We start from the raw sequence: 72089 nt of genomic DNA, 5'->3' as shown, positions 1-72089 counted from the left end.
GTTTCCTTTATCCCTTTAATCCCATGACAAAATCAATTCAACCGATTATTTGTTTTGCGGTTAAATGGTAACATGTACCCCTCGAGGAAGACGATCGATTATTGTAGGCTGTTTTCAGTATTATTTTATGGAAACAAGTATAATTTTCTTTTATATTTCGAAAAAAGTGTATAACTTCAGGTTCATAATAAAAATTACCTAACTTAAAAAACATAAAAACGGAAAATAATTGTACTAGCCCGGCTATCATCACGTGGTTGGTTATAACGTCAGGGATTGGATATCGAGCTTTGCTCGGAACCAGTCAAAGCTGTGCGCGGAGGTTGGCTCTAAATACTTAATACGCAACACATAACTTTTGTTCTTACACCATGCTATGGCAGAGGTTATAGTGTACGTATAATAGATTTACTAAGAGTTTCATATATATACATTTATCACGTTGGAATAAACACAAATGTTAATTATGCTTCTATAAGTATTTTTTAATAGTTGATTATCTAGGGAGAGGCGCAAGTACTACTACTCGATTGTTAAGTTTTTGTTTCCCCATGTCAAAGTGTAGTTAGTGTTGATATACGAGACGTTTCTGTAAATAACTAAATTAGTGGTTAACCGATAAAGGTTATAAAAGAGTTAATGAAAGGCTTTTACCAAAGTATCCGAACCGAAGAACAACTGGTTCAGAATAAACAAAGATACTAAAGATTAAACATTGGACTGGGGACCCCAAAGCTTTAAAAAGCTTTTTGGAAATGTCAACATGATGGGTCAAATATGTGACAACAGTAGAAAAGACCCTTAGCTACCGTTAATGATTGATTATAAAATGGGATTCAAGTTATGTCTCTGATAGACAGTGGCGTCGTAGTCACATCAGTCAATCAGCGTATGATAAATGCCAAAGTGCAGTTTGGGGGGGGGGGCGTTCAAGTATCCTTCAAGTAGACTTCATTTGCGGAACAAAATCCCCAACCTTATCGTATATGCCAGCGTTTCATGGGTTCACAATTGTTGTAAATTTTACAAAATTTTATTATGAAATTGTTATTGAAATGATAAAAATGAATTTTAAAACATAACAATTGATTTTCCGTTTGTCGCGTTATATAATAAAAGCAAACCACACAAGTTCAAAGTGAATTTACTCAGCTACACCCTAAATTGTAAAGCAATGTGTGGCGTAAACCACGTCTTTATTGGAAACGTATGCATCACTAGTATACTAGTATATAACAATAGTACATATGCGATAAGACGAATTCCTCCTTCGAAATGCATTGATTTTGATTGTGAGTTTTGAAAAAAAAATGGATTGTTCATTGATGATGCTGATGATGTTAACCCTAAATAACTTTCCGAGATATATTGCAATGATTGAGCTTTCGTTCACAATTTGAGCCAAGAGCACACATATTGAAAATTTGGCTAAAACAATTCTATATGCTAATATCAAAGTTTGTAATAGACGTCAACCATTTAAATAAATCCGGACTGGTTTGTATTGTTTTCTGATTGTTTCATTACAAGCGTTAGCAATTTAGTGTAAGCGAAAACTATTCAAACTATTTTACCACTTTTGTACAAAGAAACGCTTATTGCATATAGGATAGTCAATGTCAGTTTTATTTATTTCTTCGAATACATTGTTCGTCTTTTGCTTTTTTCGGTTTCGAGCAAAGCAGGAATCTAAGTGGATCACATATATTTGCATATTTGTTTTAAATATTGACGATAGTACAATTATTGTTCTTTTCATGTAAAGCGCCTTTAAACGCACAATACTGTATGAAAAGGGAGCTACATAAATGTGGTATTATTATTATTATTATTATTATTATTATTATTATTATTATTATTATTATTATTATTATTATTATTATTATTAAATAAAACCAGTCTAAAACAGAATATGCGAACTTACGTTTAGTTCATTGTTATTTAAGTTCACTTGTTAGCTTGGCCAATCAATATTAAGCTCATTTACATATGTCGTTAAACGAAACGCTTTAATAGGTGAAGCTATCGGGTAATAAGGCGCGTAGACACATTTTGTATCAAGAATGACATCGGGCGATTCATGTGCGATTACTGTATAACTTTGTCTTCTGTCTACGAAATATCGGCCTTTGAAAATAGTTCTATCAAATAAATGCAAACAAGCGTCACAATAATTAATTATTTATCAACTTATTATTTAACAATTTGCTGTCGATTATCGGTTATTATTAAAGAGTGATAATAAATGAATTAGTTTTTTAAAGTACAAACCCCAACCAACTGAGAACGACGGTATTCAATCAAGTGAATATGTGAACAACAGGTGCTGTTTAGCTATAATTACGTTTCGCATTAATTGCAAATAGTAAGAGTAATTTATCTAGCTTACTATACGAATGGCACTAACCTACATGTCCATATAGTAGCTAAATTGGTTTCTGTAAGCTAAAAGAGTCCTCATGACAAAAAAAGAGATTAACGCGTTAAACCCACGCGTGTTTTTGTTCTATGTAGATAGCAAGATTTGTTTGTAAAAATTGTGGACAATGAAATGTGCTTATATTTAACTATGTTGTTAATCGTATGCCCCATGTGGATAATTATAGTGAAAATGGTGCTTCCATGTAATAAATTAAGGATAGTTTGTACGTTGACATGTACTATTGCCACGATTTACGATATTGGCATCTATATGTAAGATTATGGATAGTGAAAGTATCTGCTTTGTTATCATTAACTATGAAAAATCAATATATATTACCATTTTTGCAAGTTGCCGAACGAAAACAGATTTACTTTGCAGTCATTTTGGTACAGTGTGAGTCCTGTATACTGGTGTTACAAGTTAAAACAAGGAAGTCATTAATTAGCGCCAGCCATCAAACTTAATCCTCAGTTTTCAATTGGTGATTTTGATTACTTGACATTCAATTGAAAACGGTTCTTCGAATAAAATGACTTGCTCATATACTAAATAGAATACTACATCATTTAATAACAGAGTGGCCTGCGTTTATTAAACCATAATTTGAAGTAAAATCAGTCGGATTAGGTTGTCATTCAATGATAGAGTAGATAATATTTGTTTTTACCATGGTTTAAATAAATAAGAGCCAGATTAGGATGTCATTTAATGATAGAGTAGACTATATTTAAACCACGGGTTGCAGTCATGGCATCCGATTTGTTTGTTGTTTTTTTTTACAACGGACGCTATTGTAAAATGCCATTCATTGTTGATTCCAATAAGTGCACCTGTTTATTGCATGATATTCTGTAACGAAAACAATAATATTTTATATACAAATGACACGATATTTTATTCGTTTGTTTCACACTTCAATCTGCGAACATTTGAATGTGTGCAATTCTTATTTTTGTTATTTTTCGTCGAACTATAACGTTATTTTGTGTACTTCTTTTTAGATTCGTTTTTATTTAATAATTTTGTTCCGTTACAAAGCTCGAACATGAAAAGACATATAAATGCTTATGAAAAACATTTAAAGCTTTATATATTAATTAGGCGTGTAGTTTGCTATTCAAAACGACCGCCGATTTGGAACATAAATGTCAGTCAATATGATCAAATATGTTTACCTTTTATTGGGATGTATTGATACAGATTGACAAGATTACGTGGAAAACAAAGTTAAAAAATAAATCTGAAGTACACATAACCATGATTACCCAATCCAATACACGTTAAGGGAAATATTAACTAAACACTTTTAAGCGGTATGATTTATTAATAAGAATTTGACTTGCTATGAACAGGAGTGGTTTGAAAGTTGAAACTATTTTTTTACTATAATAAACCATATAGACGATAATCATATCATACTTCGGTCACATACGCATATAGTTCACAATCCCGATTACAAGAGTAAGCTTGGTAACTATTAATGTGAAGTATGAGTTATACATAAATTATGTTACCTACGGTTTCCACTGAATATAGTGCACTGACTACAGTAATTGCCGTCTCTACCTAAGTCAAAATAAAAAATAGTAATGTTATTAAAAAATAAATCGAGCAAATGAACCAATATCTCGTGTAAAAACTGTGTTCAACAAATCAAATATAACTAAACTACCCGTTGTCATTTCTGATTACCATTAAACAATAGCCAGTGCATTGATACAGCAAAGTATGGTATATATGATATTTAGTGAGGTATGTATATCAAAGACTCAACAATTCTACAATATGGTATAAATTAAATATGCTTTCTTAACCGATATGACGCCGTCGCTTTAAACAAACGCAAACAAAGCTCACGGACATACAAAAAAGAAGCAGACTTAGTCATATAGTTCATATGATCCGTCAATAAGCGCTGTGCAAAGGAGATATATGGAAATAATATTATAAGTCAACGGATGAATTTTATCTCAATATTTGATATTATAATTCGCATAGTGAAACCTGAACGAACATATCTAACAAAACATGCTGACATTGTGCATGTTCTCGTGATTTCATGAATATAAAATTACACTCAAAGTATGATTACACGTATATTTCTAAGGGACATTTTTACATCGCCAATATGGTTTTATACTCGCTACAAGTGTATTGAAACTCACGCCTACCCATATACTGTTATTTAACATTATTGTTACCAAAATTGCCCTTGCGATTCACAGTCCTTCGTGTACGTTCTAGTGAAAGGAATTCTACAATTTGTATTACGGCGCCCGAGCAAATATCTCGACGACAACGATCGATTTTGTATAGCATTCAAACAAGCGATGTTCATGTTAAATTGCTTAATAAAAAACATTAATATATTCTTCACGATATACCTAACGATATACTGTAGTTTATTTGTACCATTGCAATACCGTATTTCACGTGAAAACGACAATTTAAACTCATTTATCTTTTCACAGTAGCATTATATTATTAAATCGTAGTGTTCAGATTATAAACGTCGATTATTCGTTTTCTTCGTATGCTGATAAGAGAGACTCGACTCTTCATGAAAGGGTTATATGAATATACGATGAATCCGTGACAAATGAACATGACATTAATAATAATTTGTAAAATACGAAACAAAACTGATTTCTCTGTTACGGTGAAACGATTTATTTCAAATTTTAACATTATTTAGTATATCCACATATAGGGCACATTAAGCGTTTTGCTTTTGTGTAAATTCTTTAAAATGTAAACGAAAGAACCTACATTTGTTGATTTTCAAATTAAAGTGTCATTTAAAAACTTATATTTTTTATGTTTAAATGTCTTAATTTTCACTCATAAGGACTCTTCACATAAAATCAACAGTATAAAATCTCAGTTAAAGTGAAACAATTGTTTAGTATGGACAGATTTTTGTTCATAAACCCATTGTTTACATCTACGTAACCCAGACATTCATTTTGACCAAAGTAAGCTTGTTTTACTTACAAGTACGTGTTAAGAAGTTACGTGAGTTAAGGTATCTAATAAACCGTATATACTATTGTATTGGGATATGTTTTAAGCATCAATATCTTAGATAACCGACCAATTTGTAGAGCTCTGACATTTTGACTATAATATCCCTCTCTTTGTTTTTCAAACTTTGCGGTAACCGTTATGAAGTTCCATTAAACATTGTATGCCAAAGATGCGTATGCCATGGTATTTATTGTGTTTAAGTTTATTCAGAATCAAGGAGTAACATAACTTACCAAGTTCCATTATTCTGACATTCAATTTCATTTAAGTATAAACCTTTAGGAATTTATTTTAAATAACTTTCGTTAAATATAATATCTCATAAAGTGAAGATGACGTAAACTTGAAACTTTATTATATCACAATACATATATTACGCATCAATAAATGAGCCCACCGACCATGTTCCATAACTCGGAAATGCGATTTGACTCAATTATATCCTTTTTGCGCTTTAGCTTTTCGGTAAAAACCCCAATTCTTTGCTTTGACCATTCAATGGCTGTGATCCCGGTTTTTATCATTAAATGTTTATAGTTGTTATTATGTTATTATAGCAGTGAATATGATTAAACATTTTTTGTCTGGTATAGTTTCTACAGTTTCATGCTTTGCTTTATTTCTGTAACTGCTATTGTTTTATTTACTTAAGAAAAAATGTTTTTTTTGTCATTAACTTCCTTTTTCACACATCGTCAAAAACCAATTGCATCCTCTGATGCCATTGTTTTGGAACGACAAAATGAAAATAAACTATGCAAATTGAGTAATTATTAAGTTAATAAAACATGTGAGTCCGAGCATGCCCATCTTTTTAGCATGTCTGCCTGAATATTTGTCGGATCATCGGTGGGTCTATAGACTTTTTCATTTCCGCATGATATCCGAATCGCCTTTAAAGCATATTTTTCCGTTCCTTTTGGGTTAACCTGGCGTTTCTTTGGCCATATGTCAATCGCGAACATACAAAAGCCAACATAATCAGTATGTGCAGATTTCAACGGACAAGATATATATGTGCAGTTTTCCACTGGAGGCTTTCCACTCTCACATCGTTTTAAATCTATGGTTGTGCGGTTTTTGAAGTGAGAAGACATTCTGATTGTAAAACGATTGTTTCATATTAAACACATTTAATATAAGACAAATTAAAAAGTAAAGGGTGTTTTTATGACACTGAACAGTTTTTAAGATTCTGCAAACGAGGCGGCATTCTTTCTATCAAAATAGTAATTCCCCGATTTTTCGTTGTTCATAGTGGCTTCCTAGTGTACTTTGTCGCCTCTGATACCCAATTTGTTTTTGAATGCGTTTATTTAAATGATTTACTTTCGTCTTATGAAGGTTAATTCTACCACTAGAATGTGTATATCCGTTGGAAGTAAACGTAATTGTGCAGCAAACAAATTCCATAACTTTATCCGCGTTCAAAGGCGAGCAACATTCACATGACTGTGATTGTTCTAAGTAGTTTTCCATTTGTTTTTTAACACATGATTTACAAAACCATATCGACAATTTGGTTTTCACCTAAATTGCATCAGGTATAAATACACATGACATAATAAATGTATTTCACACAATAAATCGTGTTAAGCCTGCAAGCACAGCATTCGTCTACATTGAACTTGTTTACGAGTTTTACGGTGTAGTAACCCAATGATCCACACTTTCGCGTTTAAAGTGAAACAACTTCTCATTCCTAATTTCGTTACCTAAATTGTGTTTAATAATAAATCGCTATGGCTTCCAAGACACATTTCAAACGCAGGGACGTGTTTATTTAGAGTACATATGTACATACTTCAGAACAATTCTGCCATTTAATCATTTATATACACGTTTAAAGTACACATATTCACTTGTATGATACTATACCAATCGAAAGTGCATTGTCGTAGCCATGACGATCAATGACAAGGCAGCTGTCTCGGATAAAATTAGTAGACCAAAACTCTAGAATCATTTGTCAGAACTTGCGCTTCTGAATACTGAAAATAAATGTAGAAAATGTTGAGCTAAAATGATTGCAGACCCGCATCGCCGCTGGTATTTATCTCTTAGAAGCAATTTAGCAAAGTGATGTTTAATGACATGCTTTCTAATATTTAAGCGAATGGCCTTAATACCTGCATAAGGACATAATTAGACATACTTTAGATAAACCGTTTAGCTACAAAGAACGTTAGTTAAAATGTTAAAATTGTTTACGCTAGTGTACAATGCGAAGATCAAGCGGTTGGGTGACTCGAAAACTGGAAAAAAATATGGTCGTATAGACTGTTCTCATCAGACATATCGAACTGGATGGCGATGTACCGGTATATATTTATTTCAAAGGCTAGTATGTGATCTATAATGTTATATATACATGCAAAGTAATCAACTGATCTATCATAAAATAATTCCTACATTCAAATGCAGCGTCTCAAATATGTTTTATTTACAAAATGCAGGACCTGTTAAGAACTATTAAGCAAATTTTTGGTGATTCGTTTTTAATTTACGTCAGGTCAGAAATTTTAATTATTGCATTATTTATTTAACAACCTAATTCCTTAATCGTAAGTTGGGTAGTGGTGTTTGAACCCTCCGCCTACATAGACTCGTAAAACACTCAATACAGTGACAATGGCGCCCAAAGTTTGTAAAAGGTGTGAGAGCGTGTTATACATCTGCAGATAGGTATACGTCTTCTGAATGAGCTGGGTCAGTTTAACTGCGAATCAGGATATATACATTACAACACGTTTTGAACACGACCTTTGAGCCGTTTTTATAAAATTCTCAGTTCACATATTCGACTTTCGTCTACTCGCGGTTCTGTTCAAGATATGGTGAACGGGTTTTACAGCTGGTCGTACCAGGATATTAATATTAAACATGTCATTGACAATAGCTACCGACACGTTTTATAAACATCTCAGTACGCATCTTCGATTCTCGTCTACGGGAGGTTCTGATCGTGATATGGTATCTAGGCGTATCAAGGGAAGAGGATTTCTAGCTGGAAGCACACGGAATGAGTACGCAATGACACTTTGTGTTACTATTGTGACAACTGTTTTCAAGTGCGCATACCTATTCGAACGTAACATAAATTTGTAATCTTCCATTTGCATGGAAGATCCTCTGCTGGATAGAAATCATTGAACTCTTAAAGTGACATTTCGGATGTGATTTTTAGGCTCGCGCTTTTGTATTTCAAGATAAACGTAACATTTAGCTCCTTTTGTTATGGTGTAATATATATAATTGAAATCAGTGATAATACACATACAAATCGAGTGGCACATTTAAAATATTATTGATTATCACGATGTAATACTATGTTGATGATTTCTAAAAGGAGACCCACGGTGCATGTTCATGTACTTAGTACAAGTAAACTGTAGCTAATTAGAAAAAAACACTTTAGACAAGGGTCCTTTCAGTAAGACGCATTGCTGTCAAACCTTGTACACTAAGTTATTAGATCAGTATCTTCTAGTACGAACACGTGACCACATATCATACATATTGTGTATAGCTGAATCGTATATGAATTTAAGAGGTTTCAATTATGTCATCAACAGGGATCATACCAATAAGTGAAATAATCCAGGGATCGCCACAAGTGTGACACTGGCTTCATGGAATTTGGTCACTAGTTCAGAATCATTTTATTTAGTTTATAAAGTGCAAACAACTTTATTTAATATAATACATATGATAAATTGCTCTTGAAGAGAAAATAACAATATGTATTGCACTTTTAAAAAGTTGTTATTTAATTGAAAGTTTTCTGGTGTGCACACATTTACGATTTACTGCATATAATGAAAATGAGGCGGGGGATGTGTCATTAAATGTTTTTCTAATGTGTTTTTTTAATAATTTTGTGTTTAAATATTTAAATGTTTTTAATTGCCTTAAGGTAACATAGATAATTGATGGTAATTATGAACTTGTGATGTGTGTGTCTGATCGGTATTCAAATCGTAATGAGCGAGTATTGCCACAACTCAGTAAAACTAAAAGGGTCAAGAACATGTTTAATATCAAATCATTAGTTTCAGAAATTAAATGTGTTTTCATTATAATTCATTTCGATACTGTCGTATCGATAATCTTTTCATATTACACACTTTGATAGCAGGAAAAAATGTCAAGATATATTAACAAAATTATAACATAAATATAAAAATGGTTTGATGAAGTTTTTTTGTAGTCGAAAATCATTTAGGAATTCACTTGCGCTGATAAGACGCAATAACTGATGAAATTTTCCGGGAGTCTCTTTTTTTTAAAAACAGGCAATGTGAAAATTTAATAAATCTGATACTAATTGTGTACCAGTTCGAATATGTGATAACACACACCTACAATATGTTTTGGTAAACGGGACTGTTTAATAGACGATAACATCAATTTTGTATGTTATGTTTATAGCCAACACCAACCCGACCAATTCAGACAAAAATTCAATTGTCATCGCTTTTCATGATGCTTTGCCATAATCAAAAATGTGTTTTCAGTATGAGTGTTCGTCCTCAGTGTTATTCGTTCCCGGTTGGACATTGTGACACTCTGAGAAAAGTCTCTTAAAGTTAGCTGGTAGCAGAGTGGTTTAAGACTGCAGTTATACATCGATTGTGATTACAGCGCGTTATGTAGGGTACACGTTTTGTCCGCTATCTTAGAAATTGATTGTCTGTGCTCGCTTGAAATTAATTGATTGTCAATATTTAACTAAAGTAAGTAAATTATAAGTAATGATTTACGGTTATTCTGTTTAATAGCAGACATAGATAGGCAATTGAATATGAATAAGAATTGGGACATAACAAGTTTAATGGTCGAGTAAACATACTGTTATCGAATGTGCTTTATCAAAGAATTAATCCAATGACTTGACGATGGAATTATAACACGCACTACTGAACGCATATATGGAAACTCATTATCTGAAATATTTTGTCTTCATGGCAAAGTGTGATAATTCAGATTGCAGTAACAACATTTAAAAAGGAAATAATGAGCGTTCATCCTTTAGTATGAAATAGATGCTTTTTATTGAATATCAAATTTGTTTGAGGTACATTTACAATTTGATATGGGTTTATCATTACGAACCAACGGGTTTATGATGCTGAATAGAGTGTCACTGAACGCGAGATATATTATATAGAGTTGGTCAAGTTTTATTATATGTCTTTGATACTGTGTATTATTGTTACGTGTAGGGTATTATACGTGTCCATCTGAGTTTTACATAACTGTTAACATAGTAATGTTAATGTACTATATAGATATATCATTTCTGAAGGTGGAACACTCACTACGCTTCGAAATTCAACACAAATGTCAACCGCTTATAAACAAGATGGGCTACAAGGTAGGATCCAGCACCTAGATCAATATTAAAGAGCGTGGCTTGATAAATGTTCACATCTCAGCGTTTTCCACGCAAACAGATGTTGATAAATACACTATTCCAGATTGGAAAGCAAACACATTAAAGAATGTGCTTTTACAGCTGAAAGCAATAAGCTGCCAGAAAAACTGGTCCACCTGCAAGATGAGCATACTAACATAACAAATAGAGACTATAGCACTTTCTCCTTAAATGCAGTTGCCAAAAGTGTAGTAGCACGTATTCCAAATAGTGCATATAAAAGACATGCATGACCATATGCCTGCAATGAAGCGATTATAATTGCATTTGCATAGTAAATGCGGAAGAAATTCAGAGATTAAACAATATATTTCTTAGCAGCTGAAAAGCAATCACTATGTAATTACTCGAGTTTTGGGAGAACAGTTAATGAAACCATGCAGACTTTAGAAGAAAACTGTCAACATGCAGACAGTAATGACTACATTTAAACAAGATATATACAAGCAAACAGAAAACACAGGAGTCAGAAGTAGAATACGATTTGAGATTATTATATATTTTTATCCAGCTAGGACTGAAAACAACATACGACAAAAGCTGGGAGAAATAAGAAACTCAAGGCTGGTTTAAGGAAGGGACTGACGAATGCCCAGTAGTAAAAATCTGGTCTCGCAAGAGAATTTGCGCTCTCGCATGAAATTAATTTTATTAAAATGTATATGCTAGCTGGGCCGATCAATATTTAACTCGCTTACATCTTAGATGACATTTTGGAATGAAACGTTAGGTTGGGTGAAGCTATGTATCATGGATTACATCGGGTCATTCATGCGCATTTGCTATATACACAGTTTATATTGTGGTCTGCTTTCACATTTTCGACCGGTTTCACAATATAAAGAGGTGAAACTCTAGCTGCTGGAGCGGTATTGCATACTAATTATATACAATTTGTTGGTCCTTTATTTAAGGCCAGTGACCAATGGCCCAAACAGTACGAGACAACAAAATACGAAACAACATACACACATAGACTATAAAGCTGGGGTCACCGCTTTGGAACGGTCAATGCAAAGCAATAGGGGTTTAAACAGGTTTTTGAGCGCTCAGCATCACACTTAGCCCAGCAATATGCATGATACATATAAGTGTAAATAAAATTTAACCTCATAGCATTGCAACTCAAAATAAACAATAATAAAATGGAATTAAAACGCATTTAATTTAATTACGATTGAATTACTCAATAGTAGGAAGGATACCAGAGCAACAGAGTTATAACTTGTTGAGGAACGATGAAATATCAAGCGCTGAAGGCACTGAAGTTGTTCGCTATTGCATAATTTAAGACACAACTTTTTTTCAAAATTAATCGAAAATTTATTTGAAATGAACACAAGCCATTCAAATTTATAAAGAGTGTGTCTTAACGCACGGGTCGAGTTGTGTGTTCACTTTTTATCATCCTATTTATTTTATAGAGATAATTTAGACAAAATAACAACAACATAGCCCTTTTTGACGTTCTGAAAGAAAATACCGTATGATTAAAATGGTAATGAGAACTGAATAATTTAAAGACAATTTGCAATCACCATCATATTAAATGAGTATTGTTGGACTATCAAATACCTATCTCACTATGATTATAATTTCATAATGGAAATTCCCTGTACAAAACTTGTGATTTTTGACACCATATACAAATTCAAAATATACAATAAGATAATTGATGAAAATAAATAAAAAATAAATATGCGAGCAATACTCTTTACTCACGAAATAGGTAGTCATACAGATATCCCTGTTGACCCGTACTTTGTTGTTAATGCATTACCTGTTACCCTAGCAGTTCACACGGTATCAACAACTCTGATCTAAACATGGGTATAGAGCACTAATGCGCTTTTTCGGTGTTGCTGTTTTACCCAGCTTTTCACCTTAAATGACTTTTACATAACGCCAGCAGACACGCATGACTATATTCGAATTTTCCATAGGCTGATTCGAGATACAACCTCTCAACTTTGGCTACATCACTGGGTCTGTGCTCAGCGCAAAGGATGTAGCACTGTTCAGTGTAAGGAATTCCGGACTACTCTCTGTATGTTCAAACGACACAAATTGTTGTCCAGTTACAATTACGCGTTAAAATCCATCTCGCAGAATTTCAGGGCCAGTAATCGTTCACTTAATCGTCCGGGAAATATATAATTGACTATCGATAAACAAAGTTTTGCTTTCAATATGAGAAAGCAAACGTCACCGAAATAGTAAAGTGTCACGATAAGAGGCAAATCGTTTTATTATGCAACCACAAATGTTTGCCGTACTCGGTCAGCACGTCTATAAATCGTTCCTGAACGCCTTGATAGGCTGCCCTTATTTACAAGTTTGCTATTTTGAATACAATTTTGTATCAAAAAGCATTGTGCTAACATGTGCCATTTTCAATACGAAATGAGATTTGTATTGAAAATTGTCATGCGAAAATGTGTCTTATTCCATATGCGCCCATCACATATATAGCCCACACAGCCTGCGCATCTCTCATTCGGTCAGGAGATGCATAATGAGACCATAACACATTGAGTGATTTTATAGCGAACAGCATCGCATCTGACCAGACTGCGCAAATGCACAGGTTGGGCTTAAGATACGCTGGCCGAACGCATAAAAACGGCGTGTAAATCAATTATTAAGATACATTATTTTGATGGCGAAGAAAAACACTCATAATAAGGCATGTGAGGACACATATGATGTGCACTTCCGTAGTATAATTTTTTATCTACTTACACTCATGTGTGGTTTGAAAATAAAAACACACATTTCATGCGGTGGATATGCGACTAACAAGTGAAAAACACAATAGTTAAACTTTAGTTTTTAATTTAATTATTTAGAAACTTTATTTCAAAGTCAGCATTTACGCCAACTACCTTTTTAAAAGATATTTCTTGTTATGTTTAGTTGTTTTTTATAATCGGTTTTAGCGATTAAAAAGCATTTGTGTTGCTGTCTATTGTATACCTGTAGTAATTGGTGAACTCATGTTCAACGTTTTATAAATTGAGAACTGTGAATATAAACAAACTTAACCTTCTACTATTGCGTTGTTAGATTCCGTGAATATAAAAGATCGCCGCTATATGTTGAAAACAAAAGAACGTTTCATAGACATAACCCCGCTGTATGAGCATGCACTATGAACGAGGTTACAAAACATCCCACTATACTTGTTTATCAGCATAAGTGTTATTTTCCCGCATCTATGAATAGCCTGATATTATGAATGAACTGTCCTGAGCAAAAATACAACGTCATTAAGTCGCAGCAGATAGTGGACTATTTAAATCATTCATAAACATTCTCTTCCAACATTGTTTATTGATTTTTTTTCTATATACGCTCCGTTCAAAAATATTCCTTTTAACACGATATTCACATTATGTTTCCATTTGTGAATGAATATAGTTGAAGAACTCAAATATCTTGCATAAAATATACAACTCTTTCTCACGCGGAGGCGGCAGATGCGGCAGTAATCAGGTTTATTGTAGTTAAGAGCGAATTTACTTGAAATGTATTGTACTAACATTAGTTGTTCGCAAGCGAACAACTAAAAACAGGACTTAGCATGTGCTGTCCGCATAGGCTAATCAGGGACGACAATTTCCGCCTAGAAAGGATTTTTGCTTAGAAGAGACTTCCTTTAAACGAATAATTCCATAAAAGCGGAAATTCTCGTCCTTGATTAGCTTCTGCGAACGGCGCAAGTTTATCTGGAACGACGCTGTACGCACATGCATGAAGCCCCGTTTTCCCAGGGCGAGGCTCCTATTGTTTCAGACGGCAGCTGATTTTAACTCCAGCAAATTGTGCAACTTGGTAAGATGATAAGCGATAAACACCCGATCATTTATGATGTTTCTTTTCGAAATAAACTAAAAACAGCAAAGCCTTAAGCCCCGCTTGAATTTCAATTTCAGACGATGACCCCTTTCGTAAATTGGAATCTAGTTTGCGCAATTGGACCGTTAGTGACGCCAGGAATCAAATAGTTAATAATTGGAACTTTTGAGTTGCAGACGCAAAAACTTCAGAACTTCCGGTAAGGGCAAAATAATGCACCGGATAAGGTACGCATCAAAACTTGTTATAAAGTATTACTTACTTAGTACTTAGTTCGAAAAACTTTGAATGAAAAACTTACTGTAGTAGTGGAGTTTAAAAGTTAACCGTAATATTAATCATAAACAAATTCACGCTGTCTTACAAATGCATACTGTTATGATGTTTCGTAAAATAATTGATGCTTCATAAACTATTCGCACGCCTTGTGTTCGTGTTCTAAATATAAAAGCCTCACACTAAAAATATAATTAAAGCAAGGCAGGGCTAATTTATGCTTGACATTGGAGACGAGAAAACTGGCAAGGACCATTCTTAATTTCTAGGTAAGTCACGTCGTGTAGTTTTTCAGTCTCCTTCACCAATGTAAACAAAAAATCTCGTCAAAATAAGAACCAGTGATTTAAATAGTAACGCATATCACTGTTTTGAGTGTATAAGAGTTTTTACAAGACAAGTTAATTAGACAAATGAAGTACCAGCTTAGACTCAATGAAACACTCTTTCAATCAAATCACATCGTAATATGAATTTACTTAAACTTAAAACACTAACATAATTAAGTAAAATGTGGAACTAGAATATGCTACTGTTGCGTCGACACAGATATTGGTCAACACATTTCGCCCTGCCGAATAAATGTATGAATCGATAATAGCGTAATTGGCGTCGCAATGAAGTGCGGCGACTAGCATATAATACGTTTTTTTTCGCTTATGGGAGGAGAAGTTATTTTACGGATCAATGTATATATTTTTGTTGTCAGAATATCTTGCATAGTGGTGATTTTGTGTGTAAATTAGTGTAAATAAGCTAATTGTTTTAATTAATAACTGATCACAGGGACTGGGCAATAATAAAAGATCACAGGGACTGGGCAAATACGCGAACCGGTGACACTTTCTGGTTTTGTATAAAAACAAAGCTTCTTTGTTCCACTATCCTAGCAACCACCTAGTTACTAATAAAGGCGCTATAGAGCGCGAAGCGCGGCACTTATTATTAATGGTAATAATGAGTCTTGATAAGCAGCCGCTTATCAATGAGGAGCACCATCACAGCATCCCAGTCTCATTACTATTAAGTCCTTCTACAGGTTGTTTTATTTTAAGAACCACATATAGAAGGCCGCAGGCCTGACCCGTATCTTGCCAGTGGTATGGACCCTCTGGTATGGACCTTTAACCCCGCTCACTATCCAGCGTTTAAACTTCCGGGTTTACATTTAACCGACTATTAAAAGCTTATTAATATCTTAGTTAGAAGGTGATTTTTCAAGTGGTTCCGTAGTGTAGTGGTTACACGCTCTCTTCACATGTGAGAAGCCCAAGGTTCGAGCCCCAGTAGAATCAAATTATTTTATTTTTGTTCTATGTTAACTTTTTGTTTTGATGTAGACATTTTAGTTTAAATAAATATGCTGTTTTATTGTAACCATTTTTTGTTTTTATTATGCCCATGAAATATATGCGTGAGAGGGTGGGGGGGGGGTTCGTAAACACATTAAAACTTTTACAGTGTTTTCATATCAATGAGTGCTCAAACCCTATCGTAAATGAGCAACGTAAGAATAAGTTCAGAATCATCTCCCCTTGAAGTTGAGAAAAATATGAAATTACGCTTACAAGATGAAGCAGATTTTTTAAAACCTACACAGTTCTGTTCCATTAATGAAAACTGCACACGGATGCCAGTAAAAAAAGGAAACCAATGTAAATAAAATGAACTATGAAATATTTGGGGGATTACAACACAAAATCATAGATAATGGTTATTTGGGGGTTATAACACAACATCATAGATAATGGTTATTTGGGAGTTATAACACAAAATCATAGATACCAGTATCTTTTTCTATTTTGTTTAAAATAATCGGCCAATATATTAATATTTACAGTAGAAAAAAATCGTTCCATGTTACTTCATTAAGTGCCTTTTACACTGAAATTCCCGACGCCCTTTGATGCATTGCATCAATACTTATCTTGTACATGTACTGAATTACTAAAAAAAAGACTTGAACGATTGAACTTTCGGCTGGCTAAGTGTGTTTTCCCTTCCATATGACTCAGTGATCAGCGTTCAAAGGCGTAGTTAGGCAATATATGACATCGTTGTGTTCTATGTACAGTGCGTTTGTAAGCTATGATAGGTTTAACATCATCAACAAATTACACGCTTTTAACTAAGTTTAGAGAGCAAAATCATTTACAGATAAGAACCATAAGAACATTAGTTAAATTATCGGGTACATCATAACTTATGACACGAACAGTTTCCTTACATTTCCACCCTGTAAATGTGTGGCAACGGCCATATTATTATACTCACCTTTTATGATTTCAACTTTATTTGACAACGAAATGACATATACAAAAAACAATAATTTGTTACGCTGAAATTCAGTTTTTTACGCCGAATTATTTTGTATCATCTCAACCCCTTATCGCATAGACTGGTCCACGTACATCGTATTTTGTAACTGTAATGCAAAAACAAGTTAAAGGGTGATAGCTTTGTTCATAAATTATTATTATTATTATAATTTATAACAATAAACCCAAGCTTGCGGTAGGACCTACCGACGTTCGAAGGTGCTGGGTATTTCTGTTTAACTGGCTGAGAAGGGGTTAATAATTGTCAGGTAGTTATAATGTTGTATCATAGCTTATTTAACCAGCATAAAGGGAATATTTCAATATCCTGATACAACCTGCTTGCTTTCACGCAGATATAGAAAAAGCCTATCATAGCAGCATCTGTGTTTACATCACATGACTAGGGGCCGGTGGTTTCTTCATCATCATATTTTTTCGGTTAATTGCTTTTATACATCATACTTTATTTGAATCTAGTGATTTAGTTCTGGTTTTAAAATACAAAATAAAATCACCATTGAATAGTGCATGCAAATGCCATTAACTGTGGAAATTTTAAATGTTGACATTGCTCCTAAGTGTATTTAATTACAGTCTTGATATTCATTATTATACATGTATATTTTTTTATTATATTTTATTTCACTTAAAATATTTCTAAATACACACTTTTGCAAGACAACTGTCACCATGGGAAGAAGACTCCTTCCACTTCTTAATATACAAAATCTCGGGATTTTGTTTACGTATATGTAACACATCTCGGTTATGTAACCAGTCTTTTAAATACCGAGTTGAGTCGTTCGAAATACGACACCCTCTCTTGATCAACCGAACGTACCCACTCGCGTGGAAAGATGGCGGAATTCGATATTTGTTGAACACTTGTGATGTGTCTTCGCTTTATGTTTTTTAAATTATACAAAGCATATTCCATAATCGTGATATCTATTCGCGTTTTTGTGGACGAAACTACACATCATGAGAAACTTTTTCATCATATTGCAATGTGTCATGAATATGTTTAAAGCGGGAATTTATATGTAAATCATTAAAAAAAATACGCTACGATCAGCAGAGATATTTCAATGTTATCAAACAACAACAATGACACAGCACCGGCAACACAGTCATCAGTTGCATCGTGCTCAACATCGGCTAATTCGACTTAAAAACACCACGATCACAATCGAAACGCTCAACAAAACTTTCTACGCATAACAACAACCACCTGTTTATCATGGTCATCATCATCGTCATCATCATCATCGCCGTCATTATGATTGTCATCTTCATAACGATAACCTTCCATATTTAACTATTATACGTATTAGAAAATGATAACGTCAACTGTTTTATTAAAAACAATCGGTCATGTGCTTGTATTAAAAAAAATGTAAGTATTAAGTTACTTTGATCACCTTAGCGTATATGAAACATCTATCTATACTTTTTTTCTTTACTTCTTATAATCCCGTTGATTTGATACAAATATATCAAACATTCGTTTAAAACTTTATTCGTATCATGCTGATGTATTAACACACGTTGGCTCATAATATTTCTTGAAAAACTACCTTTGTAGTCATTCAAAAACAAATGCATTCTTGAGAACAGAGTTTACTTACGAATCGATTTAACTACAAAACGTTGCACTCATTTTTAGCTCACCTTAGCACAACCGGATGAGCTTTTGTGATCGCCTTTTGTCCGTCGTTCGTCGTGCGTCGTCCGTTGTCAAATGTTCCTTTTAACACTCTAGCAGTCACATTAAGTTCAGATCTAAATGAAACTTGGTCAGAAGGTCTGTCCCAATAGTATCTCGGCTTAGTTAGAAACTGGGTCATGTGAGGTAAAAAGGAACAAGGTCACAAAGTCAAATTAAAGAAAAAGCTTGTTTAGATTATAGAGCGCACATCTATTGCCAAATCTTCACGAAACTTTCTTGAAACGAGTTTTAAAACTGGGTCACGTGGGGTCGGTTACTACGGCGCGTGGTCAAATTAAAGAAAAAGCGCGTACACACTCTTGACGCCACATATAGTGTCCAATATTCATGAACATCGGTCTTAACATGTGTTCTAATGGTCAGCTGAGAAAGATATTATTCCTGTCCATAGAAAAGCTCTGTTGTGATGATGCGGGGCAGTTTTTTTCGTATCTGGCTATAATAAACCAATTTGGACAATATTTAAATCACATTTACAATCCATTCATCATGCAACATGCTATAAATATTTAAAAAAAAGTTGTGCTATTTTTTTTAAGCATTATTGCTAGGTACAAGATTTTTTGGAGAAACTTATCTGGAATGAGTTAAAATGATTATTATTTGTAAAAATAGGCATGACTGCAAGGTACAATAATTTCTGGGGAAACTTATCTGGAATGAGTCTTAAATGATTAGTATTTGTAAAAAAGCATGACTGACGGGTACAAGAATTTTTGAGGAAACTTAGTGAACAAAAACCTTCCCATTACAGTTAGATTCCTTGGAGTCTCATGTTAACGCCTTATGCCCTCTTGTTCAATATATTACCACACAGGCTCACTTGTATAATTAACTCACAGACATTTAGAACATCTAAGAGTAAGTAATTCGCAAGGTACAGAACAGAACATAACAGAAAGTGTATTCGTATAACTTGAACAAGCTTTTTCATCGTCATAAATACAAAACTGACAATATATAAGCAATAAGCACATGCATAGAGTTGCAAAAGTGACAAAAATAGTATATACAATGTGTTTTAAAACCTCAGATGTATGAAATTATTTGGATGAACAAATTATGTTTGTTCCCTATCTTTACAAATAAAATTCATGCATTAAATCATTGTTATTAAATGAAAAATAACATAACGTGTCTTTGCTTAAAATATATATGCCCAAGAACGTGTAAAAAGAGAATCAGAACTAAATAATTTTAAATAATATCGTATAATATGTCTGTGATCGAGCGTAGTTGTATAGTTGTCATATTATCACAACTAAAATAAACACTATTGATTACATACACACACTCACTGTCTGCAGTGCACCAGTGGTAAAGTGTAAACAGGCATATGCGGTGGTTATCGTTCTTAGCGTAGTTTAGAGCAGACTGACTTGCAACGCATACCACTAACCTAAGTTGTCCGCAAGCGAACCTTTAAAAATTACGAACAAATGTCAACTACATCCCTTCTGTTTACAAATTGTGTTAAGAATATAGCATCATAGTTTATATTTCAGATCATCATCGTGCAAATACAGGAAGAAGCAGCAATATAAGTTGTAAACGATCCATATTACATAGCTTGGTTGTTAATGTGATTGCTTAAAAATAAATAAATCAAGAAACGCCCGTCTTGTTTTAATAACGATGAAAACGAACGTCGAAAATAAAGTATTTTAAAGGTAATTATTCGACAACTTTCCCTGGATTATCGATCTTAATACAAGAGTGAAAATTAATTAATAGGTATTTGTACGTAAAAAAATCCCTTAGCTAATATAAATTGAAAATTGTTAAACATAAGTTTAATAATGCATACAGTTTTACTATAACAATGGCAGTAACCTAAATGTCTTTATTGTCGCTGAACTGGCTTTTTTAAGGTTAAACCGTCCTCTAGACGTAAATGTTATTTAATATAATAATGTTTATTCGCTCAAGAATAAACTGTCTTATTCAACTCAAACGCTATTTTCCTAAGGGATCGCCGAAACCCGAACCCCAATTTTATAACCCATCCTACCCAGTCAACTCTAACACATAGACTCGTCCACTAAGTATAAAACCACTGCCCATGCAAATTCCTGCGGCCGTGGTCCTTTTTGGCATAGTTTCCACGAACACACTTCCCGCTTGTCACGGGGGATAGACATTATGTACTTAAATTTCCCGCCGTTCTCGGGAGAACCTGTATAATACAATTGATCCCAGCCTTGACATTGTTATGCCAAACCTTTGAGATAATAAATTGCGTAGTTAAACTGTTTGGCGTTTGTCGTTGAATAACAAACATTGGAACTCAAGTTTCAGTCCAATTTACTATGAATTTGAACATAAACTGTGGCAAAATTAGATAGAATTAAATGTTTCATATATGTAAATTAATATACAAAAGTAACCATACCCGCGCACCAACAACTCCTTTACGAATACATAACGATGGATACCCGTCCTTCTACCACTATTGAATGCAGTGAGCCAAGGCGATTGTTGATTTATGTTGAAGTCAAGTAATAGGATGTTGATCTGTAAATTGCAAATATGCCTTTAAATGATACATAGGGGTAGACTGGTTTTAACCAGCCGACCATTTTACCCTAGCTGAAGCGGTATTAAGAAGGCTTTTTTACAATATATAACTCCTCTTTTCAAACGATTATTTAGGGCTGTGTTGATTTAATATCATGAGTGTTGTTTCCCTAACATTAAAATATATTTAAAACTGAAATCGCTACTTTGAATAATATGCAACAAAACAACATGTTGCTTGATTTTGCACATCGATGCTTATTGAGGCACTGATATTATAGTGTTGCTTCAAATGACTTGCTCATATGTTAATAAAAAATACACTTACTACAGCTACAACTTCTACCAATTAATTGAACATTTAAAACATATGTTATGCAATACTTTAAATGAAATAACAGTACATTAAATCATAGTGAAGACTCTATTCGTTCATACTATGGTTTGAAGAAACAGCATTGTTTCCCACAACCGGAACAATTGTTTTTTTAATTGTCAATACCATATGAAAATTTAATCCAATGATATAATATCAAAATACATTCAGGTTTGCATCTGTTGACAATTTAAAAACCTAAAAATTATAAAGCGTTGCAACGCGAAACGATTGAATAATTTTGAGAGTTCAGTGCTGTCGTTATATTTTGTGAAACTAAGATTATTGCTTAAATAAAGTATAAAATACATCACTCATTGTATGAGCCCGGATTGCCGAGTGGTCTAAACGATAGATGTTTACTCTCCAGGGGTCAGTGTTTCGAGCCCAGTTGAGGGTTAATTGTTTTCTTTTTTTAATTTAATTTATTTATAGTTTTTTACTGGAGCTTTAAGGATCCAATGTTTACATTAATCTATATAAAGCAATTAATGATAAACTTCAATACATGCCGAAATCTGTGTAAAGGCCCCTTTAACATACTGATCACTTAAGCTTTTACACTTATCGATCATTATTATTTACCATCACATGTACTTCTCATATCATGTTTCGACTTACACTAATTTTACTACCTTAACATTCACTTGCCACACACAGTCTTGAAAGTTGCGTTAACGTCATCTGTCAGAAATTATTAAACACATAAAATCTCCTTAATCAGTGAAACGTGTATTTAAACTAAATATCACTTTTTCGTTTAGTTCGGTTTTTGCAATTATATTAATTTTTTTGAATACATGAAAATAATGATATATCTTCAGATATTCCTATATGAAAAAAGTATAAAGACGTTTATGCATACTAGTATTTAAACACGACATGTGTTTGTATTATACGGATGCCACTTTCAACGAATGTCTCAAAACGCCAATTGTGTAGAACAATACTGGCCCGTTATAGCTAACTCAGCAAACTACCATGGTGATTTACCCATTTATGCCTAAAGGCCCGGTCACACCGCCAGAACTTTGCTTGAGCGTTCCTGTAGCGGTGAAAAACAATCATCACCGCTCGCTACCGTTCACGACCGTTAAACAGAAGTTGGCCACCGTTAAGGCAACGCCGTATACGCTCGGTCACCGCTGATGGTTCCTCCTACCGCTCAGAAAGTTTTGAGCTGCACAAAATATTGCGAGCGGTGAGGAGCGGGCAATTTTCCGCTCTGACAAAGTTCACCACCGTTCTACCAACGCACAGTCAAAGTTTGGCACCGCTAGACGCAAGTTCGTGGACGTTTGGGTCCGCAAGGCCAACGCAGAAATCTTGAATGCTGGACAACCGCTGCTTCGCAAGCTTGCCCGGGCGGTGATTAAACGTTGCACAAACTTTGGTGGAGCGGTTGTAAGCGTTTTTCAAACGGACACGGAATTGCTGGAACGGTGTCGGGCGTTGAAGTAGCGATGCATTGCAGTGATGAACTTTGGTTTGGCGTTGGTATTGAGGTGTTGGAGCGGGACCAGAATTTGGCTATAAATACGGGGAAAAATGAGTCAGGGGTCCATTTAAAATCGAGCTACCGTTGAGTGCAGACCTCATTTTAATTTGCTCAGTTACAGTAAAAGTGTTCTACCATGGATGATGTGAGACTTGTTGTGATTGGTGCACTAGTCCAGCAGCAGAATCAGAACCTCCTCAGATTGCAACAAGCTGTTGACAGAGGGAGAAGTAAGAGAAGAAGAAGAGACAGAGTTGTGTGGGTCAGAAAGTGGATACAGAGAAGGCCTCAACATGGACTGTATAACAAGCTGATGGTTGAGCTGAGGAATGAGGATCCACGAGCCTTCCGTCACTTTAGGAGGATGCCACCAGCCATGTTTGATGAAGTTGTACAGAGGCTGACCCCCCGATTGACCAAACAAGACACCAATTACCGACCAAGCCTGGAACCTGGTCTCAAAGTGGCAATCACCCTACGGCACCTGGCCTCTGGTAACACCTACAGAAACATGCAATACGCCTGGAGGGTTCCCCACAACACCATCAGGGTGGTAGTTAGAGAAGTGGTAAAGGTCATAATTGAGGAGTACACAGATGAATTTTTGTTTTGCCCAATAACTGAACAAGGATGGAGAGACCTGGCTGACAAATGGTACCAGAGATGGAAGTTTCTCCACACAGTTGGTGCCATTGATGGCAAGCACGTGGCCTGTAAAGCTCCTCCTAACTCTGGCTCAGAGTTCTACAGAATGCTGCCTCTCCATCTCCAGCTTTCCACTTCTTTTGTCTACGTGGCATGATGAACTTCAACTATTGACTTCTATCAAAAAATTATCAGAACGTCTATCAAAGCGATCCGTTTAGTTCCGTAGTCAGAAGCGGTTTGCCGCTATACCAACTTTAAACTCCCGCCGAGCCGACGCGCGCATGCGAAGAACGCCGCTTTATCAACGCTCGCGTCACCGCTAAACCAAAGCTCGCTACCGCTCGATACCGTTAAACCAACGCTAAACCAACGCTGGCTTCAGCGGTGCACCGCTTTGGCAACGCCCGTTTTGTCGATTTTTTTCCCCATTTTGTGCGCGGTGACGAGCGTTGCCGAAATTCGGCCCCTCTTCATACCGTTCAAGGAACGCTCCAGCAAAGTTCTGGCGGTGTGACCGGGCCTTAACGTCTAGAAAAAAGGCCAGGGTATGCGCTGTTTGCTTAAAGGAATTTCTGTAAGAAATATTCTAAATATAGAAATAAATATACTAGACATCCCTTATTTTTGAAATGAATTGATCCAATTTAGAAGGATGGGAGAGTTCACTAGGCATAAATGGGTTAATATGACTGACACGTTTTATCAGACAAGCTATTACTATTATAAGCGGAACAAGTTCACTTTTTTGCCAAAAGAGACAAAATTTCGCTGAAGTCGAATACAAGCACCAATAAACTAAGCAGTGCACTGATTCGATACGTTTGTTAAATAATAGCTTTGTTAAGTTAAATATTATAATACTACAACTTATTGTTTAGTAAATCACAACATAAATTCAAAAAATGTAATTGTGTTTGTTTAAAATAAACCACTACTACGCGTTTGTAAAACAAACGTATAAATTACCTATGTGCGTCAGATAGAATACTGTCTAATAAGTTTTACAGTGTACAAATAACAATAAGGGACTTTACTGTTTGGTTGCGCGCGACCAATGTTAATATTCTTTATTTTGTAAAGCTTTGTAATTTTTCAGTGTTTGCCTGAACAACAATTACCAAAATACCCCGTTTCGCAAGTTCGCATGCTCTCTTATATGTTTCTGAATATAGCAACTCTTACTCTATAGCAACAATACATTTTTGCTGCGCGTGACACAAGTAAATTTGTATGTTCAGTTTAACACTCAAACAGCACGCATAAGCTCTAAAACGTACTGTAATTGATAAAAACCGCTTTATTTCGGTAATTTTGGGAAAAAACACACAACAAAAATTGTTATGAACGCACGTTCATCTTTGGGTTTATATGTTTGCAAAGTTAATCACTTAAGTAACTGAATATTTCGAGCGACAATATACAGAAACACATAACAGACGGACTGACCGACTCTAAAAATCATTTTATTCAAACGAGCATTCATCACGAGAAGAGGCTGTTGGTTTCGAGCCTTCATCACGAGAAGTAGTTGCTGGTTCGAGCCTTCATCGCGGGAAGTGGTTGTTGGTTTAGAGCCTTCATAACGAGAAGTGGCTGTTGGTTTAGAGCCTTCATCACGAGAAGTGGTTGTTGGTTTAGAGCCTTCATCACGAGAATTGGGTGTTGGTTTAGAACCTTCACACGAGAAGTGGTTGTTGGTTTAGAACCTTCATCGCGAGAAGTGAGTGAACGCTTAAAGCCTTCATCACGAGAAGTGGGTGTTGGTTTAGAGCCTTCATCACGAGAATTGGTTGTTCGTTTAGAGCCTTCATTACGAGAAGTGGTTGTTGGTTTCGAGCCTTCATCAAGAGAAGAGGTTGTTGATTTAGAGCATTCATCACAAGAAGTGGTTGTTGGATAAGAGCCTTCATCACGAGAAGTGGTTGTTATTTTAGAGCCTCCATCACGAGAAGTGGTTGTTGGTATAGAGCCTTCATCACGAGACGTGGGTGTTGGTTTAGGGCCTTCATCATGAGAAGTGGTTGATTGTTTAAGCCTTGATCACGAGAAGTGGTCGGTGGTTTAGAGGCTTCATCACGAGAAATGGTTGTTTGTTAAGAGTCTTCATCACGAGAAGTGGTTGTTGGTTTAGAACCTTCATCACGAGAAGTGGTTATTGGTTAAAAGCCTTCATCACGAGAAGTGGATGTTGGTTAAGGGCCTTCGTCACGAGAAGTGTCTGTTGATTTAGAGCCTTCATTACGAGAAGTAGGTGTTGGTTTAGAGCCTTCATCACGAGAAGTGGTTGTTGGTTTAGAGTCTTTATCACGAGAAGTGGTTGTTGGATTAGAGTCTGCATCACTAGAAGTTGTTGTTGGTTTAGAGCCTTCATTGCGAGAAGTGGTTGTTGGTTTAGAACCTTCATCACGAGAAGTGGGTGTTTGGTTAGAGCCTTCATCACGAGAAGTGGCTGTTGGTTTAGAGCCTTCATCACGAGAAGTGGGTGTTGATTTAGAGCCTTCATCACGAGAAGTGGTTGTTGGTTTTGAGCCTCCATCACGAGAAGTGGCTGTTGGTTTAGGGCCTTCATCACGAGAAGTGGCTGTTGGTTTATAGCCTTCATCACGAGAAGTGGGTGTTCGTTTAGAGCCTTCGTCGCGAGAAGTGGGTGTTCGTTTAGAGCCACCATTAAGAAAAAGGGATGTGAATTCGCTCTCAATGTCAAAATCCGATTCATCATACAGTTCAGGTTCCGGTTCATTATACACAACGCCTTATGCAAATTGTTCCCAATCAGTAGAAGTCTCGTCACCCATGTCTTCAATTCTTCAAGATAACAACATTTTTTAACTGGATTAAATCCATGCACAGGTACGTTTTTTTGCGCGTTTTCCACAAGTAAACTTGTAGTGGTATTAATGCACATAGACTATTTAAGGGAATACCAGCTTTGATGTACAATCTTGTTATTCGTTGTTCCGAAATTGTAAAATCGGTTGCACATATGTTACTCGTTGAGATACTACATGTATTTGTTTCATAAACACCACCATGTTTACATGGCTAGGTGAGTTTCCCCAGCCTGATTTGTAAGTGTAATGAAAGGACGTTTGTCTCCATAAAACTGGTTTCCTACTGAACTATAAGACACTTTACATAGACCTTCAAAGCAACCATTAAATACACTCTACACATCGGATATTTGCTTACAACACATTATAAAAAGTGTTTATGCATAACACATTATTTGAATATCGAAATTTGATAAAGTGGATAATTTATTCAAATCTGGCCCAGACCATTGGCGTTTTCTTGAGCAAGAAATGTAGCAAATTTTGCTTCTTTCCGTTCGTATACATTAGTACCTATACTGAAAATACAACGATGATCGAGTGTGAACGGATGCCGAAGTTACCAAATAAACATAAATGTATTGTTACAACATATGAGCAATTATAAATTATATAAATTCACAACTACTAACAACTAACACAAATCGCATTGAAATAAATCGCTTACTAATAATACAATAGATGCAAACAATACATATGCTCGACAGGTCATATAATACTATGCACATAAATGTATTGTGACAACATGTTTGCAAATATAATTTATATAATTACACAATGAAATGCATCGTCGAAAATCATTAGGACTTAATCAATATTAAAAATATTGTATTTATTGTGAGGGTGGATGTGATCTATTTGTTAAATCAGCAACTGAGATTATACGAACTTTCATAGAAGAAAATCAATTAATAGTTGAAGACTTTGAAGATTACTTTTAAGAAATTACAGATAACGATCGGCAATATTTATTTACCAATATTCCGGCGAAACTACAACACAATTTTGTTGTGACCAGAATCTGTTTTCAAAGTTAAGATTTGCAAAACAACGACAAAATCATATATAAGAAAGAATCTCTATGGCTTATAAAAGTCAGTGAAAATACAGTTGAAAGGAACATCCGTTTTCGAACTCATCGAGTAATCTGCATTAAAAACATTTGCATATCAGTGATATTCGATTATTGTGAAGAAAAAATACAACAACAACCAACACAACAAATATTTAAAAACAAAATCATTAAAAACAGGAATATAGGTAAAGAAACTGCAAGAAAAAGATCCGTTTCGAATCTTTTTAGTAATCTGTATTAAGATAAATTAAAACGACCTTCAGGGTAAAATATACTAATTGTTTTCATTTTCAAAATCAGCTCTTGATAACAGAGTAGTTTATTGAAGTACACCATTAATATAAAAGTACGAGTTCAAGTTTATTATATACTGGAAACTATTTAAAATGTGTGATGTATGTAAAAGCTTGTTAACTGCCTACAATTACATCGTGTTTACCCATGTATGTATCCTTCGTTGGGACTCGCATGTGAAAAGAGGTGTAACATTTTCATGCACAGTATGTATAAATTATTTTTGACTAGGAGCGTTTGGCCTTGGGTAGCGTGTGCAAAATTTGAATACTTGTCTATTTTTTTGCATTCTTTTAATGCTTTACCATGACGTTACGTGAAAAAGTAAGTACATGATTATTACATAAAATGGTTTGAGTGAAAATGTGTATTTTCCGATATTCGGATGTACCCGATATTAACGTGAGAGTGTTTTTTTCAGTCTTTTTGCTTGAAACACTTCACTATTTGGACGTTTAACTTCCATAACGATTTTTAAAAATATCTAAGAATGACCGTTGTACCAATGCAAACGCTAAACGAGCAAAAAAATTAGATCTTGCATTTTAGCCAAAATATAAATCATATACAATAAAAGTTAGATTGCATATAATACTTAAAACATATTTTTTTACAATTAATGTTATATCGCAGAATACAATTAAAAAATCATATTTGATCCCAATCTTCTATTGTTGTCAGTGATCATATATTTTTCTTAAGTGAGCCTGTTATAAGTTAAGAAGAAGACAACTCTTTACCAATGCATATGTTTAGTGTTTTGTATGTTTATGTCTCCCATGTGGTAATCATCGACAAATAGAACCAAACATGATTATACTTGCTGTTTTTTATAACTCAGAAAACACACCCAAATCATATATTGTTAATGTCAATACATCTGTGGAAAAAGATGGTCATTGAAGCAAGAACAACACTTTTTTATTTGCTGTGCAAATCTCTGTCAATACCATAACGAAGCCTGTATTACAATTCAGGTGTAAATCAAAGTAACCTCAATAACATCCCATAATCTGATGGTCAGACAGGATCTCAAACGCAGACTTATGGAGAAGAACAAAACAAAAGCTCGCTGAAGAAGACCTCCTCTGGAGACGTTGGCGATGGATAGTCCACACCATTCAAAGGCCTGCATCCAACACGAAAAGGCAATCTCCAACATGGAGCCCCAAACGAAAAAGGAAGAGAGGGCGGCCTGGAAACACCTTGATGCAGATGTAAAGCAGATGGGCAAATGTCGAGACAGATGTAGAGACTCTCGCAGAACCGATACGCCTGGAGGAAACTGTTTGGCGGCCTATGTTCCTGACGGGACCACAGTCGGAGATGAGATGATAAGTTCTTAATCTCCAAATTGTCTTATTATAAAAGAAATCGTATACATAAACTGCGTTTGTTTCCACTTCCGATAAACTTTATTATTTTCGTTTCAAAATGAACAGTTTAAACAAATGTGTTAGCTTTACTTGACTTGAATAGTTTACACCATTTTATTTCAAATCGGCCCAATATAGCAATGCAAGTTTGCGAACTATTTAAATCCTCGTCTTGTTGAAACATGTCTGTCAATCTTCTTATAAGTTCTAACGGGACTTCATAAGTTGGCAGCGAAACTATATGTTCCTGTTTCTTTGCCCAATCAATGAAAAGCTTGTAGCATCGGTCACGCACTCGGCTCTCTTCTAAATCGATAATGCTGATCATTCTTTCACCTAAATATATGAAAAGTGTGCATTATACCAGAATTAAAAAAAATACCATATAAAGCAACTTTCAAAAACTGCTGATTGCGCCAAAAGTATGACATTGTTTAGATAACAAAATCGACATGTCAATGAAATCGTGTAAAATAAAGGGACAACGTTTCATATTCATTTTGCTTTTAATACCCTGATTAATGCTGTGTTTGAACATTGCTCACACAAGAACGAAGGATTCAAACATGTGAAAGCCAATGCACTGTGGAGATAGCACAATTGAGACCAGAAAACCCTCAGTGAGTAGAAACGATTGCAGCTTATAATCATAATGGAGATTTTCTGGAGAACCCTTAAACGAGTGTAATATTCTTAATCGAGCTCTGGCATTACTTTAATTAGGTATTTAAACATTCATTCAATTGAAATAAAATCTCAATGCTAACTAGTTTAAGTGGAGAATATTTTACCTAGTGTTTGACATTTAACATGAAGTAGCTACTCAGTAAAGTACAACAGTAAAACAACAATTTACTTATTCCATTTCTACGGAAGAATGTCTTGTAATTGGAATCCATTTCTGCAGAAAGTGCGCAATAGACTTCTTGCACTGCAAAATGAAAGCAAAACGATTACGTAAACATGACCATCGTTGCTTCCGGAAACGGCATGATAATTGCTTTAATAATTATTATTAGTAGTAGTAAAAGTATTTTAATGTTATCATCATCATCATCATCATCATCATCATCATCATCATCATCATCATCATCATCATCATCATCATCATCATCATCATCATCATCATCATCATCATCACCCTCCTCCTCCTCCTCCTCCTCCTCATCATCATTATCATCATCGTCATCCTCTTCTTCTTCTTTTCTTCTTCTTGTTATTATTATTATTAGTGTAATTGTAATAACAATAATTTTATATTAATGAAACTCTACAAATATAAGCATCTAGCAGAAGCACGGTATTAGTTTGACCAAATGGACACGTGTATTACTTACTAAACAGTTCCGATTTTAAAGCATCATCGGCATCATATTGGCCTGAAAGCAAAAACAATATTAACATTTCTGCATTCTATCAATTTTATCTATTTAGGATTTTAAACATTATGCGGGGGTATATTGTACTTGATTAACAACATTGAACTAGCACTCGTGAACTAAAACAACATCATTTATACGCTTGAAGTGTATATTTGCATTATGTTTGGTCTGTGCATGTTTACACGAGTTAAACGAGGTAACAACAGTGTGAAAAACTTAGATCGATTCAAATCGCCTCCATTAATGAAACAAGTTTAATCGTCGTGATTAATACATTTATGTCGGTCAGTGGTAAGTTAATATTGACGAACTATACTTCGTCTAGAAGATAATAATGCTGTAATGTCAACATTCGATGACGGCGTGATATGAAAAATGTGTCATGGCGTAAAAAATAACTCATGGTGTCGACTTAAACTATGATGGCAAGTCATTTTCACAAGAGCATGACGCCAAAAATTATTCTGATTTGTCGACGTAGATCATGTCGACCAAATATTGTTTCGTGAAAAGCCGGAAACATTTACGTCGAGACTTAAACTTAATGTCGTTATGGCGAGAAAAATTAAGAGGGAAAAACCTACACAACTATGACGACAAACCATGTTATTTCACAGTAAGTCGATATAAACTAATCTGGCATGACCATATTATTGGGGTGTACCGTATACGCTTCCGTAATAGTGTTATACAATAATTGCCAATAATACATAATCTTTGGGTATAATAAATCAGAATTTTCGACGTACAGGGACTACATCACAGTTTTTTCAAATGGTAATTAACAAAAAGTCACATATTAAAAAAAGACTTTATATATTATTTTAAGACGAGCACAAAGAGCATTTTGAGGTAGACACTGTTTAAGATATACGTTCGTTTATAAATAATCGCCTATTGAAATGGTTAAAAATCGGGAAAAAATAAAGCGTTTGTAACGCTTTTCGCCGATCGTGGAAAATATTTAAATTACTAAAATAGCGTTTAAAATATGATATTTAAATCAACAGCTTCGTTAGTCAAGTGATAGCACGTGAGCCGATGCTTCTATAGGTCAAATTAAAATTAAGTTTTGTTGCTTTTATTATTATTTAGACAAAAACAAGTATTTTAGTTCTACGAAAAACTGAAAATCTGCGTACAAGTCTCTTTATGAAACAATTTTAGTCACATTTAGGCTCATTAAAATTTACTTTTGCAGTTAAAAAACGTGGTATATGTAATATATCCCAAACCTAGTTCATTTGTTTCCACAGCAATGCACTGAGCATGTTCATTGATTTGACTTCCTTTGGCACCATCCTCAACCTCTTGTTGATCTTGTTCGTATACAGGTTCGTAAACAGATTCCTCGTTTGATTGGCCCACCGTTTCATTGAGCATCTCGTGCCTTGCATGTCCATTGGTTTCGTCATGCCGGTTTGTATTCCTTCTGGTAAGTTCGTGGTGTTCACCTGCTGACCGTCAAGTCATTAAAGAATGCAAAATAGTTAGCATAAACTAAAACTAATTCACGTCAGCAAATCAGATTGACTGATGGCCTTATGACAGTATGGTTTCCATTATCTTGCTATTTGTTCAATTGAATAAGCATTCTACTATGCTCTACCTTATAACGGGACTACGGCTGGCAAAATTGACTAAACCGTCGACACTTATTATTCATACAATAATTGTACTGCATTATTCTACATTTCATAAAATGTAAAAATGTTCATATGTACCAATGTCAAATGTTTACAGGAAGGTTATTGGACGTTTATTATGATGATTTAACTGTAGCACACTATTTTAAACAACCCTCGACTGTGGCGATTAAACTACGTCAGATGAATTTTAGCAATAATTAATATATAATTGACGATGCTGCCTCAGTAAAGCAGCTCGTCTAAGTTATCATACCATGAAAAAATTCTTCACAATGGCGACCTATGTTAAAAAACCGAGCCAGTCCGATTGAGATTTTTCTAATCGGCATACCTCGCTGATTATCATTGATAACATTCTCCTAGCAGAGATGTCGTTCGTGCCTCAACATACAACAATGGCCGCGCCCATGAGAGAATGTTGACACTCGTGTCAAAACTTTCTTACAGCAATAATCGGCTTGTTTGGCTATTTAGAAACTGTCATTTAGGATAGTTTAGTTATTTATTCACTAAATCTCTGCTTATGACAACAATGGATGGAATTCGAAGGATATATTCGATACAAATGAAGAACTTTCTGGATCTTGACACCTTGACACGGCAAAACTGGCATACTGGTATTTTTGTTATCAATGTAAGTCACATTTTGCTTTAAAAATTGTATTCGAGCATTTCGCGACTTATTGAATGACTATGATACCCGATATCAACATATCATAGGAGATTCACATTTATGTCGATTTTCTGTAAAATGGCCTCTATATTATCGGAACACATACTCAAAGCATGTTAGTGCAGTTTTTTTAAAAGAGAAGTTTGTTTAAGATAATCGGTTAGGCGTCTTACGACATAGGATTTTGGGCGGGAGTACAACTCGGGTACAGTCTAATATCGACCGAGTACGATTACGTATATCTACCGTACCCGGGGTACATGTAAGTATACTTAAGAGTACCCGGGGTACATGTAAGTAGTACCTGAGCCGACAATGACCAATCGAGCTCTATTGTCGCTCATGAACCGCCTCAATAAAACCGAGTTGGAAATATTTGACTTAATTTTTGGTTTGGTTGCTCTCGAGGGATCGAACAATTTCAGGATCTTCCTAAAAGCCTAGTGGTAGAGTGTCGACTTTGATTGCAGGAGGTTGCGCTGCGGGTTTTATCCTCAGAAGCGACATTGAAAACTAACCAACTGTGTTATCTAAAGGCTCCTAAACCTGATATACTAAGATAATGTGAATTTTCTCTGACACGATCGTCATCAGTTAAATTATATAAAAACTCACAGCAGTAGTAAACAATTGGACAATAATTAATGAGCGCATCTTTTATTTGTCTTTGACACTTTGATTATGACATGGCCTAGATTTATATATGTGACTTGACTTTACCAGCACTCATGCAACAGAGCACTTTGATTATGACATGGCCTAGATTTATATATGTGACTTGACTTTACCAGCACTCATGCAACAGAGCTAAAGTTTAAATGTACCATTGAAGACCACCTAAATCCAGATTTGCTATTATAGAAGTGTGGAAAGTCAGTGCCTGATTTAGATTTCCTTACATAGTTTAGTAAAACCTTATTTCAGAAGCTGGTAACAGTTTAGCCTTAATGTTACCAATGTGTCAGACCAGGGCCTTGATTTTGAAATCTAGGACATGCATGGTCAGGTCTTCAAGAAATCAGCACACGCAATTTTATTTTAAGTCCTTAATTGACCTGGCTATAGTTCTCATATTGTTATAAGCTCAATCAGTATATTTATATCATTATTTATGCTTTGTGTATTGTAAACATATACACAATCATGAATGCAGTTACATGATAGCAATAAATAATAACAAAGCCACCCATACTATAAAGAGCGTTGACAAAGCCTATGGTAAAAATGTGAACACGTTGAGTGTGATCGCCCTCTCGTGCTAGCAAAAACAACACGTTGACAGGTTGTCATTTTTGACAGTTCTACTTTCACTTTCATTTTGTGATATCAAATTATTAACAATTATGTGGCTGAGAAAAATATCGCCATTGCTTATTTAATATATGTTCTGCACATTTCTTCAAAAAAACTTACGTCAATACACGATTTTCTTCGTTAATTCAAACATTCCTGACAGGCTACCGCTTTGTTTACATATTTGGCTTACATTTTGTTTGCCGGAAAGGGCCGAAAATGTGCGATTGTGGGTCAAGTTCCCCAAGGTACTTCTTCCCCGTATCTACCTAGCCTGTATTAATCTACCTAGCCTGTATATCAGAAGAATCAGATCTATGGCACTTGAAACTTTCAAAATTATAAATAACATGGCACCACCTGTTTTAAATGACCTAGTGTTTAAACGTGACTCTTGTTACCATTTCAGGTACACCAACTTATTAGAGATTCCCCAGGTTAAGTCATCAAAGTACGGTAGTAACAGTTTCCGGCATGCGGCTCCAGTTCTGTGGAATTCCTTTCCAGAAAGCTTTAGAAAAGCGAGCAATTTTAATCAATTTAAGAGCTTTATTGTGCACTGGAATGGTAAAGAATGTAAATGCTCAGCATGCAATGTCACATAGGCTCGCATAGCTGGCACACAGATCTAGAGCGGCATGCCACACTGCTTCCTTTGTTTTGTTCTTCGGCTGCTTGTGCTGTCCTTATTTCTGCTTTTGTATTTTATTTTTGCTTTTGTATTTTATTTTGCTTTAATATATTAGTTTGCCTGTGTCTGCTCATAGTTGTGTTGCTCATAGTTGTGTTGCTTTTCGCCATGTTACGTGTTTTATTGTGAGAAAGCTGCTGATCAGTTCACCCCAAATCTGATTTGAGATGATATTCGTTCTTAGATAAGTTTTATCGGGTCGCACTTTTGTGGGTTTTTTTGTGTTCAGTTTTTTATTTCCTTTTCTCTAATTGCAGTTTTTAGTCCTATCCACAGGAATAGATCAGCAGCTTCCTACACAGCTTTTAAACTCTCATATTGTTTTATTTGTGGTTGCAAATCTACGTTTATTTTTGCTTTATATTGCTTTTGGTTTCCATCGATGCTTTATTACTCCCTGGTCATTATAAATAACTTCTTGCACTGACTCTGCTGCTGGTCCAGCTAATCTACATCCTTACATTGATTTGTTTGTTTTAAACATAATTAACCCCTTGCGTGCCACGATGATGATAATATCATGCCTTAAATTGCCCCTCCTAGTGCAATACCAGCAGGAAAGTAAGGAATATGTCTACCGTAGTCTAATTTGTGTTGTATGCCTTAAATTGTATCGACTGTTTGTGTATTTGTATTTCTTCTGATTATGTATTTGTATTTTAATACCCAAGTAATTGTCTTACTTTTAACTAGCTTATTTACTCTTGTTTTACTGTTTACATTTGTTGTATAGTCGGTTCAAAAGCTTCACAGCTTATGTTATTTGTTATTGTCTTGCCGACTCAAAATAAAATTTATTTGATATTTGATTTGACCTCCATTTTTTCCGTACCTTCATTTTTTCCGTACCCAAAATTTTTTTGTACCCATTTTTTTTTCGTACCCACATTTTGTTTCGTTCCCAAAATTTCGTACCCATTTTATTTTACCCAAATTTTTTTTCGTACCCAATTTTTTTCCCATAATTTTTTCGTACCCAAAATGTTTGTACCCAATAATTTGTTCGTACCCACATAACACAATTGTGGTGATGTGGATAAACTTAAATTGATGCTTGTATATCCATCCTCTTCAAAAACATCGTCACACCAGTAATCAGGGCCGGATTATGCACTAGGCTAACAAGGCTGATTTTTAAGGGGGCCCCCAACGGCAGGCCAGTCTCCCAATGTATGAATTTTCTTTATAACGCAATAGCGGGATTGCAGTAGAAATCGTCTGTGTGATTTTACCAGTTTCCCGATGTATATCCAATTGTAAGACTACAGTTCGCTTTGATTTACTATGCTATCAAGTTTTTTTCTGAGTTGTATATCCATTCAATACCATTAGTTTCGCTGTTTATTAAACCATTTGCCCGTATGGTCATTACAACATCTCGACACGTTTGCAATACAAGGAATATACGGATGCTTATAAGCGTAAGATTCGACAGAAACTTTTTCGTGACGAGAGTACGACACCAGATGCGAATTCGGAGCTAAGTGCACGAGCCAATGTTCGAATTCACACATGCTACAGCATAGTCGATTGTCTCATTGTTGAACTTCGCAAGCGGTTGAGCGCATATTCTGGTCTTTACAAACTGTTTGGTTTCATGACAGAGTTTGAGTCTCTCACCTTGGATGATCTACAGAAATGTGCAACGCATCTTGTGGAGTCTTATCCAGATGACATTGAGGCGTTTTTTGTTGACGCGTCCGTTCAGTTCAAAGCCATCGTAGAAGCGGAACAAGACAGAACCATTACCCACATGAGTGAACTGCTTAAGTTAGATGGAGATTAACTACAGACAACTTTTTCAAACTTTGCCATCGCTGTACGAATATACTTAACAATTCCAGTTAATAACTGTTAATGTGAGAGATAATTTTCAACATAATCACACGTGAAATATCAACTGAGGAACACCATGAGTCAGGAAAGGTTGACAGCATTGGGGGCATTGTCTATTGAATGTCAAGTCGTCCGAGAACAAGACCTTATACAGCTGATCGATTACTTTGGCCAGCTAAAGTGTCGTAGAAGAGACTTATAGGCTGGAATCGGTTACATGTAACATGTAAGTTAAGTTCAGTTAATAAAATAGTTATACATTGTTAAACCTGTTTTGCTATATTTAGAATGCAACTGTCAACAACTGTTTTCAAATGCAAGTTTTCTTATCTTTGTAGTTGTAGTATGAAGTATGATTTTCAATATACAGAAGGGGACCAGAGGGAAAGGGCCCCCCGTAACATGTGCAGCCTTGGGCCCCAGAGCAGCTTAATCCGGCCCTGCCAGTAATGTCAGTACTTTGATATATGGTGCTTTCATTTATATGAATTATTATTTCACCGAGTCATTAGTTTGTAAACGTAAAATATGGAAGAAAATAGTTGAGCGAAAAGTCGTAATGAACATAAAAAGAACGAAAAACAGAATCGCATCAAAGGCACCGATCAATGGGGAGTAACCTTGCATGTAATATACTCCAATAATTACTGCCCTTTATTGAGAGTAGCAAATGACAAACCAAAAATAAGTACCGCGTGTAAAACAATATTGAATAGCATAGGTTTGTTTGTGTCTAGACAGTTTGTACGAAAATGCAGATATTGTTGCTTGAAAACCGTAAATCTCGTAGTTCATAAGATGTGTTATTGTAACTTGCTAGAGGATAAGCGAAAACATTTATGGACAATTCTAATTGAATGCATCGGAATAACGGAATTTTCGCGCTTTATCCACTTAAATGGCTTGGAACAAAGTGCAATATTGATGAAAATGATATCTGAAACTGTTGACTCATATTTTGTGCATTTTAAATTGTGCAAAGCTGCTGTTGGACGCTCTGAGTCAGTTTTTGTTTTACACATATGATGTTGACATGTCGATCCAATCTATTTTAGTGTATCTTAACACTATGTAGCAGTCTTCCGTGGAATGCAAAATTTGTGACTTATATTAAGTATATTCGCTTACTATGTCTTTATTTTCGTCTTCGCTTTAAGACATATCCTCGGCGAATAAGTTACACTGAAAAAAGGGGACGTCAACTATACTCTTTTCAATCTTATTATTGTCCTTAGGAATTAACAAATATTTATATATAAATCTAGTTATGTTATTTATCTTTGTAAATAATCAAATGGCTGTATTGAGTTGTTTCATTTTGGTCTCTTGTATGTGTATATACTCGATTGTACTTCCTTGCTTATAATCTGTATTATATGTTATGCTCTTAATGAATGGGGGAAAATAAAGTCTATCTATCTATCTATCTATCTATCTATCTAGCTATCTATCTATCTATCTATCCTATCTATCTATCTATCTATCTATCTATCTATCTATCTATCTATCTATCTATCTATCTATCTATCTATCTATCTATCTATCTATCTATCTATCTATCTATCTATCTATCTATCTATCTATCTATCTATCTATCTATCTATCTATCTATCTATCTATCTATCTATCTATCTATCTATCTATCTATCTATCTATCTATCTATCTATCTATCTATCTAGCTATCTATCTATCTATCTATCTATCTATCTATCTATCTATCTATCTATCTACTATCTATCTATCTATCTATCTATCTATCTATCTATCTATCTATCTATCTATCTATCTATCTATCTATCTATCTATCTATCTATCTATCTATCTATCTATCTATCTATCTATCTATCTATCTATCTATCTATCTATCTATCTATCTATCTATCTATCTATCTATCTATCTATCTATCTATCTATCTATCTATCTATCTATCTATCTATCTATCTATCTATCTATCTATCTATCTATCTATCTATCTATCTATCTATCTATCTATCTATCTATCTATCTATCTATCTATCTATCTATCTACTATCTATCTATCTATCTATCTATCTATCTATCTATCTATCTATCTATCTATCTATCTATCTATCTATCTATCTATCTATCTATCTATCTATCTATCTATCTATCTATCTATCTATCTATCTAGCTATCTATCTATCTAGCTATCTATCTATCTATCTATCTATCTATCTATCTATCTATCTATCTATCTATCTATCTATCTATCTATCTATCTATCTATCTATCTATTTTTCTATATATCTATCTATCCATCACCAACCCACCACCAACAATTAATCACAACGTAAAATCAGCAACTATACATACAACTCTAAAAAAGTAAAAATAAACGCCCTTAGAGAGTGTGTTCGTTTCAAGGTATTGTATTCGACAAGCTAATGTTCTGTTGCTACGTTTTGTTAATTCAATCGGCTTACATATTTTACTGTAAAATCTAAAGATGTAACATTAAGAAGAGTGTTAACACCCTAACAGCCTACCATTGACATGTCGCAGTTCTGTGTTTGCATTTTTACTCCGAGAGCGCCAGATAGCACGCAGGCCACATCCACATGCTGCGCACAGTATAAGGAAAAGAGCAATCCCTACCCCAAGGCCAATAGATAACTTTTCCCGATCTAAAGGAAGAGATAAAAATGTAAACAATACTGAAAACGGACAGTGACAGGTAGAAGATTCAATAAACTAAATGAATCCAAAAGAAATAAAATAAAAAATGAAGAATAAACCGTAAGAATCAATACAGGAAAAAAATATGTATAACTTAAACGAAGGTGGGAACTAACGAATGGATGAATGGACATGCAAACATCAAAACGTACATGCAGACGTAAATACAGACATACGTACATATAAAAACACACGCATACATTCATACATACATACATACGCTAAGAGAACCAAGCATAAGCACACAATAAATATTACTGACACCAACAAACAAACAAGCCAAATATGAATAAATAAGTCTGTATACCTGTGCTCCTGGCAATACAGACAGTGTCGTCAGTTCTGGTGCAGGGTTGCTTGAGGATTTGATGATTGCTACATATAGAGCATGGAAGACACTTCTCCTTTGTCGATGTGGAGTTTGAAAACGTTTCACCATGAATACAAACTTCACAAACTGTGTCACTGTTTTCACTGGCTGCATTATACAAAATTAAAAAAGGTACATAATGTTTATTACATTTTAGATCAATACGCAGCATTATGGTTGAAAAAATATTGTTGTTCTTTTGTTTACACGCGTTGCATACTATATTACGACTTTATGCTACGATATATTAAACAACCATAATTCGTACTAATTTCTAAAATAACAACAATGAATAAATACATTAATAATACCGAAATTATTAAAATAATTTCATAATATTAGTATTTTTAAAACGCTAATACCGATTGTTTTCACTCCTGATCCCAAACCACAGGAAGTGACGGTGCGGCAGGCCCCATTCATTTCTGGCTCTCTCCAAAATCCGTCCCTGCATTGACACTTCAGATCGGAGGTACTCGTGCAATTCCGAGCAACATATTCCCGCTGCTCCTCTTGTTCACCATGGTTGGTGTTTCTACATGATGCACTGCATTTCTGGCAAAACCACGCCAGGTTGTATTTGGATATGTAAAAGCCTTCCGGGCAAGGTTTGCACACGGCTGATCCCCCGTCAGTCGCGCAGTCTGCGACCCAGTGAGTTCCCGGCTGGCACTGTATACAATTTATGTTATTGTGGCGGTAGTACATGTCGTCAGATCCGTAAGCGAATACATGGGTGCAAAACATGATGAATGTCATGAGGACCTTCGATAACGAAAGGCGAAGATTATCGCTGGCAAGTAGTGTATTCATAATTATGCCGGTTCGGATGTATATTTCAAGTACTAAAAAAACACAGATCTGAAAGTATACACGCTATCAAATAATATATATATGTATATTTATTAAATTATAAATAATTAAATACATGCGTATAGATAATCAAATAAAAGTGATGTGTTCAAAATATAATAATGGGACGTTCCTTTGTTAACTTAAACGTCAATTCTTGGGTCGTGTGGTAATTATCCGCATAATTGACAGAAACTCAACAATAAATGAACCACTGCAGCGCGCAAATAAATTTCTTTCGATTTAGTCATGACAATGGCTTGAAAAAATAATTATATGAAGTACTGAAAATTCAAAATAAAAATCAGAGTAGACCTTAATCAGAGTAATAGATCTTGTCCACAACACTAAAATCATCGTACTGAACAACTAGTCCGGCAGAATGTGACATATACCCGGACTTGGGATGTATAGTAAATGTTAAAGTTTTTTGTTGTTACAAAACAAAAAACAGCTGATCTGTATGTTTTATAATGCTTTATGCACGAATAGGGTCATTATGATAAAGCAAATAATAAATTCTGTAGAAGCAGAACACACTGTCATTTCTGTGGTAGCTGATGATACAGACATGTTTGTTTTGTTGTTGAATTCTATGCTCTCCCCTACATCTCATTATTGGACATCATGGAATCACCAGTGAGAGTGAAAGCGGTAATAATCATTCACAAAACTGCCCAAAAGCATAGAAATATCGCGACCGACTGGCTCTCTTCTCATCTCTGGATGCGACACTGAAGCTGGGTATTTTGGTATCGGTAAGGGTAGAGTAATTAAGATGCGGGTAGGAGACAACTCCATCCGACTGTTAGGCGGCAGACAGCTAGAATGAAGCAAGTTGTGAAGTAATCGACCAGATTTGTCTCAGTATGCTACGGAAAGCCAAAATCTTTGGGCAACCAAGGTAGGTAAGTCGGGTAAGGCTATGCCATCGATAGCAAGCTCGCCGCCAATCACGAAACATTATGTGAACATGTGAAACGTGCTCACATACTGGATTGTATATGGAAAAACGCATTAGATGCAGACCCCCACCCACGATCTAAAACCCTGTAATTACGGTTTGCGAAAGGTCGATGCGTAGAACACCATTTTACCTGTACATTAACATCATAGGTTGCTTAAGCTCAACCTAATGTACAAAACAATGATAAAATGCGGGTGTACAAGCGATAGCCCATGTTCAACACTTCAGTGCTCATTAAATCAAACGCGACTACCATCTTTATTTTGTGCTTGTCAAGTTATTCAGTTTTATATAATACAATGCAACAAGTAGATGAAAAAACATGCCCGTTAGATTACTTACGCTGTCGATGAGAAACAATTTTTTAATATGACACAAGTTACTTATTTATTTATTCATATATAATATGCTGTAGAATATCAAAACGACAAAGTAATGCATTAAATAATGCAATTCTATATGTTTAACCAAATAAACTGAAAATTTAGCTTGGACGCCATCTTGAAATTCTTAACACCAAAAACTAAAGAATCCAAGCCCAGAATCATTTAGATTCCTTATCAGAAACACACCCCCACACAAAAAAGCACTTAAACATTTTCTATACACCTCAATATCGGATGTTGTGAAAAAGGCCACTTTTCTGCAGGACTAAACTATTTCAGGTATCAAATATGTAATAAGTCAAATACCTTACAAGCTCAATGGACTTAAAAATATAACAATATCCAGTTTGATATAGGACCAAAATTCAAATAAATTGTATTTCAGATTTGTTGGATGTTGTCCCAAATGATGATCAATAATTTAATATAGTTGCAACCCTGAAGTGGGTTAAAAAAAGGTGGACGAAGTAATAAACAGAAAATAAACTAAGCCGAAAAGGAGCACATTTCATTGATAATCCAACTTAAGTTTTCCTGTTATTATTATTATCCCCACGCTTTTTGAAAAAAAGGTGGGGATATTGTGGTTATCTCCGCCGTCCGTCCGTCCGTCCGTCTGTCTGTCTGTCTGTCCGTCCGTCCTGGCCACTATCTCCTCCTACACTAAAAGCACTAGAACCTTGAAACTTACACACATGGTAGCTATGAGCATATGTGCGACTCTGCACTATTTGGAATTTTGATCTGACCCCTGGGTCAAAAGTTATAGCGGTTGGGGTGGGGCCGCGTCAGAAATTATCACTCATTTTTTTAGGTTATTTTACATTTACTTCTTTATTTCTACACCGATTCACTTCAAATTGATACTGGACCTCTCTTATGACAATACGGTCAATCTCAACCATGCATGGCCCCATTCCCAACCCTGGGGCGCCCCGCCCACATAGGCCACACCCACCAAAAATTTCCATTTACTATAATTTTTTCATTTCTACACGGATTCACTTCAAATTGATACTGAACTTTTGTTATGACATTAGGGTCAATCTCAACTATGCATGACCCCAATCCCAACCCTGGGGCGCCCGCCCACATAGGCCACACCCACCAAAAAATTCCATTTACTATAATTTTTTCATTTCTACACGGATTCACTTCAAATTGATACTGAACTTCTCTTATGACATTAGGGTCAATCTCAACTATGCATGGCCCCATAACCAACCCTGGGGCCCCGCCCACATAGACCACACCCACCCAAAATTGCCTCTACTATAATTTCTTCATTTCTACACCGATTCACTTCAAATTGATATTGAACTTCTCTTATGACAATACAGTCAATCTCAACTATGCATGGCCCCATTACCAACCCTGGGGCGCCCCGCCCACATAGACCACACCCACCCAAAATTGCCTTTTACTATAATTTCTTCATTTCTACACCGATTCACTTCAAATTGATACTGAACCTCTCTTATGACAATACGGTCAATCTCAACTATGCATGGCCCCATTACCAACCCTGGGGCCCCGCCCACATAGACCACACCCGCCCAAAATTGCCTTTTGCTATAATTTCTTCATTTCTACACCGATTCACTTCAAATTGATACTGAACTTCTCTTATGACAATACGGTCAATCTCAACTATGCATGGCACAATTACCAACCCTGGGGCGCCCTGCCCACATATGTCACACCCACCCAAAATTGCCTTTTACTATAACTTCTTCATTTCTACACCAATTCACTTCTAATTAATGATGAACTTCTCTTATGACAATACGGTCAATCTCAGCTATGCATGGCCCCATTACAAACCCTGGGGCACACCTAGGTCAAACATTCGGCGTGGGGATACGCGTCGGCCTCTGCCGCGCCATTTCTAGTTATTATTATTATTATTATTATTATTATTATTATTATACCGGATTTATATCGCCCTTTTCATGCAAGAGTGCACGTTCAAAGGCGCTTTACATAAGAACATTTTACGTATCGCAGATACGAATACATTTTGCAACACATTTCAAAAGAAATCGCTCAAAACTATAAAGTACTAAGTACTACGTAAAAACATGCACAGTAACCATAGATTAGAAAGATCAACAAGACACTATAAAACTACCCTTTGTTTATAGCTATAAGACAATTAATGAAACAATAAAATCTAAAACTTAAACTATTAGTACTACGTTAAAAACATGCACAGTAACCATAGATTAGAAAGATCAGCAAGACAAAACAGAGACAAATCATGTGCAGTCATGGTTCTTGTCCTAAACGCTCGTCTTGTCTATACCAAGTGGGGAAAAAAATGTTCATTCAACGTTTCCAAAACGCAAAACAAACCGCCGAGGTCTGACAACAATACATTCTCGACAATAGCTTTTCTTTAAACAAACAGTTAATAGAAATTGAATATTTATAACACAATAAATCTTCGAGGAAATGTTGTAGAAACAAATAAATAATTAAATTGCTCTTGTGGTAATTATTTTATACCAGGATTAATACAATTTAGACAAGATATTCCTGACCAAACTGGTTTTATTAAAGGGAGGTACATAGAAGAAAATAGGAGATAAATTTATGATATTATGCACTTTACTAAAGAAAATAAGATCCTGGGTTTACTTCTCCTTATAGACATCGAAAAGGCATGGCTTGGTCCTTGTTACAAAATACATTTTCTTTCTTTAATTTCGGTCCAGACATTAAAACGTCAAGATTCTTTATCAGCTGTTTCTCAATGTGGTAACTTATCAAACTTTCTTGAGAAGGGCTGCAGACAAGGAAAATCCCTATCATATATTTTTTAATCCTCTGCGGTAAAGTTGTTCACGTGTATTGAGATATACAGTTACTATCAAAGGTATAACCATACATGAAATTTAATCTAAATTGTCCCAGTTTGCAGACGATACTACTATAATATTAGGCGGTACTAAACAATCATAAAATGAAACGCTTACTGTAATACAGGTCTAAATGTAAAAAAAGGCAATCCCAGATACTAAGTAAGCTCAACTGCAAACTTTGATACAACAAGTGTTGTATGGATTGGCAAGCACAAAAATAGTTATTATAACATTAAAACAAAAAGGAAATAGGATATAACACACCTTTAAGCAAATAATAAATAAACCTGTCAAAGATGGTTAAGATAAATAACGATGAAAAGATTGTTAACATGGACAATATTCTGAAAAATTGGAAACGAAGCATTTTAACATCAATTGGAAAGATTGCACTTATGAAAACACGTATCGTGTCATTATTAAATCAGTTATTCATATAATTACACAAAAGTCTTCTATTATGATTTGAATTTGGAGCGGCCATTGTGAAGGTTCGATGGTCCCAATGCAAAATAATTAACAGGCTTCTTGGACAAATAGTCTTTTGTATAAAATGAAATGCCTGATGATCCACTATGTTCTTTTTGTAAACAAAGCGAAGAAAATTTAGAACATTTATTATGAGAATTCAGATATCTTAAGAAATTATTGATGAAGTTTTGCCAGGACAATCTTTTCCTTTCTTTTATATGACAAGTTTTCTCCTTGAATATTTAACAAAGTCTGCCAGAGCCATAAATGATATTTAAAAAACTTTACTTATGCAAGTGTAAAAGGAATCATTGCATTCCGAGCAGTGCATGAGCGAAGAAATACAGAAAATATGCATTTGATAACTTGAGAAAAAAATCAATTTCAAAACATGATTTAAAATACTTTGACAGTGAATAGGATTTTTCTAATTCCATTGTCGCCGCATTAACTTAGAATTTTAAACGTGATGATTGTTGTAGTTTTTCCACAACTTTTAACAAAAGCAATTTATAGCGTACCGTTACTTAAATAAAATTAAATATGCGTCATAAAAAATATTTATATACACCTATTATTGTTTCTCTGTGCCTTTTTCATCCGTTATTACAATTTATGTATCACTGTATGTCTACACACAATGAAAAATGTTTTTATAATTATATGCATCTATTAATGTTTTCTCAATGCCTTTTCATATGTTAGTACAATTTTTACATCCATAATTGTCTATACAAACTGGATTTTTTTTCTCCAATCTTTTTTTTTCAACACAAAATTACATAGACAACCTTGGAGAGTTTTTTTGTTAATGTCTGTTAGCATTACATTATTGTGTCATTGTTCATATTGTATATGTTTTTATGTATTTGTTTGCAATCTTGAAATAAAATGTGCTAAAAACAAAAAAAGAATTAATACAATTATCATTGTCGTTTAGAACGACAAGGAAAAAATTGCAACGTAAACAACTATAACTTCTTATACATGTTATTTAAATTTCAAGAGAACACGACACATGATAGTTTGAAATATTTTTTATTTTAAATGGCGACGCAATCGTATATCGCACCTGATATGAAAGTCGATAGCTTTAAGATGCATAGAGGGGATATGTTAACAGGTTCAAATCCTACATATTTTGACGGTCTTTTGTTATAACTGGATCAACTATGAATCGATAGGCGGTTTATTAACGACTGGCTTGGTTTTTCGTTTTCAAACTGAAGATTAAATTACTAGTGTATAACACAGTGTTTGAGTATATAACATTATTTATTTACTCGAGTTCAGAAAGTTTACGACATTTCTTTCACATTTCCTGAAGGTGTGTAATAATGTAGGCATGAAGTGACAAATAATGACAGATCTTTAAATAGAATGCTTTTAAATGAAATATGAAATGTAAATCAATCCTGGAAGTGGTCCTATTAATTCCTTTCCTTAAATTATGTTGACGACATCATTTCGAAAAAAAATAATGCCATAAGATTGGTTTGTCAAATAATCTATACCCATTGAAAGCAATTAAGCGTTCAAAATGCTACCTAACAAATGACAGATGGACACTTTGGTAACCACAAAGATTTATGGAAAACAAAGATTATGCAACCGATTTATAAAAAAATGTATGATGTCATGAAAAGTTCACTTATAACCGTTCAAAATCCTTACAATATCTTAATACTTTTCTAAAAGGATGAGTTTACATTTTATTTGGTTTTTACTATAGCAATATTAAATAAAATGTAAATGTATTGTTGTGTTTAAGCTAAATTAAATAATACTGTGAGCTGTCAAAGGACACAGATATGATTGAATCTTTTTAATATCATACCAAGTTTGTTTTAAATCAATACATAATACATAATCTATCCGTGTGCATATTTGGTATTAAGCAATCAGCTGGAACGTTTAAGATAAAGAATTTTGAAAGCCATTCAGAAAATCGAATCAGATCAGTATAATTAAATTTACTTCAAATATAAACCGATACAACAATAACTTTTTTTTGTAATAAAATACAAATATAATATATTTCTAAATTAATGTTGCTTACACGTACTTTGAATGTTTGAAAAGAAATCCAACGGCATACACATTTAGCTATGTTCAAACAGGTATACGATCTCTTTGTAACAGGACATGCAGTTGGGAACCCAACTAAATGAAACCCATGTGTAAAGCAGCATTATCATTGATATCGAGTGTGAGGGTAAACTGCCACCTAACGGGTGTGTGTAATTTACTGCACGCGAAGTTAAACACGGTCGTTAATATCAGGCGCCAGCTCTTTTTTGAGATGCATTAATAAACGAACCAACGATACTTTCAAGGTTACGCAAAGACCGGAGGTTTTTATGTCTCCCGATAGGGTAGCATATAGCAGTCGCACTAACCGTCCGTAAGTCCGTCTGTCCGTCTGGTATTCCGTTTTCCGAAGATTTTTTGACGCAACGCTTTCAGATATTGAGCTGATTTTGGTGTGTTAGTCTGCCTATATGACCTGAAGATGAAGTGTAAGTTTCGTTCCGCCCCATTGATTTTTGGTGAAGTTATGGGCCTTGGACTTGGAAATTGTCTCTATAATAACTGCTTTTCGAGTATTTTACCCAATGCTTTCAGATATTGGGCTAATTTTTGGAATGTGAGTTATCCTACATGACTTACAGACGAAATGTGAGTTTCGTTACGGTTCATCGATTTTTGCCAAGTTATGGGCCCGGGACTGAGATTTTTTCTCTAAAATAGCTTATGAGCGGCTTCAAGGCGCAGTAGCATTGTGTTTCACAAGCAGGTCTTCTTTAAATTGTAGAATTTTAGAAAGTGGGGAGTTTATAAGTTTTTGGTTTTTATAAGTTTTATCAACATATTCCGCGAATGGATTAATTTACCTTGAAGATATATTTCTATCCATACCACTCTCAGAACATTGACATACAACGTTGCTTTCAACCACAAATATTGACAAAAGGTTGTCTTATTGTCGATCTACTATGTTACATTTCCCCAAAGAGGTGGAGCCAAAGTCAATGAGATGACGCTAAGAACAGAAGGTGTCTCAGATGTTCATTTTACCTATTACAAGTTATCACCTAAATTCGCGACTACCCTAGATTCGCGGATTTTGTTAATGTCACATGACCGGTAGCAAGATTTGTTCATGCGCATGCGCGATCGCGAGAAAATATTAATTAAAATATTGGTATGAAGTCATTGAATATATTAGTTTTTACACATTTTAGGTATTATTGTATCGTACATCTTATTATGCATGTCACTGACTTGTTTTAATTTAGTTGGTGGATCATTTCTCTAAATATTTACATCTAGTCTATGAATCGACCTTGTGTTTGTTATGTATATTTTAGGAAAACGGATTTATCATACAGAATAAAAATCAAAATCAACATGATCCGCCAAATTAAAGCAGGGTTAAACGACCCATTGTTTATGCTTAGCTCCTATTCTTTGGAATTTGCTCAACTTTGTAATGGCAATTCAAAAATATATGTAAGGTGTACAATAACCGTTTTTTTTCAGCAACATGTGTTTGTTTAAAGCAACTGTTTGATATCATCACTACTATAATTGGGTGGAAATGTTCTCTTCGCACAGGTACAATCCTCTAGTAGCTGTTTTAAGTTCCACCAGGCCACAACGTATAATGGCCTTCGCGTTTATAAATGGGTTTTGGTTGTATGTTTCTTTACATTTTTGGATTTGGATGAATTAGGCTTTGTTGAATCGCACTTCATTGACCAATTTTTAAACTATGGCACAATATGTTGACGAATCAAATAAGACCCACTTATCATCTAGATGTCAGGGACGTTTTAAAACACTTCTGATCTTAGCGCCATCACGGATCTATCCTTTGGGAGTTAATAAATGCATCTCCAAAAAGAAGGCACTCTTCCGTGGTTTTCTGAAACTACATATTACCTTTATTCGGTTAACTTTTGAACTAACACTTTTACTTAGATACAAATGCTATAAAAGCTACAAATCCAAATGTGCAAACTTGGTATCGATTAATATATAGATCATATGAATATGTATACACAAAGATCATGATTTACCTATGAATTAAAGTTATATTTGGAAAACCTTTTAACAACACAATTTGGGGCTGCCTAGCTGATCACTATTATGTCATAGAGCCCGAAGTGGATTTTTCGATTTCATAATTAAAAAAACTTCTTTGAATTTACATAACTTTGCAAGAGACAAACAATAAATGTGGTACTCCCAACTTAAAAAAAAGAAAACTGGTTCTAATATTTTCACTTATCATACAATACATTTTCAACAAATGCAATAGTCAAATAAATCATGAGAATGAAGAACTGAAGTAACAAATTGAACACTTTATGACCTATACACGGCCGTTAATCACGGGCGCCACCTTTTTGCGATGCATTATTAAATCAGCCAATGCTTCTTTCGAGGTTGCGCTAATAACCGGATGTTTTGAAAGTTCACATATAATTCTACAGAGTGAGCTTGTTTAATATGTTTTTATCAACAGATGTCGCATTATTTTAAAAATCGGGCAAAGTAGTGCGATTCAGCGAAGTTTTATTCATCCACAAAAGTACAGCAACATATAACAACAACCGATTTGGAAACGTTTCGCCTTGCTTACAAAACCTACACCGTGACACATCTTATAAAGATCCGCACGTTTCCAAATGCGTTATGATTGTATGTTAATGTACATTTATGAATGAATTAATCTTCGCTGAATCGCACTACATTGTTAGATGTTGAAAAAAAGCGAAACATTTTGAAAAAAAAACATATAAAAAAAACTCATGAAGAATAATCCGTGCATTTACCTCTCATCCGGTCCTTAGCGCCACATCGGAAGTTGCATCGGCTCATTTATAAATGCATCGCAAAAGAGAGGTGGCGCCAGTGAGTACCGGCCTTACTTAAGAACACTTAATAGATATTTAATGAATATTAATGAATTTTTCATTCTGTACGTCAACACAATATTGATACCACCATCTCTTCACGAAACCATCAACAGACAGATTTGATGACACGAACTACATTTTACAAAATGTGTTTATCAATACTAAAATGCCCTTATAGATTATCACAAATACGCGCTGAAAACGCCAAGTCTATAAACTTGAACTATTATTGATCAGTTAGTATTATAAACACGTACCTTTGAAACTACGTTGTCAGCATAAAGTCTTCTTCCCAAGATAGAAATATCAAACCCCTTAATAACTATATCTGAATCGCAGTCACATAGTTCATATTCCGGCAATAAACACACACTCTAAATCACTCTGCTGGACCCTCCTCTTCAACATGGTATTCTATCTGCTGTTAATCGTCAAAATTAGAAGCTATGCGAAATAAATTGACCAAAAGTGTATATGTTGTCTTTAAATGAAATACTCAATTAGTACTTATAACATCCGTTACTCGATTTTAACGACAGAAATAGTTACGGTTACGGATTCGAACATTTTGGTGTAGACCGTCACGCTAGAAGGCGTTCAACTAAGTACACTTAGTAAATTTAATTTTTCATATTATAAAAACATTCGATTTTGTAACGTTTATCTTACTTGAATATCCGATCCCATATACGTGTTGACACGATAGCCTTATACTAGTAAATAAAATACGATATTACTAATGAAATTTATTAATAGATCGTATTAAACCCAGGTACAGTTAAGTGTTTTCGACTTCCCATTTCAGCTCGACTGTTATCGAATTTTCTAACTATACCACACTTATGTTTATCTGAGCCTTTATGCTATGTCTAGGGTTTGCTTGCGATAACTCAATATCATTTTTCTACTACTGGTATGTATGCTCGTTCGGTTCATAATTTGAGGACGCTGGCCAAGGGTCATACAAGCGACTGGCAATTTAGCAAAAATAAGTGCATATTTTCAGTAGATAATTCATGGTAAGTTTCGAGTGCTTTCACGCAAATGTCTCTTAAACTTCAAATAACTACATGTATTTGAAATGTTAAATATTTCTTCGATGCGTTTACCGAAGGCTCGGATGAAGTTTACCCAGAGAGGGAATTCAACACGACCCACAGGTGAGAAGCGAATTACGTACCAGAAAAAAGAAGACGACCTTTTACCAACCACATAACTCTTTATATATCCTGTGCAATTATTATTTTAAGAAGTACATGTATATTATGTAGCTGATTATTTTGAAGACTTTATCGATTTTTAATACTCTTTATTCCCGCATTTAGTCAGTTTTATATAATCATGCAAGGTGAAAAAAGATTAGAGAGTTTCTACTGGCATTCGTTAGAAACCATGTGTCGCCACTCATTCTTAACTGTTTATTGTTTGGCTTTACATAAGCAGTATTAGCACTGACGACATCTTAATCTGGTGCGTTGCTTCGACTTAACAGTCACAAGTTATGCAATGTTTGGGAAAAAGAAGAAAAGACCGACACGACATCAGGAAAGTTACAACTTATCAGAACTCGTGCATAGTAGAATTATGACAACGTGGCGGCCACAAACCACAACAGAAAACGATTCGTCACCGCTAAATTTAAATGAAGCCATGTGAGTAGGTTTAACGCCCACAGACACAATCAATGTGAGCAACTGACAAAGAAACTCAATCGTCCGTAAACAGAAGTAAAGCTCGGTCTATGACATACTTAAATCGTTGATAGCTAATACAGTATTTACAAACACCTACACAACTTAAAACAAATATATTTGAACGAAATGTTAAACAGGTAACAACGATCAATTAAAATGTTCAATAAATGTTAAAGCCCCACACCTTGAAATGAAGTACATGTTAAACAATGCATATAGATGCAATTTAAAACTGTGCAAAATTGTCATTAAATCTAAAGTAAAGTTAGCATAAAATTTATCTTTTTTTTTTAATTTTAAAACCGAAAGTAGGATTTCTATACTTATACGTCCTTTTACACAAACGCGATTATTTTGAAGTTTTAAAGCGTAATAAAAGACGGATTTGTACCTTGTAACCACCAGATATATTCTAATTGAGACAGATAAAATTAAATCTATAGCCTAGTTAATAAGTAGTGAATTATTTTTCAAACGGTACCGCTTTTAAAACCGAAAGTAGGATTTCTAGACGTATGCGTCCAACTCGACAAATGCGAGTACTTTTATGTTTTAAAGCGCAAAAAGACGGATTTCTACCTTGTAAACACCAGATATATTCTTATTAGCATATATAAAATATGTTTCTTATTCATACTTAAATGTACTATGCCATGTATTTCATTTCAAGGTGTGTGGCTTTAATGTTGTAAACGTATACAAGTTGAACGGGGGAGGGGGAATTGTTCAATGAAACGATATGATATGCAAGATAACGCTCGAAATGCACATAATAAGACAAACACGCTCATTTCCTATTTGTTATTTTCTTGTTTTATTTGTTTTTTCGTATGAACATTTATAATAACCAAGACCCATTCATGTGTAAAAAAACAACAAGACATATTAATAGGCTCTAACAAACTGCAGACGGTTTGCATAAAAACATGGAAAGTTGCTGCATAAAAACATGGAAAGTTGCTGCATAAAAATATGGAAAGTTGCTGCATAAAAATATGGAAAGTTGCTGTCATAATAATCAAATTGATATACACACTAATTAAAATCAAAACAAGGAAACAAAATCATTAGATAACATATATATAGAATCTGGCACGAGTTGTCATATCATACCATATTTTATTAAACGAGTTCAGGAATTTTAATAGTAAGCGAGCCTTTGCCGAGCTTACTAACGAATTTATTGGACGAGTTTAATAAAATATGCTACGACATGACAACGAGTGTCCGATCTTTGTTATCACTTGATTTTAAATGAGCAAATTAAACAAATCTTTACGCAAAAATAATGATAAATTCCGAATGTTGTTTACATTTCGTGACGTCATTTGAAGTTGCAACGTCATTTCAGCAAAATAACATAAGGCGATTGGTCAATCGAACGAAAACTTAGCCAATGAAAACGCTTTAAAAGAATATAACACATGTGTACGACAAAAATATTCGTAATGGTTATAATATGATAATAGGTGCTACTTAATTTACGGGCAAAAGCTTGTATATTTGATTACCATGCATTGTAATACATACATGGAAATTATTGTGTACAAAACATTACAAGACTTTCAATAAAAAGTAATGCATCCAAAGAATTAAATTAAATTCTTTGCTTGATGATAAAAGTGTTTTATATCAGCCAAATTTTAAGATCGTTTATCTTATAATTGTGTGCTTTTTAGCCTCTGTTATTCAAAGCTGGTTCAGTGGCTTCGGCGTAGTGGATATGGTGTCCGCTAAGCGACTGTGGGGTAATGGTATTGGTCCCTTAAGTGTGAGTGTTCTGTAGATTACCCTTAAGACCCCAAGAAATGGTATTACCTAGGAAACAGATTGTTTCATTAAATGTCTAAATTCAATGAAATCTTGCTAAATTCGTTGATTCTAGCATAAACTGATTAAACATAAAATAATGCGATTTGTAGATTCAATTTTGATTATCAATGTATAATTATGTGGAACTGAAGGACAGCGTACTTGTTTTGCAATTGAAGTATGTCATAAATACAGGCATCTGAAAGAATTTTACTTTCCTATGGCAAAGTAGTGTCGGTTAGTTGAAATTATGTTGCCACTAAAAAACAAGCCATTGTGTAGCAATTCATAAATAACTGTCTAAACTGCATACAATTAGTTTGTAAGCAAACAAACAAAATGGAATATCATCCATATGTTTATGCTTCCGGTAGGGTGGCATATAGCAGTTGAACTGTCAGTCCGTCTGTCTGTCTCTCTGTGCGCCCGTCCGAAAACTTTAACATTGGCCATAACTTTTGCAATATTGAAGATAGCAACTTGATATTTGGCATGCATGTGTATCTCATTGAGCTGCACATTTTAAGTGGTGAAAGATCAAGGTCATCCTTCAAGGTCAAAACACAAAATCCAAGGGAAGTAACAAGCTTTAAAGGGAGATAATTTTTACTTTATATCATTTGGCAGGTACAGATCATTTTCACAAGGGAAGTAATATTTTTTAAAGGGATATAGTAATATTTTTTAATTCAAAGCGGTGCAGTAGGGGGGCATTGTTTTTCTGACAAACACATCTCTTGTTTATTTATACATTTAAGTAACACATTAAACAAATATAGATGTATCAGTAACCATATGAGCTTATTTAATTGTCAATGATTGTCTGTCTATGCTTCGTTGCTAACAGAAGCATGTCAAAGATGTTAATTTATTTAGTACATTAATATACAAAGGTATATGGTAATGTTTGGAGATTAAAAACTCTTTAATCACTTATTTGCATGTATAAGAATACGTGTAGTAACAAAATAAATCAATACTAAAACACTGTCATTAACTTACAAATATATTTATGTACATGTACTAACAAAGTGATGTTATCTTATGAAAAACTGTGAAATCAATGGCTGATGTATCATAAACCATTTAATACATGCACGAAAAATAAGTATAATACAACACAGTATTCAGTTTGTTTAAAACAATATCTTATAAAATTGTATTACCTTTTTAAAAATGCAAAATGCTGGTTTTGAACAAGCGTTTACAAATTTATCATGGAACAACAAGTAACAGCCAATTGATTAATTACACAATAAACAGGAAATCATCTTTATGCATAAAATAAACAAGCGTGATGCTACTGTTTAGAATTACACTGTCTTACTAAAAATGATCACAACACAGTGTTTTACATACTTAGTTTTGTATTACTAGTTTAACATTGATTTGCATGCACTGGTCGACAAGCAGACTACGAATGATTCGTATTTATTCAAAATGTTAATTGCCTTGTAATTGTTAATTTTATAACACTTTGACAATGTTTGAACATCTGATCTGCATAACAACATAGCTGATTTTTGTATACAGACAGACATATATAGAATCTTCACAGTTTTATAAAAGATCACATATGTTCCATCCAAGAAAATCAATGAGCAAGATCACCATGGGTTGTATCTTTCTTCCTTGGAAACTTTGATAGTGAATGAATCACTCCTGTGTTGATTTATGAAAATTGCCAGTTTTGCTCTTGAAATATCGTTAAATTTTGTGAATAAACCTGTTTCTGATGGATAACAACCACAACTTACCAGAATATTGCTCATGATCACACGTAAAACTGCTTTCTGAGAGCGAAAGGAAAATGCGTCACGAATTCTGTCAAGTAAACAGTTAAGTGGCGTTATTGAAATACCGCGAGAATACTGCGAGAATACAGATGCCGATAAAAATGTTTTGAAAACATTATATTTTTTTAATCAAGCGTTTGTGATTTGTCAGGATAATAATAACAATAAGATATCGAAAAGATCAAAGCAAATGAATTCGAAAGAAATCGGGATTCATGCATTACATTTTAAACGGGTTATGTTTACTGAAATTTTGTGTGGAAAAGACTGTCACTATTTGTAGTGAACCAGTCTATAGCTTATACCCACTGAAGGCCGGGAAAAAAGGAAACAGGAAGTGTAAACAAACGGAGGCGGAACATGTATATGTAACGGAGAAAAACATATAATGCGAGAATATTTAGCGCGATTTGCAACACAATAGTTATGTCATTTGTAAATTTTTTCCTGAGGTATGCATTTAGTTTGTAAACTTGATTGACATAGAAAAGGAGGAAATCAGTAGAACATGTTGTTAAAGCATATCGCTGTTGAGACCATAAAGTACATTGAATAATATTTTAACGAATTTTGGAGGTCAAGTGTCAAATAAATTATGGGAATAAAGAAATATGATTACCTTCAGAACATTGATACATTAAACAGTAATATGTAAATGTTTTTAATTTTAAGACATGGCAATATAAAAATGATAGATAAATGATGCGTACATTATTGTAATAGTGTTTCAAAAATAGTTCTATGTTGCAAGGAACAATCCACATTAAAGGCAAAAGTAAAAAAATAAATAAATCGATAATTGAATGGAAAAAAACTACTGTCAACGAACATAATAACGGAAGATTACCAGACAAGTTTAACGCTTAACATGAAACGTATTTCCCTACGTCTTATAAATGGATAAATGCATGGATAAAGCAATACATTTATGAATCTACGAACATAACCGTTTATTTGTAAAACACAAATGAGATTAAGAAGGTTTACAGAGCATTTTTCCACAAAAGCTACTGGATGTAAGCAATGTGCGCATGTACATGTAGTGACACAAATATGGCATAATTGCAACTTCATTATACGATAAGATAATGCATAAATGAATCAAACAAATACATCTCACTTAATATCATGCATTCGTCAATCAACATGTATGAAATGTTTTGTTGTTTGTATCGACATTTTAAATAACTCGTGCACAGCTTGACAAAATGAAAAAATGTCAAAAATTCAAAAAGGAACTCATGCATTTCATTCAATTAATCGATTCATTTTTTACTTCGAAAATGTAAAAAAATAAACGCTTGTTTATTGATAATCATCAATCAGAATAGAAAAATTTATAAAGTTTGTGTAAAGTTTTCGTCGCTAATTAAGCAAAAAAGTGAACTACTCAAATAGCGTTTAACCCATTTAGTGGACTCTCCCATCCTTCTAAATTGGATCAATTTATTTCCAAAATTAGGGATGTCTAGTATATTTATTTAATTATTACAGATATTCCTTTAAGCAAACAGCGCAGACCCTGATGAGACGCTGCATCATGCGGCGTCTCATCTGGGTCTACGCTGTTTGCCAAGGCCTTTTTTCTAGACGCTAGGCATAAATGGGTTAAACCAGCATTCAAACTCAAAAGCCTAAGTGGTGTTATAATAGCGCGTTATCTTTTGCTTCTAAAGGTCCCTTGTTCGAACTTTTCCCTCGTTATTATAGTTATTTAAAACTATTCCAAATATTTTGGAATTATAAGCATATTCATTTCATGTCATTTTTCAGAAATACATAAGTCTGTGAAAAAAATATGTTAATGAATATAAAACAACATTTATACACTATCGTTAAGTATCTCAAACCAAGAACAAGCTGATATGCCAAAGTGACAATTTGTGTTTTTAACAAAAGCGCCATTATTATAATCTTATTAAAGTAATGTTTATGGTGCAATCAAACTTTTGAGAACAATAGCATGAAATATAGATATAGGATTTAGGGAGACTGTATCTGGCCATCGATTAAATATTCAGTGCATCTTATCCTAAAAATTTGATACTGCTGAATTAAAAGTATTTACCAAATATGTCACTCCTTCGCGCGACCATGAACAAATTCGATGAAACGCAATACAGTTTACAAAATTATGTATCGATACCAAAATGCCCCATTAGTTGTTCCCAAATACGCGCTAAAAATGTTTATACACTATATAATAATTATTATATACTTGAACTAATATTAATCAAGTAGTGATATATAGGCTTTTCCCCAGGCGGTTTTAGCACAGCTGCCCCGCGGTGCCTGGACGTCAAAATTTATTTCGCCGCGGCGCTTGTTTTTCCGATCATGTCGCCACGACGAATGAAAATTCCCAGGCGCTAAAAGACTCTGTTCCGTATATTGTCTGCATTTGACCAACACTCAATAAAATACCCACGCGCTAATCAGCTGTGTGAGCACAAGGGGCTTATATAAGACGTGTGAACGACGGTATCCGGAAAACGGCATAAGGACAATCTGCGACCTGCTATTTTTGTGCATTCAAGGACAATGGGCACCTCGTAAATTTGTCGACCAGGACGATGTGGCACCCGATAAAAATGTCAGCCAGAACAATCGACACCAGATACATTTGTACCCGCAGAACTACTAATAATGCTCTTCCTGCTTTCAAGATTAGAGGCCTTATGCAGCTGTAGTGTGTCGTCTTCCCAGTGGTAGTTGAATAAAACAAAATCGGCGAATCATCGTGTCACTGTCCAATGCGATCCATTAAACACGTTTCTGCATTGCCCAGAAAATCAACCAACCCAAAGTAAACATTATATTCGAATATGTATGGTGGCGAATGTTCGGTATAAAGGAGTTGATTGTCTGGAGCTGCACATGATCGGATTGCAGCTTAAAAATAAGACGGGAGCCGATTGTCTGGGGAAACACATTTTTTGAGTGCCGATTGTCCAGGTGGACAGTTTAATTTGGTGCAGATGTCAGGTCGACTAATTTACATCTTCCCGTGGACGCCGCATAAAAAAGCCAAGGCAACATACAGGGAACACAGAAGAAGACTGATGAGGCACTGAAGTGGTTGACCATCCATTTATGGAACAGCCACAACCATCGCTACACCCTGGCAGCTGTTGGCCTGCTCCTCTTTACATCTACAGCTGATAGGTACCGGTACCTGACTAAGCTGTTGAAAACTCAATAACAAACGAACGAAGCATTTTTCGATTTAATATCTGTGTGTAATTAACAGAAAGCTAGTTAAAAGATCTTATTTCAGAGTAATTTACAAATTTTAGTATGTTTTGGACTACGAGAGGGGTTTCAGCACAATGAAAAGTGTTAAGACTGAAAATCGTTCTCGTTTAAAGTCTGCTGTCCCAAATGATCTGATAATTGTCAGCATATACATGTAGAAACCAGAAATGGAGGCAGTGGACTTCGAAGGAATGGTGGATGTCTGGGAACAGGATAAGCCACGGAGAACAGTTGTTTTTAAGTTAACATTGTATATTTTTATTCTTTTGGTAAAATATGTAACTGTATTGCTGTTGTTGTTTTTTCAATCATTTTTGCGTTCTTATGCCTTAAGTGTTAGTTTGCTAGTTTTTAATGTTGTAATATAAAATGAAAATTTAGTGAATTGAGGAAGAAAATACAAATAGATGCTTAATAATAAATGATGTTTAAATAGCTCCAAAGAAGTGTTATTTTGTAATTTAGAACATGAAATAAACAATTAAGCCAATCGACAAGCCTAAGGGGCCCGTTCCTTCAGTAACAACCCTCTTCCACGCTGTCTTGCCGCTGTGCCTGACCGAAATCCTGGGGAAATGCCTATATAAATATATATATATAAGTACTTTGTAGTTAAATTGTTAGCTTACAGTGAATTGGACAAGCCATACATATTAAACCAAATGATAATTATATTTTAATCACACAATCACATTCGTCTAGTTCACATTCCAGAAAAACAACCGCCAAAACAACAGCTTGCAAATAAATCTGCTGTAGATCGTTCAAACTGGAAGCCGTGCGAAACAAAATGATCATTGTTTAATGTGTTGCCTGTAAATATTACATTACAATAGTACTAATAACTTCCATAGGTTATTCGATATTGTTGATAGAATTAGATACGGTTACGGAATTGAACATTTTGGTGTTGACCATAATAATCGTAAGCGTTCGCCTAAGTAAATTAATATTATACAATAAAATCATTAAATTTCTTAGGTTTTACTTACTGGAATATCTGAATCCGTACAAATGCAAATGCGTTATGCTGCTGCTATTTAATGAAATATGACCAAAGTAAGGAAATGTTTTAATATATCGTATCAATTATTTTTGGAAGAAAGAGAGCCCAGGTACATTTGAACGTACCTAAATATCCATTACACATGTTACATCATATAACTATGTTTATTTGCGTAGCCTTATGGTTGAAATTTGCTTGCAAAAGTTATGTTTCACTACTGATATGTATGAGTATAAAGCGTCATAATTCGAGGACACTGACCGAAGTCCATAACTCTGACCTGTAATTTAGCAGAAATAAGGACTTTGTGCATTATACAAATAAGGTTAAAGTACATTGAAGTAAATACCTTTAAACTACATCACACATTTAGAGCTACATACACTTGACATTAAAAATGTCTTCGATGTGTGTACCGGACAGTCCAAAGGCAGTTTATCCCGAGAGGGCATCCAACACAACCCATACAAGTGAGAAGCAAGTGTGGGGGGGGGAGCTCAGAACTCTTCATATTCCCAGTGCAATCATTATATTTTGAAGTACATATATATTATCTCGCTGTTTATTAAGAAAGGCTTAATCGATTTTGCATTCGATTATTCACGCATTGATTTAACATAATCATGCAACAAAATGAGATAAAACAATCTGTTTGCATTTGTAATACAACTTGTAACGTCATTTACCCTTAACGTGTTTTGTTTGCTTTTACGTTTACAGTAGTATTAGCGCTGGCGACGTCTTAATCTTGATTGATAATTGGACGTTTCATAAATCGGGTACATAATGGTTGCGACAATGAAGGGAGTACACAGTCTTGATCCAATGCTTTTTATACTGCGGAATGTACATATCACTTTTGTGGAAATTCCGGTCGTTGTGGTGGAATCAACAGATTACAAACGAAGTTATTTCAGGGCTATGTTCGTCTCACATTGCGATATTGTAGTACTCAGACATGACGTAAAACCTCTACGTTATGTTAATTAACGAACACTAAGCACTCATACTTGGAAGTAATATTTATTATTTTTAATGGATATCATGTCAGTGGATGAAACACCCATGGACAGCAGTTAAAAACGATCATTCGTCGTGCGTGAAGTACTACAGCTCAGTATATCATAACCGTGGGCGTATGATCGATATATTTTTTGCATTGAATTATTTACCACACTTGCTTACGTTTTCAACATAAACATTAATTGAACCTATTTTAAAACTTCGTTAAGTTGTAAATTTTAAGTTGTGTGGGTGTTTTAAAGTATTGAATTAGCCACCATATATCGAGCGCGTTTGTCATAGACAGAGCTATTCACGGACGATGAAGTTTCACTGTCTGTAGCTTACCTTAATGGTGTCCATTTACGTTTAACCTGCTCGCACGTCTATATTTAAATTAAGCGATAAATGTAATCATAAGTGTGCATTGACATACTGTTGTTGAAACAAGGCCTGTTTGTAAAACATGCATGCCCCCCATATGGGCTGTCAGTTGTAGTGGCAGCCATTGCGTAAATACATTTTTTGTCACTGTGAATGGTGGTGGTGGTGGTGGTTGTAATGGTGGTGGTGGTGGTGGTGGTGGTGGTGATGATGGTGGTGGTGGTTTCGTGATCCCAGGCCTAAGCGTTCTTGAGTTATCATCCGGAAACCATTTTGCACTTAGGTCACTGTGACCTTTACCTATGACCTAGTGACCTGAAAATCAATAGGGGTCATCTGCCGTTCATGACTAATGTTCCTATGAAGTTCCGTGATCCCAGGCGTAAGCGTTCTTGAGTTATCATCAGGAAACCATTTACCTATTTCCAGTCACTGTGACCTACACCTTTAACATAGTGATCTCAAAATCAATAGGAGTTATCTGCCAGTCATGACCAATGTCCCTATGAAATTTCATGATACCAGGTGTAAGTGTTCTTGAGTTATCATCCGGAAACCATTTTCCTATTTCCAGTTAACATTTTACTGCTTCAGGTCACTGTGACCTTGACCTTTGACCTAGTGACCTGAAAATCAATAGGGCTCATCTGCCGGTCATAACCAATGATCCCAGGCGTAAGCGTATCTTGAGTTATCATCAGGAAATCATTTTCCTATTTCCAGTCAACCATTTTGCTGCTTCATGTCACTGTGACCTTGACCTAGTGACCTGAAAATCGATAGGGGTCATCTGCCGGTCATGACCAAGTGGTGGTGGTGGTGGTGGTGATGTTGGTTTCGTATCCCAGGCCTAAGCGTTCTTGAGTTATCATCCGAAAACCATTTTGCACTTAGGTCACTGTGACCTTGACCTTTGACCTAGTGACCTGAAAATCAATAGGGGTCATCTGCCGGTAATAACCAATGTCCCTATGAAATTTCATGATCCAAGGCATAAGCATTCTTGTGTTATCTTCCGGAAACCATTTTCCTATTCCCAGTAACCGTGACCTTGACCTGTGACCTTGACCTTTGACCTAGTGACCTCATCTGCCGGTCATGACCAATGTCCCTATGAAATTTCATGATCCCAGGCAAAAGCGTTCTTGAGTTATCATCCAGAAACTAATTTCCTATTTCCAGTCACTGTGACCTGGACCTGTGACCTTGACCTTTGACCTCAAAATCAATAGGGGTCATCTGCATCATGACTAATGTCCCTATGAAGTTTCATGAATACAGGCATAAGCGTTCTTGACTTATCATCCGGAAACCATTTTCCTATTTCTAGTCACTGTGACCTTGACTTTTGACCTCGTGACTTCAAAATCAATAGGGGTCATCTGCCAGTCATGACCAGTGTCCCTATGAAGTTTCATGCTCCCAGGCATAAGCGTTCTTGAGTTATCATCCGGAAACCATTTTCCTATTTACAGTCAACCATTTTACTGCTTTAAGTCACTGTGACATTGACCTTTGACCTAATGACCTGTAAATCAAAAGGGGTCATCTGCCGGTCATGACTAATGTCCCTCCCAGGCCTAAACGTTCTTGAGTTATAATCCGGAAACCATTTTCCTATTTCCAGTAACCGTGACCTTGACCTGTGAACGTTTATAATGACCAAGATCCATTCAGTTATAGGAAAACAAGACATATTAACAAGCCATAGGAAAATGCAGGTTTACATAAAAACATGGAAAATTGCTGCAATAATAATCAAATTGATATACACGGTCTTTAAAATCGAAACAAGCAAACAAAAACAGAAGCAGTTATCATATTTATGAATATGTAAGTTTTGCATAAAAACAAAATAATGCTGGCAAAAGACTGAATTTGTCAGCTACAACAGAGACATCCACATTTGTCTTCTTTCGAAAAGAGCTTGTTATTAAAATGTATTTGACGTTCACAAGTTGCCATAGCTGCATTTTAAGCTATATACTTTAAATAACAGAATACAAAAATACAAATAGTTTATGTTCTGTGCAAACTTGATGAAAAAATATTTAAGAAATGTAAAAACCACACCTAGTTGAAACTTAGAAAGAAAAACAACCACTAGCCAAATTGTATGCATTATATCAATTCATAATTCATAATATCAATTAATAAACTTCATTTAACTTATATAAAGGTACAAGTTAAGATAATATGAAAATATTTTTTAAGCAAACTACTAAACCATTGTAAAAGGAAATATCGTGCTTCTTTTATGTACACTTACCATAAAATATATTTTTAACATATTTTGATGAATGAAAAAGGTCATATATTTTATGCAAATGAAGAAATATGATGGCCTCAAAATCAATCATACATAAAACTGTTATTATTTTTATTTTATTACATGGCAATTTCAATAGAATGGATACGGGACATACATATCACTGTAATTCTGCTTCAAACAGAACTCAATATATATATGTTGCAAGTTACAATCTCCATTAAAGGCAAAAGTCCAACAAGAGGGCCTGAAAGGCCAAAAGTCGCTCACCTGAGATAACAAGATATTATTGGGACAAATCTTCTGACCAAGTTTCACGAAGATCGGAAAATAAATGTGGCCTCTAGAGTGTTAACAAGGTTTTACTATAGCCATATGAGTAAAAATGCCCCGACCCCTGGCAGCAATGTTTTTCAACCAACCGGCATCATTTTTGAACTCATCCAAGATATTATCGGGATGAATCTTCTGACCAAGTTTCATGAAGATCGGACAGTAAATGTGGCCTCTAGAGTGTTAACAAGATTTTAATATAGCCATATAAGGAAAAATGCCCCGCCTCTTGGAAACCATTTTTTTCAAGCAAACATAATTATTTTCGATCCCATCCAAGCTTTCATTGACACCAATCTTCTGACCAAATTTCATGAATATTGGACAATAAATGTGGCCTCTAGAGTGTTAACAAGGTTTTACTATAACCATATGAGGAAAAATGCCCCGCCCCCTGGCAGCCATGTTTTTCAACCAACCGGCATCATTTTTGAACTCATCCAAGATATTATCTGGATAAATCTTCTGACCAAGTTTCATGAAGATCGGACAGTAAATGTGGCCTCTAGAGTGTTAACAAGATTTTACTATAGCCATATAAGGAAAAATGCCCCGCCCCTTGGAAGCCATTTTTTGCAAGCAAACATAATTATTTTCGATCTCATCCAAGATATCATTGACACCAATCTTCTGACCAAATTTCATGAATATTGGACAATAAATGTGGCCTCTAGAGTGTTAACAAGGTTTTACTATAGCCATATATAGCCAAATAAGGAAACATGCCCTGCCCTTGGTGGCAATGTTTTTAAAGCAACCAAAACCATGTTCGAGCATGTAAAACATTTTACATGTAATACTCTATAACGGAATCAAGGAACGTTACAATCGCATTATAAGTTGCAGCTGGTAATAATGTTGCTCGAATGTGTAGAAATCAATAACCTATGAGCTATACAATGAACAAATACATGTATATTTTTAAAAGTACCATTTAATAATTAAAAAAGTCTTAAGTCTATCGGGTTGATCGCTAGACAAAAAATCAGGTACTTCGTTACCATACCATTTTGTGGTGCCGTGAAGTGTCCGGTCATCTTTTCATACAAGTTACCAGGGTTGGTGACCACGTTATCAAACACCACTGGTTGACTAGCACCGATGTTGGTCAGGTCATGTGACACATGAGCGGTGAAGGCCACGGCCTGCGGGTTATGTAGGATCTGATGAAGGTGGCCTGAAATAAAAGTGAAATCCCGCCAATGAACGCGAACATTAGGGCTGTAACGTAGGATTATGACGCTCTCATCTAACAACGTGGTAGTAAGTAACGTGGTAATTAAAATGGTATCCCATAGCAAAATAGCAATTTGGCGATATCCATTCTTGTGGCAATATATTAACAACTTCACGTATTCCCATTTGTGTGCAACGTAAGGTGTTTCACCTCCATGTTTACATAAATTAAAACTCTATAGAGCTTCCATGTAGTGTACTTGTGTTTGAAAAGTAAAGCCATTTATCAACGGTAATTGACGTGCTCATACCTATTAGAAAATAATCAGATGCTGCCTTCATATAAATTTTCAATAATAAATGAAACTATGCGATATATACATAGGTGCAAACATTGGCGAAAATGTATATACACAGTTTTGTAATATGATTTTACTCATTTGCTGCTCCATGGCTGAAATGTTCTTCATCAGGGAATCGATCAAAGCCTGCTTTGTACTTAAAGGTCAATTTTAACTCTTTTGGAAACTTTATAATATGAAAGATAATTGTTTGAGATACGGAATAATACTATTTGCAACAATTAAGCGTTACGCCTTATGCCATAAATCACCAGGTAAATCTTCCAATAACGCGCCGTTTTCTAAAAGTTGGACTGACTTACCTCCCTTGCTGTGACGTCATAGCTGTACATCCGCTCTTTTTAACAGCGTTTTTTATGCCGAGACGATCAACTGCATTGCTATTACATCAATACGTTTATGTTAAATTATGGAATTTTCTTACGAATATGATCATTATGAAGATGAACTGCATGAAATTAGACCATATATGTACAGTAAACGCCATTTTATCGATATATAAAAGCTCAATTAGACAAGACTCCTTTTCCCAAAAAGGGCTGGAAAAAGCCCTAAAATGTTCGTTATTAGATGGTTCATCATATATCTAAATTATTGTATTTTTTTGTAAATAAATGCAAGTGAACGAAATCGTATTATTGTAACACATAATTTAACTTATAACAATAATTCTAATCATTTGCACCCATCGATTTAAATGTCATCGATGCTCTAACTGTTCATCGCGCATGTTTGGTCTAGTTCGTAATCTTTTCCACTTATGCATAGTGCAAATGTAAAGTTCAATAAAATTTCAGAGGACAGAAAACACACTACCGTATTTTTCGGGGGTAAAGACGCGACTTTTTTCCGAAGCGTCTTATTAATGGAAGAAAATGAAAAACATAATATCCTAATTTTTGCGAAAAATGCGCGTGTTACAAGCATTAGCGGTAATTTGATTGCCTCTGAATAAACGCCACGTCACTATCAATCGATAATTTAATTGGTTTATTGCAGTGTTATGGCTTTGGTATCCTACCACACTTATCCTTATGTGTACTCCTCCACGATAAAATCGTAGTCAGTTAGATCTACTGATGATAGCAACCGGGTGTAATCCTCCTGGAAATCGTTCTTTTCACGCATTATATTATCAAAATAGTTTTTCGACACGTAAAGCTTTTTAACAAATTTATATTTAATTCATTACAAATATATTACAAACATAAATGTTTTGTTGAATTCCCCAATAAGAATACACATTTGTAATCCGAAACACACTTCTGATTGTCTTCTGTTAGCGCGCCGTTTACAAATTCAAGCGTCAAATAAACATTCGGGATTGTTAGCAGATAAAAACAGAATATGTCTTATTTTCCAAATTTCGATTTTGTTAGCATTTTAGTCGCCGATGCTTGAAGGAAACCGTGCTCGCACCTAGCTGTAGGCTCCCGCACATGGATTAGTGATAATTTTGTGTTGTTTATTTTTTTCGCAGTTTGTACACGGAGTGTCTATTCTCATCTAGAGTCCGTGGTTTGTAGCCACGACCAACCCATAATTGATTTTTAATAATTTCACCATATATGTCTACATGTCGAATTGTATATTAAAAAAATTAGGCTGCGACCATTTTGATTTGTTTCATTTCAGACTCCATGCAGTTCTCAGATCATAATCTCTGTGATTTATTACTCTTACTTGTAAGTTTCTGACCAAGCGTGCTACTGAAAATAGCCAGCGGGATTGTGTTTTATGGCACAAAGAAGCACACAATGGCTTCGACCAGTGTTTTTTTATCCCTAAATATAAGATAAGCACGTGCAATATCAAATATTATGTTGGTCAGTACAAACGTTCTACCGAAAACCGTTGACCGCGTTTTTGTTTTATTGCCAATTCAAGCCCTGAACATCCAATATCATGTGTATTACGACACACAAACTTTAGATAAGCACGTGCCGTCTGTCAAAACAATGATTTTTATAGATCAGTAAAAATATCGAAATAACTCACACAGTGAATTCCCGTATATGATCTCGGAAACGAGACTTGCTTAAAACGTTTAAAATAACGATATTTATTGTCAAAATAATTTCTAATAACAAATGAGAACCATCCAACATACATCATACACAGACCAAACAAAGTATAAATAATTTCGACAATGTGAATACAAACATTGAATTGTATACGATGATTTTTTGTGCGATCAGTATACTGTACAATACAAATGTATGCAATTGAATGTAATTTTTCAATAATGAACGAACTAAAAGAGTGTAACGATAACGATACAGCGTATTTGATTTTTATTTTATTCAAAGGAATTGTCAATGGCAAATAACTCGAGAGATACTCCGGTACTTTAGTTGAAATTCACTACAAAACTTTTAATCGAAATTTCATCAAATCTTTAAAAAGAAACACATGCCGAAATTCGTTTTATACTTTGGAAAAAAATAGAGAAAGTTTGTGTTTAGGAATTTGAGCACTATTTCTTCAATATTTACCAGAATTTAATGTAAAAAACGGAAATCGGCCATATACGGAAGTATCATTGTTTTGACAGTTGTCATCCGATGGTAATTGTATGAAGTATGAAGAGAAGCTGACGAAATGTTAACACAATCGCGCAGAAGTAAATATATCAGCGTATTATCTGTATCTGTTTCTAATTTTCGTCAATTTTAAAATTATTTAACATTTGCTAAAGTATACAATAAATATTTGTAAATATTTTTACTCGGGTAATCGCCGCGTGTACAGACGCGGCGTGATTCTGTGAATCGATGCCGAGGCAGAAACATACGCGGCTGTTTTTATTTGGAGAAAACAGTTTGTGTTTGAAAACATGGCTAGCACGACCGATTTCGGTGCACCAAATCTTTTCCAGTTTTTTGTCTTTCGGAAACTGGAAAAGAATCACATTATCTTTTCCAGAACGTGATTTACAGCGAAAGGCCGCACAGATAACCATTTTCCCTATTACTGTGAAAACAATTTCACGAAAATATCAATATAAACAGAAAAAAGAAAACCCGAGTTCTGATCTATCGCTTATCTTCTAAGCGGACGAGAAAATGCTTGTTCAGCTCTGACGTCACACAACAGGGGAAAACAGGGGAGATAAGCGAATCAACGCTTTGCGAGTTACGATCATAAAAGTCAACAAAATCATCTTTTTCAGGTGAAACACAACACGCAAACGTTATTTTCCCGATAGTTTAATCATATTTCAATGTAAATATGGTTTAATATAATGACTTTGGATTTTCTTTAAAATTGACCTTTAAACTTCCAACTGCATTCTGGAGGGCTGTCAACTGACCTAATATAACACCAACATAAGCAAGCATGCAATGCATGGAGAGCCGTCAACTGACCTTGAATAACACCAACATAAGCAATCATGCGATGCATGCAGAGCGGTCAACTGACATTAAATAACACCAACATAAGCAAGCATGCAATGCATGAAGAGCCGTCAACTGACATTAAATAACACCAACATAAGCAAGCATGCAATGCATGGAGAGCCGTCAACTGACCTTATATAACACCAACATAAGCATACATGCAATCTATGGAGAGCCGCCAACTGACCTTATATAACACCAACATAAGCATACATGCAATGTATGGAGAGCCGTCAACTGATCTTAAATAACAACAACATAAGCATACATGCAATGCATGGAGAGCCGTCAACTGACCTTAAATAACAACAACATAAGCATATATGCAATGCATGGAGAGCCGTCAACTGACCTTATATAACACCAACATAAGCATACATGCCATGCATGGAGGGCCGTCAACTGATCTTAAATAACACCAACATAAGCATACATGCAATGCATTGAGGCCGTCAACTGACCATATATAAAACCAACATAAGCATAAATTCAATGCATGCATTTTACGAGCCGCGTTGTGGGAAAACTGGGCTAAATACATGTGCGTAAAGTGGAGCCCATGTTAGCCTTTGCAGTCCGCACTTCAGTCAAATGAAAAATTCCGTAAAAGCGGACAGTGGCGTCTCTCATGATTGACCTGTGCGGACTGCACAGATTAATCTGTAATAGAGAGAAAACAAGGTTGGTGCCGAGATGGAGAAAGTTTATCCGGTGAGGCTTTTTTAGGGCCGAACCGGATAAACTTTCTCCATCTCGGCACCAACCATGTATTCTATTTATCCTGCTTCATGCTGTTGACACATTATATCAAAGGCAAATACTAAATTGACATAACAATTTAATTATTCTTTTCGAGCCTCCTACGTGTACACAACATTCCAGAACACCGAATAACTACCGAATGTGTCACGTAAAAAATAGTTCCACTTTAAACTGTTCCTTTTAATACTTTCCTATTGAAAAGAAAAGAAGAAATAAAAAACGAATCGAGAATGTGATATTTTTCTTGGTAAATAATGAAAAAAAAATGCAGCAACAAAACAAAAACAAAATTTTATTTACCTTAATGACAACTTTTATACATTGCTTATAACAATACATTAACAACGATATACACAATCATATTCTGTTCTTCCATCCTTTTGTCGAAATCCATTTTCTGTTATTATCGAACACAGGTGGAAGTAACGTACCCTGGATAGTATAATATATATATTATTTTTTTATTTTTTTTTAGGAGCCCAATATATTAAAATAAATATATAAAATCATGTTTAATGAGAAAAAATTGACAAAGAGCAATACAAAAAAAATCCCCACACTCTGATATTGGAGTTATGCTTCCATTATCAGAGGGTGGGGATTTTTTTTTCATGGCTCTTTGTCAATTTTTTTCTCATTAAACATGATCTTATATTTTATTTTAATATATTGGGCTCCTAAAAAAATATATATATATTATACTATCCAGGGTACGTTACTTCCACCTGTGATTATCGAAATGTCTTTTAAACCACACTTTTTTATAGCGTTCATCTCGAATGCTAACCACTCTGACCCAAAACCCGATTTACGAAATCGTAATCCTGACGTAGCGAATTATTTTATTCCTATCGAAGTTAACAATTATGAATGACAAACACACAATCCGAAATACGTTTATGATTCGTTCGATGCTTTAAAAATATTTTTAAAGAATACTGTTGACACAACCATGTCAAAATTGTGTCCATACAATCCTGAAAGACACTAGATAGTTTGTTTCGTCTGAGAAATGACGTCACACTAGATAAGTCATAAATTGCGTAATCAAGTAACTGAAAATGATAAGTACGGAAAGCAAGGTCGGTAATATATTTTTAAGAAGAAAAAAAGGATGATTTATATAATATAAAGATAACATTCATGATGCGTCCCAATAAATTTCAAAAGTCAAATATTAGAATATGTTAATCGTCACAGCGTGCGTAGGAATACACTACTTCCTGTTGACCGGAGATAGGAAAATTTATTCGACCCTGCTTTATTTGGTCAATGTTTGCAACAGAGGCAGGATAAAACACTTTACGCAAAAGCATTTAGCCCAGTCTTCCCAGAATGAGGCTTATGAAGGTGCGTGTTTTATATTACAATCAATGTCGATTGTTTAATGCGAATACGTGTTAGGATAGAACAGATGGTTCTACGAAATACGACACTTATTTGTTATTTAGGTGAGATGATAATTAGATGGTCAATCTATTAATTACTTTTCTGTTGAAACGTGCATTATTAAATAAGTGTGCTAAATAATCTGCTGACCAATCAATAGAAAGCCATTCTAATGTCATATGATTTGATTGGTTACTGTGCTTGTGAAATGTGAATCCGTAGGTAACCATTCTGATGTCATGCGATTTGGTTAGTTACTGTGCTGGTGAAATGTGAATCCGTAGGTAACCATTCTGATGCCATACGATTTGGTTGGTTACTGTGCTGGTGAAATATGAATCTGTAGATAACCATTCTGGTGTAATACGATTTTATTTTTTTACTGTGCTGGTGAAATGTGAATCTGTAGATAACCATTCTGGTATAACATGGTTTAGTTGGTTACTGTACTGGTGACATGTGAATCCGCAGATAACTATTCTGGTGTCACACGATTTTGTCGGTTACTGTGCTAGTGAAATGTGAATCTGTTGTTAACCGTTCTGGTGTAACACGATTTGGTCGGTTACTGTGCTGGTGAAATGTGAATCTGTTGTTAACCATGCTGGTGCCATACGATTTGGTTGGTTGCTGTGCTGGTGAAATGTGAATCTGTTGTTCACCATTCTGGTGTCATACGATTTGGTTGATTACAGCGCTGGA

At 34.8% G+C, this 72089-nt stretch overlaps 1 protein-coding gene across 8 annotated transcripts; it reads right to left on the bottom strand.

Moving 5' to 3' along the window:
- Positions 1-25391: 25391 nt before the first annotated feature.
- Positions 25392-51557, bottom strand: LOC127844521 (tumor necrosis factor receptor superfamily member 11B-like). 8 transcript variants are annotated; one of them, XM_052374784.1, is made up of 8 exons: positions 51416-51557; positions 40644-41142; positions 40219-40389; positions 39722-39859; positions 32306-32524; positions 31026-31067; positions 30545-30619; positions 25392-30024 (listed from the first exon to the last, which is right to left on the bottom strand). In XM_052374784.1, the coding sequence occupies exons 1-8, from the start codon at positions 51431-51433 to the stop codon at positions 29756-29758; spliced, it is 1431 nt and encodes a 476-aa protein (XP_052230744.1). In that variant the 5' UTR covers positions 51434-51557; the 3' UTR covers positions 25392-29755. The 8 variants fall into 8 exon arrangements, with proteins under 8 accessions (XP_052230744.1, XP_052230750.1, XP_052230746.1 ...); XM_052374790.1 differs by having other exon boundaries at positions 40644-40953; XM_052374786.1 differs by having other exon boundaries at positions 40644-41126; positions 51416-51550.
- Between the last annotated feature and the right edge of the window lie 20532 nt (positions 51558-72089).

This window comes from Dreissena polymorpha, chromosome 9 (assembly GCF_020536995.1).
Source record: "Dreissena polymorpha isolate Duluth1 chromosome 9, UMN_Dpol_1.0, whole genome shotgun sequence".
NCBI lineage: Eukaryota > Metazoa > Mollusca > Bivalvia > Myida > Dreissenidae > Dreissena > Dreissena polymorpha.
This window is presented reverse-complemented; position numbering and strand designations above follow the sequence as displayed.

Excerpts from the sequence above, each read along its gene's own strand:
- LOC127844521 (XM_052374783.1), bottom strand. The coding sequence starts at position 47,923 with ATGTGTATGCCGTTGGATTTCTTTTCAAACATTCAAA. Across the intron at positions 41,127-47,886 it reads TTTCTTTTCAAACATTCAAA|TACTTGAAATATACATCCGA; the intron begins GTACGTGTAAGC and ends GTGTTTTTTTAG. Across the intron at positions 30,620-31,025 it reads TTTAAAATCGGAACTGTTTA|TGCAAGAAGTCTATTGCGCA; the intron begins GTAAGTAATACA and ends TTCATTTTGCAG.